The sequence below is a fragment of the Somniosus microcephalus genome, chromosome 15 (assembly GCF_052327205.1).
Source record: "Somniosus microcephalus isolate GS21.2 chromosome 15, FLI_Smic_1.0, whole genome shotgun sequence".
In the NCBI taxonomy this organism is placed as follows: Eukaryota; Metazoa; Chordata; class Chondrichthyes; order Squaliformes; family Somniosidae; genus Somniosus; species Somniosus microcephalus.
The window spans coordinates 119258519-119329579 of NC_141001.1; the positions used below are offsets into that span (position 1 = coordinate 119258519).

At 48.6% G+C, this 71061-nt stretch overlaps 3 protein-coding genes across 5 annotated transcripts in view; all 3 read left to right on the forward strand.

Moving 5' to 3' along the window:
• The first annotated feature begins 20419 nt into the window (after positions 1-20419).
• On the forward strand, positions 20420-48490 carry LOC147107180 (uncharacterized). 3 transcript variants are annotated; one of them, XM_086008356.1, is made up of 3 exons: positions 20420-21006; positions 44852-44950; positions 45710-48490. In XM_086008356.1, the coding sequence occupies exons 2-3, from the start codon at positions 44859-44861 to the stop codon at positions 46038-46040; spliced, it is 423 nt and encodes a 140-aa protein (XP_085864482.1). In that variant the 5' UTR covers positions 20420-21006; positions 44852-44858; the 3' UTR covers positions 46041-48490. The 3 variants fall into 3 exon arrangements, with proteins under 3 accessions (XP_085864482.1, XP_085864481.1, XP_085864480.1); XM_086008355.1 differs by lacking the exon at positions 20420-21006 and adding an exon at positions 36621-36684; XM_086008354.1 differs by lacking the exon at positions 20420-21006 and adding an exon at positions 44169-44425.
• Positions 48491-49413: 923 nt separating this feature from the next.
• LOC147107181 (parathyroid hormone-like) lies at positions 49414-51893 on the forward strand. Its single transcript, XM_086008508.1, has 3 exons — positions 49414-50277; positions 51084-51177; positions 51276-51893. Exons 2-3 carry the CDS (start codon positions 51089-51091, stop codon positions 51631-51633), a joined length of 447 nt encoding a protein of 148 aa, XP_085864634.1. The 5' UTR covers positions 49414-50277; positions 51084-51088; the 3' UTR covers positions 51634-51893.
• A 10459-nt stretch (positions 51894-62352) lies between these two features.
• The window catches only part of btbd10b (BTB (POZ) domain containing 10b), a 102549-nt gene continuing 93840 nt past the window's right edge, over positions 62353-71061 (forward strand). Inside the window, exon 1 of the mRNA XM_086008358.1 lies at positions 62353-62521. The gene's annotated coding sequence lies outside the window, so the exon portion shown is untranslated. The remainder of the gene's footprint in view (positions 62522-71061) is intronic.

The window sequence follows — 71061 nt, forward strand, 5'->3', positions numbered from 1 at the left end:
GTCAAACCATGCTTTGGCCTGCTCCCTCACTATTGGCAAGCAACCTGCTACCAGGCACCGGCCAATGAGCCCTTTGTTCATCATTTAGCGCGTTCCGTTCCAGTCCTCCCGGGCAGCTGCGCCGATACACGGGCCACAACCTTCCGGCGAAAACCCGTGGGGGTTCTCCCTCTAGCTGCACTGTCTTTTCTAAATGGAGGAACAGAGTTCCGTCACCCTCTCCTATAATCTCCAGGATCTCGTCCCGTAACAACTCATATTCCCTGTGCCCTCTCTTGCTCTCGTCAGGGAGACACTGGAGGAGCGAGCTGTCCAGGGAGAACAGCAGCATCTTAGACTGTTCAGCCCCGTCGCAGTCATTAACTGCTGCGGTCTGCTCCACATCCCTAAAATGGACGGAGGGATCTCCTGACTCGGAGAGTTTTGGGATGTGACTTATCATTGCCCTCAGCTGTTGTGCGCTGTGGGGTATTATGATCTGATTCACAAGGGGTCCGTCCTCGCCATTGTCTTCATTCGGACCGAGCCTCCGGTGTCGAGTTGGATACATCGGCGCCGGCCCCGACTCTACTATCTGGTGTTGCTCTACCTCAAGAATCTCTTCATCTACCATCTCCGTTTCCTTCCCCGGAGTCCAAGACTCATCATAAGCAGGAGGCGCAGAGGGTTCGGGGGTTGGTTCCTGAACTATCTCTTGTGGAATCGGTCTTTTGGATTCCTTGGCTAGCAATAGCTGGCTCGCTGGTGGGTTTATGAGACACACCAACCCGTTTGCCTTGGCTAGGGCCGTTCTCAGGTCCTCTTGCTCCCGGCGGCAAGCGCTGTGGTCGGTGCTCTCAAATCTATCCTCCATGGCCATCTTATATGCTGCCCTGGCTCCCAGAAGTTTTTCCTCTTGGGTCTCTATTTGCTTAGCTAGACGGAAACACCTCTCTCTCATTCTACCTTCACAGCCCTTGGCTTCAATGACCTGACATTTTAAATACTCTACCCAGGTTTCGTGGCAGCGAGTTGTGGAGTGGCGTTCCTGATCAGCGCGTTAAGCAATTCAATCAGTTTTTGACCTCCCGCAACCTTTTCCTCAACGTCTGTAAGCAACCCTTTGATCTGGGCTGTTTGTGCTGCAACAACTTGGTCCAAAAGCTGGACTTGCTTCTTGTAGCACATCAGCCGGACCGCCTTTTCTACAGATTTCTTATGCTCTTTACCCTCTGTCCACTTGATGGCTGCGTCTAGCGGGCGCCTATCCCTTAATAGGTCAGATATCCATTGTTTTGTGAGGTTGACTTTTCCAAAAACATAATCCGCTATTCTTTCATCCATCACATTTCGTTTATTCAGACCTTGATCTAACACACTACTTTCCTGCTGCCAAGGTCCTGCCGCGGTCGCCATTTCTGCAGGGGGTTTCTCTTGCTCGTTCTGGTCTCCTGCCAGGCTTTGTGCAATAATTACCCTTGAGTGGTTCGACCCACTCTCCCCTACGGTTCTAGACCTTGGACTTAGATGCAGAGAACTGTAGTGCAGAGAAAGGACTCAATAGACCAGGTTGAATAGCACGAAATGGATGCTTTTATTTTTAAACAGTTTGAAGCATTACAAAATACATGTCATAGGCACAGATTAAAGTAACTACAATCATGCACAAATTTATGAACTTGACTCTATGGAAATGGGGAACACACGGCACGTCGTAAAAGGGGAAACACATTACGATTTAACCTTACTCCCTCCCCTAAATACCTAAGCTAAGTTTCGATTTGAGGAACTCGGGATCATGCTCACCACTATCAGAATCGCAAAAAGGGGTTCGCAATCTTTTAGCACAGCTTTCCGTCGTCACGTGGATCTGGAAACTTCTGGCGCAGTCGATATTCTCTCTCTCTCTCTCTCTCTCTCTCGAGGTGGCGGGGTAGACACAGCCTCGATGAGCGCTCGTCAAGGTTGAGATCCACTAGTTTCGATTTGGGTTCATGGAGCAGTCCCTGCCACCAATGAAGAAATGGATGCACGTGTCGAGGCCTTGCCTGGCTAGGCTCGGAATGTCCTTTTTATCCGACCTGGATCGTCGGTTTTTCCCGAGGTGTCTTCTCCTTCGGCCTGTGTCGTCGATGATCTCCCGACAACAGCACCCGGGCCACCCTCGTCGTCTTCCCGTCGTGGCCGAGCCTTGTCTGGCTGAACACCGATCGTGTCCCGAAATCGAAGTGCTGCCTTGCACTGAAAAGTCCGTCCGAAGCGTCCTCGAAAAGAAGAAACGTCTTGGTCGAATTCCGAAGAAGTGAAACGTGAACTTGATCCTGGATCTGTGTAACCGTCACCGTCCCTTTGATGGACTTTCAATCCATAGTTATACCCTTTTGGGACAGTCTTATCTCCCGCCAAATCATAGTCCTGTCTTTGTATTAATTTTGGCGGGCAGAAATCTCTGCAGGGGCGCTTTGTCTTGTAACAGGAGCCGGTGATAACTTAACTGGCCTTCCTGGCCGATAATGTCTTTTAATGTCTTTTTCATTGTCACCGTGACTCGGTTCGCATATTGATCGGTCCGGAGATTTCCCTCGATGGCTGTTAAATGGTTTCTCCTTTGTACATTAAATGGGTATAAGTGTTCATGCATTGTCCGCCCATATCTTGATGGGCCCCATCCTGTTTGCCTGAAACCGTCCTGTACTTAGAATCCATTGAATATGCATGCTGTTTCCCTAAGTTTCGGTTTCCCGATACTGGCTTTCGCGGGCTTACTGTTTTCAATCCACAAGCCTGTCTGGCTTGCAGTAACAGAAATCAAATGGTCCAGAAACTGATCACGAGGCCCGGTGGCCATTTTGTATGCCCTTTCATCAAAGGTTTTTCTGTGCAAGCTTACTTTGGTCAATAAACTGTCTTATTTTATCCTGTTTTCTTGCGTGATTATTGCTGAAAATTTTGAATCTTACATGAGGGAGTGCTGCACTGTCGGAGGGGCAGTGCTGAGGGAGTGCTGCACTGTCGGAGGGGCAGTACTGAGGGAGCGCCGCACTGTCGGAGGGTCAGTACTGAGGGAGCGCTGCACTGTCGGAGGGGCAGTACTGAGGGAGCGTCGCACAGTCGGAGGGGCAGTACTGAGGGAGCACCGCACTGTCGGAGGGGCAGTACTGAGGGTGCACCTCACTGTCAGAGGGGCAGTACTGAGGGAGCGCCGCACTGTCGGAGGGGCAGTACTGAGGGAGCACCGCACTGTTGGAGGGGCAGTACTGAGGGAGCGCTGCTCTGTCGGAGGGGCAGTACTGAGGGAGTGCTGCACTGTCGGAGGGTCAGTACTGAGGGAGCGTCGCACTGTCGGTGGGGCAATACTGAGGGAGCGCTGCACTGTCGGAGGGGCAGTACTGAGGGCGTGCTGCACTGTCGGAGGGGCAGTACTGAGGGAGCGTTGCACTGTCGGAGGGGCAGTACTGAGGGAGTGCTGCACTGTCGGAGGGGCAGTACTGAGGGAGCGCTGCACTGTCGGAGGGGCAGTACTGAGGGAGCCTCCGCTGCACTGTCGGAGGGGCAGTACTGAGGGAGTGCTGCACTGTCGGAGGGGCAGTACTGAGGGAGCGCTGCACTGTCGGAGGGGCGGTACTGAGGGAGCGCCGCACTGTAAGAGGGGCAGTACTGAGTGAGCGCTGCACTGTCAGAGGGGCAGTACTGGGGGAGTGCTGCACTGTCGGAGGGGGAGTACTGAGGGAGTGCTGCACTGTCGGAGGGGCAGTGCTGAGGGAGCGCTGCACTGTCGGAGAGGCAGTACTGAGGGAGCATCGCACTGTCGGAGGGGCAGTACTGAGGGAGCGCTGCACTGTCGGAGGGGCAGCACTGAGGGAGTGCTGCACTGTTGGAGGGGCAGTACTGAGGGAGCGCTGCACTGTCGGAGGGGCAGTACTGAGGGAGTGCTGCACTGTCGGAGGGTCAGTACTGAGGGAGTGTCGCACTGTCGGTGGGGCAGTACTGAGGGAGTGCTGCACTGTCGGAGGGGCAGTACTGAGGGTGTGCTGCACTGTCGGAGGGGCAGTACTGAGGGAGCGTTGCACTGTCGGAGGGGCAGTACTGAGGGAGTGCTGCACTGTCGGAGGGGCAGTACTGAGGGAGCGCCGCACTGTCGGAGGGGCAGTACTGAGGGAGCGCCGCACTGTCGGAGGGTCAGTACTGAGGGAGCGCTGCACTGTTGGAGGGGCAGTACTGAGGGAGTGCTGCAATGTCGGAGGGGCAGTACTGAGGGAGCGCTGCACTGTCGGAGGGGCGGTACTGAGGGAGCGCCACACTGTAAGGGGGGCAGTACTGAGTGAGCGCTGCACTGTCAGAGGGGCAGTACTGGGGGAGTGCTGCACTGTCGGAGGGGGAGTACTGAGGGAGCGCCGCACTGTCGGAGGTGCAGTACTGAGGGAGCGCCGCACTGTCGGAGGCGCAGTACTGAGGGAGCGCCGCACTGTCGGAGGGGCAGTACAGAGGAAGTGCCGCACTGTCGGAGGGGCAGTACTGAGGGAGCGCTGCACTGTCGGAGGGGCAGTACTGAGGGAGCGCCGCACTGTCGGAGGGGCAGTACTGAGGGAGCGCCGCACTGTCGGAGGGGCAGTGCTGAGCGAGCGCTGCATTGTCGGAGGGGCAGTACTGAGGGAGCGCCGCACTGTCGGAGGGGCAGTACTGAGGGAGCGCTGCACTGTCAGAGGTGCTGCCTTTCGGATGCGACGTTAAACCGAGGCCCCCTGTGCCCTCTCGGGTGGACGTTAAAGATCCCACGGCCACTATTCGAAGAAGAGCAGGGGGGAGTTCTCCCCGGTGTCCTGGTCATTATTTATCAATCAAGCAGATTATCTGGTCATTTATCACATTGCTGTTTGTGGGAGCTTGCTGTACGCAAATTGGCTGCCGCGTTTCCTACATTGCAACGACACTGCAAAACGTATTTCATTGGCTGTAAAGCACTTTGGGGCAGTTTGAGAAAGGCGCTGAATAACTGCAAGTTCTTTCTTTCTGTTACAGAGTTTCGGAGTCCTATGGAAGCAGCATCTATAGTAATGAAACACAGATTTACATTTACAGTATGGGCCAGTTGGGTATCAGACGATTCAAGATCAAGACCACAGACTGTGTCCTTCAGTTGAGCAGATCAGTCGCAGTTCGCCTTCCCAGTACTTGTATGTTAGGGCCTTGTTGCTATTCACTCAATATATCTGTTTTTAATTCATTCTGAGGCCCATCCTCAGTGTTCTCGACAGCCTGCACCTTGAGTATTGCGTTCAGATCCGGTTACTGAGGAACAAGCCATACATCCGATCCCTGGAAACGGCGGAACGGTGGACCACAAGACCAATGCCTCCTGTCAGAGGGATTGAGTAATCAGGAAATTCAGACTCTTCAGCCTTGAAACAAGGGGACCTGACAGAATCCTACAGCACAGACGGAGGCCATTCGGCCCATCGTGCCTGTGCCGGCTCTTTGAAAGAGCTCTCCGATTAGTCCCACTCCCCCCTGCTCTTTCCCCACAGCCCTGCAAATTTCTCCCCTTTCAGTATTTATCCAATTCCCTTTTGAAAGTTAATATTCAAAGGGTGATATGATTGAGGATTTTAGGATTTTGAAAGGAATTGATGGGGTGAGTCTAGGACAAGGGGACATCACCTTAAAATCAGAGCCAGGCCGTTCAGGAGAGAGGTTTGGAAACATTTCTTCACGCTAAGATCGGTAGGAGTGTGGAAATCCCTCCCACAAAAAGCAGTAGATGCCAGCGCAATTAATCACTTTAAATCTGAGATCGATAGATTTTTGCGAGCCAAGGTTATTAAGGGATAGGGAGCCAAGGCAGGTGGATGGAGCTAGGTCACAGGTCAGCCATGATCTCATTGAATGGTGGAATGGGCTCAAGGGGCTGAATGGCCTCCACCTGTTCCGATGTGCCTATGTTCTGCCACCCTTTCAGACAGTGCATTCCAGATCATAAAAACTCGCTGAGTAAAAAAATTCTCCTCACTTCGCCTCATATTACCTTACATAGAGGTTTATAAAGTCTAAGTGGAGCAGAACAGGTTAATCCAGAGAACAGATTCTCGTTAAATCACAGGCGCAGAACAAAGGGACATGTATACAAACTGGGAAAAGGTGAGTTTGGGACTGAGCCCAGGAAATCTCCAACAAGCGAGAGTTTAACCACCGCTCCTTGACATTCAACGGCATTACCATCGCCGAATCCCCCACCATCAACATCCTGGGGGTTGTGGCAAAGCCACCAAAGAGACTCTCACAGTAACTTGTACAATTGCCTTTAATCATTATTGTTACCTTTTAATGTTTGCCCTGTTTAAACAGCGCGGGATCGATAAAATCGCGATCTGATGCGATGACGTCATCACGTGGGTCACGTGACGTTCCCAACGGCGGGAAACGTGATGATGTCATGACGTCAGGGTTGCAGGGCGTTTCCAGTGAGTCCTTTTGGAGTGAGCTAGTGTACAGACCTGTTTGGAGTTTCTCCTGCGTTTTTGTTTTGTAATACTTTCAGTGCATTAAACTAAGTTTGTTAACTACCAGTTTAGTTCACAGTGTTTTTGTTAGGAGTGCACAGACTCCTACATTGGTGACCCCGAATCCTCGCGATCGTTTTTCGCGGTGGACACGGAACGCAGGCCAGTGATGGATGCCAACGCTGTGGCCTTGAAGCTCCCCCAATTCTGGGAACAACAGGCGGCCTCCTGGTTTGTGCAGGCCGAGGCGCAATTTGAACTCCGCAACATCGTGCAGGACCAGACCTGATATTTGTACGTGGTCTCCGCCCTCGATAGCTCGATGGCGTCAAGGATCATCAGCCTTCTGGAGAACCCCCCGAATGCTGACAAGTATGTAGCCATCAAGACTCAGCTGCTGCAGGTATTTGGCCTTACCAAGGCGGAGCGCGCTCGCCGCTTACTGACACTACCAGGGTTAGGTGACTCCAAACCCTCGGAACTAATGAGCCACATGGTAACGCTCCTGGGGTCCGAACCCCCATGTTTCCTGTTCCGCAAGCTGTTCCTTACGCAACTGCCTGAACACGTCCAGGCAGCCCTCGCCAGATTGGACACCAGGGACTGCATCGCGCTCGCCAAAGATGTGGATAAAATTTACGTGGACCGGCAGCAATACTGCGCCATCGCGCAACGCCCCGCCCCGAGATGCCCGGCCCCGGCACCTCCGATGGCCGGTTACTGTTACTATCACACTCGTTTCGGCCCGAAGGCCCGCTGCTGCCGACCACCGTGTGGTTTCGTGCCCAGACCGTTGAACAGACCGCCGCGAGTCAAGAACACCGGGTCCGGTGCGTCCCCCGCGGCCACGATGGCGATCGGCAACTCCGGGAATCTCATGTATTTAACCGACTCCATCACGGGGGCACAGTGCAGCATACTTCCCGCCTCGGTCCTCGACCTTCGGTCCGGCGGACGGGGTCCCCCCCTCCAAGCTGCCAACGGGGGTACGATCTGCACTTGCGGGAAACGACGGGTGCAAGTCTGTTTCGGTGGCCAGCGCTTTACCTGGGATTTCGTCACGGCTCAAATTTCACAGGCCCTTTTGGGAGCCTACTTTTTAGGCGCCAACGGCCTGTTGGTGGATGTGAAAAATCGACGCCTCGTTCACGCCGCCACGCTCGATGGTATTTCAGGTGCGCGCAGCACAGCTGCGCCGCACTCGGTCTCCTGCGCGCGGCCACCTCCCGACGACTTCTCCCGCCTTCTCGGGGACTTCCCCGAGCTGACAAAGCCCACCTTTTCAGCTTCGACCGCAAAGCATCGGGTGGAGCATCATATTTCGACAACCGGCTCTCCCGTCTACGCCAGGGCACGGCGTTTGGAGCCCAGCAAGCTCGCGGTGGCAAAGGCGGAGTTCGCCACGATGGAGAAGCTGGGGATTATTCGCCGGTCCAGTAGTCCCTGGTCTTCACCGCTCCACATCGTCCCAAAGCCCGGCGGGAGATGGCGGCCCTGTGGCGACTATCATCGCCTCAATGAGATAACGACGCCCGACCGTTACCCCATCCCCCGCATACAAGATTTCTCTGCGCATTTGGCGGGGAAGTCAATATTCTCAAAGGTCGACCTCGTCCGTGGGTACCATCAGGTCCCAGTGCACCCCCAGGATGTCCAAAAGATGGCCGTCATCACCCCTTTTGGACTTTTTGAATTCCTCCGCATGCCCTTTGGGCATAAAACTGCGGCGCAGGCGTTCCAGCGCCTTATGGACTCGGTTCTGCGGGACCTCGATTTTTTGTTCGTCTACTTGGATGACATTCTGATTGCTAGCACCACAAAGGATGAACACCGCAAGCATCTCCGTGTCCTTTTTCGACGGCTTCAGCAGCACGGCCTCATTGTGAACCCGGACAAATGCCGTTTCGGCCTGGCGCAGCTCGATTTTCTCGGCCATCGCATAACTTCCGCAGGGGCAATGCCGCTTCGAGCTAAGGTGGAGGTGATCACGGCGTTCCCGAAGCCGCAATCCGTGAAAGCCTTACAGGAGTTCCTGGGGATGGTTAATTTTTACCACCGGTTCGTCCCCAGGGCCACACAGCTCATGCGGCCACTCTATGAGGCCCTCAGGGGCAAGACGGGAAAGGAGCCCATGGTTTGGTCGCAAGAAATGGGTCGCGCCTTCAAGGATACGAAGACCGCGCTCGCGAACGCGACGATGTTGGCACATCCCCTGCCAGGAGCTATCATCGCCCTCACAACGGACGCGTCGGATTACGCTGTGGGGGCCGTCCAGGAGCAATGGGTCGACGGCGCATGGCAGCCTCTGGCATTTTTTAGCCGCCAGCTGCAACGGCACGAACGTCGATACAGTACTTTCGACAGGGAGCTGTTAGCTTTGTTTTTGGCCATCCGCCACTTCCGATTCCTCCTCGAAGGGCGCCGCTTCACTGCATTTGTTGACCCCAAACCATTGACGTTCGCGATGGCCAAGACAGCTGAACCGTGGTCGGCTCGGCAACAACGGCAGCTGACTTACATCTCCGAGTTCACCACCGACGTCAGGCACGTGGCCGGCAAGGACAACGTCGTCGCTGATTGCCTCTCCCGCGCCGCCGTCCAGGCCATTAAATTAGGCATTGACTTCGCAAGAATGGCAGCCGACCAGGCTGCCGACCCGGAGACTCAGGCCTTTCGTTCTGTCCCCGCCAGCCTCCAGCCGAGAGATGTACCATTCCATGCGGCAGGTACCACTCTACTCTGCGACGTTTCGTTGGATGCACCCCGTCCGATTGTGCCGTCCACCTGGCGCCGAGGCATTTTCGACGCCATACACGGGTTGTCGCATCCTGGAGTGCGGGCGTCGCAGAAGCTGCTAGTCTCCAAATTCGTCTGGAGAGGAATACGCAAAGGCGTCCATGACTGGGCGAACACTTGTGTGGTTTGTCAACGGGCCCAGGTGCAACGGCACGTCAGGGCCCCTCGGGTCACCTTCGAGGTACCGGAGTGGCGTTTCGACCACATTCACGTTGACCTAGTGGGCCCACTTCCACCGTCCCGTGGTTTTACGCACCTTCTGACAATGGTGGATCGAACCACGAGGTGGCCGGAGACGGTTCCCCTGACGTCCACCACCTCTGCGGATGTCGCGTGAGCCTTCATTTCATCATGGGTAGCCCGGTTTGGTGTCCCTGCGGATATTTCGTCGGATCGCAGGCCGCAAATTTCGTCGGAACTATGGAAAGAGGTGGCCTCAGTATTGGGCACTAAACTACACTGCACTACGGCTTATCACCCGCAAGCGAACGGCTTGTGCGAGCGGTTCCACCGTTCATTGAAGGCGTTGCTCAGGGCCAGCCTTCTGGATGCAGCATGGGTCGATAAACTGCCGTGGGTGATGCTGGGACTGCGCACGGCGCCGAAGGAGGATCTACAGTCGTCGGCCGCGGAAATGGTTTACGGTCAGCCACTTCGAGTTCCGGGCGAGTTCCTGCCGTCCCCTACGCGGCCGTGGTCTGCAGCCAGTCAGCGAGAGGCCCATCGGGACGCGGCTCAGTGTTTCCGCCCAGTTCCGACCTCGCAACATCCCTGGGGAGCTGTCAAAGGCCAAGTTCATCTTTGTGCGCCAAGACGGCCATCGTACCCCGCTCGCACCTCCTTATGCAGGTCCGTTCCGGGTTCTACAGACTGGGGACAAGAGTTTTGTGATCGACGTCGGGGGCAAGCCTGATCACATCTCTGTTGATCGCCTCAAACCTGCGCACCTGGACCTCGAACAGCCGGTTGAACTGGCGCAGCCTCCACGCCGGGGCCGGCCGCCGATATGCCTAACCGCACCGTGCTACCTGCCAGCTCGCCACCTGCTCAGCGTTTTCCTCTCCGGGAATTTAGGAGTCAGTCAAACAGACTTGTCTGACCTCCTCGGCGATTGACTTTCCTCATTAAAGACAATTCTGGGGGGGCGTATGTGGCAAAGCCACCAAAGAGACTCTCACAGTAACTTGTACAATTGTCTTTAATCATTATTGTTACCTTTTAATGTTTGCCCTGTTTAAACAGCGCGGGATCGATAAAATCGTGATCTGACGCGATGACGTCATCACGTGGGTCACATGACGTTCCCAACGGCGGGAAACGTGATGACGTCATGACGTCAGGGTTGGAGGGCATTTCCAGTTAGTCCTCGTGGAGTGAGCTAGTGTACAGACCTGTTTGGAGTTTCTCCTGCATTTCTTGTTTTGTAATACTTTCAGTGCATTAAACTAAGTTTGTTAACTACCAGTTTAGTTCACAGTGTTTTTGTTAGGAGTGCACAGACTCCTACAGGGTCACCATTGATCAGAAACTTAACTGGACCAGCCACATAAATACTGTGGCAACAAGAGCAGGTCAGAGGCTGGGTATTCTGCGGCGAGTGGCTCACCTCCTGACTCCCCAAAGCCTTTCCACCATCTACAAGGCACAAGTCAGGAGTGTGATGGAATACTCTCCACTTGCCTGGATGAGTGCAGCTCCAACAACACTCAACAAGCTCGACACCATCCAAGACAAAGCAGCCCGCTTGATTGGCACCCCATCCACCACCTTAAACATCCACTCCCTCCACCACCGATGTACCGTGGCTGCAGTGTGTACCATCTACAAGATGCACTGCAGCAACTCGCCAAGGCTTCTTCGGCAGCACCACCCAAACCCGCGACCTCTTCCACCTAGAAGGACAAGGGCAGCAGGCGCATGGGAACACCACCACCTCCAAGTTCCCCTCCAAGTCGATCGCCATCCTGACTTGGAAATATATCGGCCATTCCTTCATCATCGCGGAGTCAAAATCCTGGAACTCCCTCCCTAACAGCACTGTGGGAGCACCTTCACCACACGGACTGCAGCAGTTTAAGAAGGCGGCTCACCACCACCTTCTCAAGGGCAACTAGGGATGGGCAATAAACGCCCACATCCCATAAACGAAATTAAAAAAAATAATTCTTCACACAGAGAGTGATCAGTATCTGGAATGAGCGCGGGTTGGAGGACAGATCACAAACTCCAGTCATTGAGGAAACGGATGCTGCAATGGGTTGCAGGGGGGACACAGGTTTCTACGAAGGGATGAGGTACGTGGGCTGAATGGTATCCCTCGTATCTGCCGGTCTTTGTGAAGAGAGGAGCTGGGTTATTCCGTTTAAACACACTGCCGCCGTAGAAATTGGGCGACTTACCTTCACCCGTTAGTGGCAGATGCCTGAAAAAAATGGCGATCGCCGATCCAGCGCCTGCTCCTGGCGCGGGACACGGGCGGCCGCCATCTTGGTGAGGGCCATAGTGCTACCGTCAGCAGCGCTGGGCCTGGACATGCGAATCTGGAGAGCGTGACGTCAACAGGCGTGCAACGCCGACTTAACGCCACACTTTGCGAATTTGGACCTTTGCGCTGAGTTTAGCGCTGGGTCCTAAGTTCGCTCTGAAAAGCGGGCGTGCAGCTGGCCGACAGAGACACTGTCAGCACTGCTTCAAGCTACACACACATCTTTCAGGTAAGTTTGCATTTAAGCTTTCGGATTGGATTTTAAAATATTTTGTTATAAATCTCATCATTCAGCAAGAAACTGCTCATGAAATAACACTGGACGGCCAGCTGGTGGTGCCGTCCAAGGAGTATAAATACTCGGGCGTCGGCCCCAGCTTTCCAGGGACATTTTGTAAGACAAGGAACTAGTGAAGTACAACTAGACCTCCATGTTCTGAAACAAGTTGATTAAAGCCTTGCTTTATACTCAAACCAAGTGTGTAGTGAGTTTTATTACATCATATCTTATTGAAGAATTGGCTTGGTGTAATATATGTTAAAAGTTTTTAAAGTGCGCAGGGAGCGCAGGGAGTGCTGCTGGATGGTTGCAAGGCCTCAGATGGTAAAGGAAGGCCTCTGAGAAGACTAAGCAGGTCAGGCGGTATCCGTGGAAAGAGAAACAGAGTTCACGTCTCAGGTCGAGATGCTGCCTGACCTGCTGAGTATTTCCAGCAATTTCTGCTTTTATTTCAGATTTCCAGCATCCGCTCGCATAGGGAAGAGGAATACGCAGATGAGGAAGAAGCAGAAAAGGAAGAAGCACAAGAAGAAGATGCAGAAGAGGAAGACACAAAAGAGGAGGAAGCAGAAGGAAGGATGCAACCCAGACAGCTTCTTTCTGGACGGGATATCTGGGATGGAATCATCTGTCTTCGGAACAGTGACCATGTCCCCAATTCCCCTTTCAACATTTGTCCCACACCTTACCTTCCCTCTGTTACTGACCATCACAATGTCCTCTTGGCCACGATACTGAAACAAAAACCACCACAAAGCAAACTTTCCAATCCAACTTTATACATCTATCCATACAATATGATGTCAAGCAACCAACTAATCACACTTATGCATTCCCTTAGTGACTGTCTTGTGTGTGCCTTTGTCTATCTTACTGATGTCATGCAGTGCTACCCCAGTGGCTGCAGCATGGCTGGTGGAAGGTTGCTGACTTTCAGTGGGGGACACTGCAAATGGTCTTGCTGGTCAACCTCGAGGAGCTGGTGGCTAGGAGTGTGAAATCGAGTGACAGTTCTTCTTCTTCTTCCTCCTCCTCCTCCTCCTCCTTCTCCTCCTCCTCCTCTTCCTCCTCCTCCTCCTCCTTCTTCTTCTTCTCCTCCTTCTTATTCTCCTTCTTCTTCTTCTCTCCCTCTTTTTGGTCAACCACTGGCTGGTCAGGCTACATTTCTTGGGTATGTGAAATGAAGAAGGCACAAGGGTGGAGTTGTGGTGAGGGGAAGGCAGGAAAGCAAGAGGTACATGTGAGAAGGAGGATAACATAAGAGGATACCCGCATCTTGTATCCTTTCAGCCCCGCCGCTGGCCAAGAACTCAGCCATGCCCCTGCCAAGAATGGCCTGCACCGTCTCCTCCAAGGGCGTGAGGTGAAGCTAGGAATGGGAGGTGTGCCTCGTGTTTAAGAAAATAAGAACATAAGAAATAGGAGCAGGACTAGGCCATATGGTCCCTCAAGCCTGCTCCGCCATTCAATAAGATCATGGCTGATCTTCAACCTCAACTCCACTTTCCCGCCCGATTTCCATATCCCTTGATTCCCCTAGAGTCCAAAAATCTATCGATCTCAGCCTTGAATATACTCAACGACTGAGCATCCAACATGGTACAGATTGTTGACAGGTGAGTGGTTGGGGGTGGGGTGTGGTGCATTGAGAAGTGTGTGAGGCTAGTGGTACAGTTGGTAGGAGATGGCTTTTGAAGATGCATTCACTGAGCTTGACCAGTGGTCTGAGGTCCTGAAGCTTCTTTGGGCACTGGAGCCAGGTCGTGGGGGCGACACTGCTGGCAGTGACGGCCTCGATGGTGTGGTCTCACATCGTTCTTTCTGGAGAGCCTCCTGGCCCCTGTGGGTAGAGGACCTCTCATGCAGTGTTGACCCCCTGCACAAAGCTGGAGTGCTGCGCACGAGGCCCTAGTCGCCCATTCCCTGGCTTGCTGAGCCATTTGTGTTGGTGCTGAAGCACTTTCCCCATTTTTTTTAGGAGCGGAAGGCAGTTCAGCTTTAACAGCTGCAGACTGCCATTTCGGAATTCTTGTAAAAAAAATTTTTTCCAGAAGGCAGTTGAGCTCTAAGGGCTAAAAACTGCCTATTTTAAAATGATTTTTATTTTTATCATTTCAGAAGTCATTGCCACTTTAAGGGGCTTTCTAAAATACAACCTTGCTTTAAGAGAAGGCTGTTCTTGCTGCAATGATACTATGGCCACGTTGCATTGAGCCTCTTGCCGGGACGACCGCCTGAAAACCGGTCTTGCACAGTGAGTTTAGCACATTGCGCTAATGCAGCAATATACCGGTGTTGCCAGCGCCATTAATTTCGGCAGCCGTTAACTGCGGCCCAGTGTGCCACCGGCAGGTTTCCAGCGCTCTCCAATTTCTCAGCCACTGGCTTTCCACCACCGGTTGGTAGTGATGTAGAATGAGGTGTTTCTGTCTGAAGGGAGGGAACCTTCAGCCTGGCTCGAACAAGGGTAGGAATGGGCATGTAACACTCCTGGCTACACGGTACTCTGGAGGAATAGTGCAGGGAGAAAAGGAGAGGGAAGCGGCAGTACTGATCAAAGATACTGTACAGACTCAAAGACAGAATCCACTCAGCTAGAGTTAAGGAGCAGAACAGGAGTTGTTATGCTGCTGGGTGTATACTATAGACCCTGAAATAGTGGGAAGGAGATGGAGGAATTCCTTAACCAATTTCATATCCTCGCAGCCACTGTCCCTTTAATCCCACGGGCTTCAATTTTGCAAACAAATTTATTATGTGGTACTTTATAAAATGCCTTTTGAAAGTCCTTATCTCATCCACCACCTTAAACATTCACTCCCTCCACCACCGGCGCACCGTGGCTGCAGTGTGTACCACCTACAAGATGCACTGCAGCAACTCGCCAAGGCTTCTTCAGCAGCACCTCCCAAACCCGCGACCTCTACTGCCTAGAAGGACAAGGGCAGCAGGCGCATGGGAACACCACCACCTCCAAGTTCCCCTCCAAGTCACACACCGTCCTGACTTGGAAATATATCACCGATCCTTCATCGTTGCTGGGTCAAAATCCTGGAACTCCCTCCCTGACAGCACTGTGGGAGCACCTTCACCACACTGACTGCAGTGGTTCAAGAAGGCGGCTCACCACCACCTGCTCGAGGCTGTTTGACCGGGCGGGACGATTGGAGGCGGGAGGTCATGTGATGAAACCTCCAGCCAGAGTTGGCGACCACAGCGGTAAGACATTGTAATGACGTCACATGATCTCGATTTCAATATATTCACGAGGCTCCTGCCTGTTTCAGACGGGACATCTTGGCCGTCAGGATTAATGCCCTAGGAAAATTGTAAAAGAAAGACTTGCATTTATTCAGCACCTCAGGACATCCCAAAGCGCTTTACAGCCAATGAAGTATTTTTGAAGTGTAGTCACTGTTGTAATGTGGGAAACGCGGCAGACAATTTGCGCACAGCAAGCTCCCAGAAACAGCAATGTGATAATGACCAGATCATCTGTTTTAGTGATGTTGATTGAGGGATAAATATTGGCCCAGGACACCAGGGGAGAACTCCCCTGCTCTTCTTCGAAATAGTGGCCATAGGATCTTTCACATCCACCTGAGAGCGCAGACGGGGCCTCGGTTTAAGAACATAAGACCATAAGAATTAGGAGCAGGAGTAGGCCATTCGGCCCCTCGAGCCTGCTCCGCCATTCGTTAAGATCATGGCTGATCTTCGACCTCAACTCCACTTTCCCGCCCGATCCCCATATCCCTTAATTCCTCTGGAGTCCAAAAGTCTATCGATCTCAGCTTTGAATATACTCAACGACTGAGCATCCACAGCCCTCTGGGGCAGAGAATTGCAAAGATTAAACCACACTCTGAGTGAAGAAATTCCTCCTCATCTCAGTCTTAAATGGCTGACCCCTTATCCTGAGACTGTGCCCCCTGGTTCTAGACACTGCAGCCAGGGGAAACAGCCTCTCAGCATCTACCCTGTCGAGCCCCCCTCAGAATCTTTATGTTTCAATGAGATCATCTCTCATTCTTCTAAATTCCAGAGAGTATCGTCCCAATCTACTCAATCTCTCCTCATAAAACAACACTCTCATCCCAGGGATCAATCTAGTGAACCTTCGTTGCATCGTCTCTAAGGCAAGTATATAAGGTGAGTGTCAGCTGTGGCTCAGTGGGTAGCACACCTGCCTCTGAGCCAGAAGGTTGTGCGTTCAAGTCCCACTTCAGGGTCTTGAGCACAAAACTCTAGGCTGACACTCCCAGTGCCAGTGCTGAGGGAGTGCTACACTGTTGGAGGTGCTGTCTTTCAAGTTGAGATGTTAGTCAGGAAAACATTACATCAAAGAACAATGAGGTGGGGTCACAAGGGCTCAAATGTTGCAGATGCTGGGGTCTGTATGAAAAACAAAAAACAGACAAAAAACCATTTTTTTGTTGTTGCTGGAAATCACAGCAGGTCCGGCCACATCTGTGTAGAGAGAACAAGCCAACGACGACTTGAGTCTGGGTGACCCTACATCAGGTGGGGTTACATGTAGCGTGACATGAACCCAAGATCGCGGTTGAGGCCGTCCTCATGAGTGCGGAACTTGGCTATCAGTTTCTGCTCGACGATTTTGCATTGTCGTGTGTCTCGAAGGCCGCCTTGGAGAATGCTTACCCGAAGATCGGAGGCTGAATGTCCTTGACTGCTGAAGTGTTCCCCGACTGGGAGGGAACACTCCTGCCTGGCGATTGCTGTGCGGTGTCCGTTCACCCATTGTCGCAGTGTCTGCAGATGCGGCCGGACCTGCTGTGATTTCCAGCAAAAAAAAATGTTTTTTTGTCTGTTTTTTGTTTTTCATACAGACCCCAGCATCTGCAACATTTGACCCCTTGTGACCCCACCTCATTGTTCTTTGATGTAATGTTTTCCTGACTAACCTGTTTGGACACCATTCACACCTTTGATTGCTGTGATTATCTCTCTGCCGAGGTGTGATAAATGGCAGTTAGAAAGATTACCTGTAATCATCTGGCATTATTCTCTGACTATATAAGCTGTGTCTTTATGCATCTCTCCACTTCACCTGACGAAGGAGCAGCGCTCCGAAAGCTTGTGATTTCAAATAAAACTGTTGGACTATAACCAGGTGTTGTGTGACTTCTTACATTTGTCCACCCCAGTCCAACTCCGGCATCTCCACACCACATCGGCAATAGTTATTGGGAGTTTTTACCATATAGGTGTGAAGGCAGATGTCCCTTATTTCATGTGTCATCTTTAAGAGGTTTCATTTATATCACTTATAACAATGGTTGACCATTGTTCCGTTCCCAAAAGGCCAGCCACTTGGAGCCACCCATTCTTCTGTTTCAATATGGTCATTTATTCAGGGTCAACAACTTGTCCTGTTTCAATAGCCAGAATTCTTTCATAGCTATTTCATAGTTAGGTTTCTAAATTTCCAAACCCAGTTTGTCATGTTTTAAAGAATTTATAAGGTAGAGTTCCTTACAAGGTACTCTTCAGGGTCAACCACTGTCTTATCTCAACAAGACCAGAATTCTTTCATAAGATAGTGTATTTTTCTAAAAAGGCTATATAGTATAATTTTCTAAGAAGGTTATATAGTATATTCCTTCACAAGGCGTCCGGTGGTCATGAACAGTGCTATATAGTTGCAAGTCTTTCTTTCTTTCTTTCCTTAAATAAGGGTACCAAAACTGTGCACCGTACTCCAGGTGTGGGATCACCAGAGTCCTGTACAATTGTAGCAAGACTTCCTTACTCGTGTACTCCAACCCCCTTGCAATAAAGGCCAACATGCCATTCGCCTTCCTCATTGCTTGCTGTACCTGCATGCTAACTCTCTGTGTTTCTTGTACTAGGACAGCCACAGCTCTCTGAACACCAACATTTAATGGTTTCTCACCATTTAAAAAATATTGTTTTTCTCACATTTCCCCACATTATACTCCATCTGCTACCTTATTGCCCACTCACATAACCTGTCTATATCCCTTTGCAGGCTCTTTATGTCCTCTTCATGTCTTACTTTTCCACCTAGCTTTGTGTCATCAGCGAACTTGGATACATTGCACTCGGTCCCTTCATCTAAGTCATAAATATGGATTGTAAATAGTTGAGGCCCCAACACTGATCCTTGCGACACCCCACTAGTTACAGCCGGCCAATCTGAAAATGATCCGTTTATCCCTTCTCTCCGTTTTCTGTCTGTTAACCAATCCTTTATCCATGCTACTATATTACCCCTAACCCCATGTGCCCTTATCTTGCTTAACAACCTTTTATGTAGCACCTTATCGAATGCCCTTTTAACGTCTCATCCAAAAGACGGCCCCTCCAACATTGCATCAGTCACTCAGTGCTGCACTGGAGTGTCAGCCTGGCTTTTGTGCTCTAATGTGGGGCTATGGGCTCGAATTTCCAAGCCCCGTGGAGGCGGGTTTGGAGGCAGGAGTGGGGTGAAAATTGCAGAATCGGGGGGCACGAACCCTTCCCACCCCCAACCCGCCTCCATGCCCATTTCCCAGGAGGCAGGTACCCGACCTGTGCTGGGAGCCGCCTCCCCGAGGTGGGAAGGGGATTAGTGCCAATGAACTACAGGCATTTTAAGGCCTAATCCCTATTTTTAGTCCTGAAGTGTGGGCTTCCCGACGGCTCCAAACCACGCCAAGTTAGCGAGGTGGACCGTCGGGCTGAAGGGCTTGGAGGGTTCGAGATGTCCAGTGTTGAGGTGAGTGATGGGTGCATGTGTGCAGAGGTAAGTGTGTTTGGAGTGTGCAAAGTGTTTAAATAAGTTTTACTTACCTTTACTTACTAATGCAGGCTTCCTTCCTTCAGGTCTCGGGAGTCCCTCATCTCACCGGCACAGAAAGCAGAATGGCCGCGATCTGTCAAAAGTTGCAGCATTCAGCTTTCTGTTCTGGAGAGATCTCTAAATGAGTCTGTGGGGAAGGACTCAAGTTAGAAGTCAGATTGTCAGTGTTTGACAGCTTCACAGAGCTGTCAAACGCTGATATTTCATCTGTCAAAAGCTCTTGACAGATGAAATGTCAATCTGTGTCGTCACCTGTAACCGGGTGTCCCTTAATTGGCCTACTGAGCCCGCTGGGTGGGTCAATCAAGGGAAAATCACGTGGGTTGGCCACAAATCGATGGAGGCGGGACTACAACCCAAAAAGCGGGAGTCCCGCCTCCATCACGTCCCCATTGACAAAATCCAGTCCAATGAATCCACAAGCTCCTGACTGAGAGGTGAAAATGCAACCCACTGAGCCACAACACAGCAAAGCAGCAGTTAGTGGACAGGAAGAGCAGAGATATTATTTCCGCCCATTGCCTGCCCGTTTCTGAGCAAAAACTGGGTTTGGGAAAGAGACAAAGAGCTCCGTCAGCTTTCTTACTCTGTGTAGTTTAGTCACTTACTTCTAATTGCAAGCCCTGGAGGTTGAAGGTACAGTAGGCAATGTCAGCCGTGTCTCAGTGGGTCGCGCTTTCGCCTCTGTGTCGGAAGGTCGTGGGTTCAAGTCCCACAACAGAGAATTGAGCACAAAATCCAGGCCGACACTCCCAGTGCAGTACTGAGGGAGTGCTGCACTGTCGAAGGTGCCGTCTTTCGGATGAGACTTTAAAACCGAGGCCCCGTCTGCTCTCTCAGGTGGACATTAAAGATCCCACGGCATTCTTTGAAGAAGAGCAGGGGAGTTCTCCCTGGTGTCCTGGGGCCTATATTTATCCCTTAACCAACATCACCAAAAACAGATTAATCAGTGTATTATTCCATTGCTGTCTGTGGGAGCTTGCTGTGTGCAAATTGTCTGCCGCGTTTCCTACATTACAACAGTGACTACGCTTCAAAAAGTACTTCATTGGCTGTGATGTGCTTTGGGACGTCCTGAGGTGGTGAAAGGTGCTAGAGAAATGCAAGTCTTTCTTTCCTTTAAGTAAAAATGGACCGTTCACAGACCATTAACCTGTTGTCTGTTGTCCCTCACATCATCAGCTAAATGTTCCTGTTAAACGATTCCGATTACGAAACCCCACAAACATAAAGAAGAGACTCACCCTGCGCGGTCACTAATAAGCCTCTGCCCTTCGTGAGAACCTGCACTGTTAACGTCTCATCACATTCAGCTACCTGTCAGTGATGGATGGCGAGCTAACATACTTCCTATTTTTGGAAGCGTATATCATTGACGTTTGAGAGTGATTAGCTGTATATAGACATTTGAAGGCTTGTTGACTTTGTTAATGGCATCATGATGCAGGCCATGGAGGGTAACGTAATCACCTCATCTGTCATTAATTACAAGAAAGAGCTTAAAATTCATGTGCAGAACCGGCTGCGACACTCATCAAGCTTGTTAGCACCCCTCTGCGTTATAACGTTAACTCTGGACTTACAGTCGAATCATTTCAACAGGTTGCAATGTGGTTTCAAATGCCAGGAGTCATCTGATGGCCACAAGCAGTACTCGGTACCAGAGGGCAGGCGGCAAAGACACACGGCCAATTAAGTAATGACACAACTTTCATTTCTCCAGCGCCTTTCACGACTTCAGGACGTCCCAAAGCGCTTCACAGCCAATGAAGTATTTCTATGAAGTGCAGTCGCTGTTGTAATGTGGGAAACGTGGCAGCCAATGTGCGCACAGCAAGCTCCCACATACAGCGATGTGATAGTGACCAGATCATCTGATTTTTCATTTTTAGAGAAGTTGATTGAGGGATAAATAATGGCCCCAGGACACCGGGGAGAACTCCCCCCTGCTCTTCTTCGAAATACTGGCCGTGGCATCTTTAACGTCCACCTGAGAGCCCAGACGGGGGCCTCGGTTTAACGTCTCGTCCGAAAGACGGCCCCTCCGACACTGCAGTATTGCATAATGTGCAAAGAAGGACATATGCTCAGCAGAGCAGGTTAAAATTCAGAACGGTGGCACCTGACAGGTATCAGGCGGGTAAGTAACCCGGGAGATTTTTACTGCCCGGTTTCCGGGCAGGGTTTGAAATCGGCTCTGTGGAAATTCTAACCTCACATCATTTTGTTCTTGAGACATGAAAAGGTCATTCACAGCACAGACTTGGATCACGGTAAGCAGGAAAGCAAGACCTTCCTTTTATATATATCACATCCTCAGTACCTCCTACAGCGCCCCACAGCCAGTGGGTTACTGTTGAGGTGTTGTTATGTTGACAAAACATGTTTAGCCAGAACCGATAATTGCATTGGAACGAGTAATTCTTCATTCTTGCAGATCATTTTGTACGCAAGTAGTTTGGTGAATATATTAACGATTGCTGTTTTCTTTTTCGCTCCACCATTGGCGGCCGTGCCTTCAGCTGCCTGGGCCCTGAGCTCTGGAATTCCCTCCCTAAACCTCTCCGCCTCTCTCTCATCCTTTTAAGATGCTCCTTAAAACCTCCCTCGTTGAACAAGCTTTTGGTCACCTGCCCTAATATCTCCTTATGTGGCTCGGTGTCAAATTCTGTCTGCTAATCACTTCTGTGAAACGCCTTTGGGACATTTGACTATGTTAAAGGCGCCATATAGATGCAACTTGTTGTTATTGTTGTCTTCAATGCCTCCTCCCTTATTACCCATTCAATACACATATAGGATTATTCAATACTCCTGGAAACTTCTGCATGGGACGTAGTATGACAAAAAAGACTAGAAAGCAAGGTCTCTTAGTACCATCTTATCACATCCAAAGCCCTTTGCACCCATAGAACCATTGATGGTTACAGCACAGAAGGAAGTCCATCCTCTCTACTCTGGCCCTGTACCAGATCAGTCCAAAACTAATCCCAGTGGCCTGCACTCTACTGAAATACATTTGAAGTTCAGTCACTGTCATATGAGTAAACACGGCGGGGGGCAACAGCTAATGAGATCCACAACCAGTCGGTCTATTCTTGGTGGTGTTGGTTGAGGGAGGAATATTGTCCAGGTCACTACTTCGTAGTAGGATCACGGGATATTTCACATCCACCTGAACAGGGCCTCGGTTTAACGTCTCACCTGAAAGACGGCACCTCCAACAGTGCGGCACTCCCTCAGAATCATAGAATCGTAGGATGGTTGCAGCATAGAAGGAGGCCATTCGGCCCATCGAGCCTGTGCCGGTTCTCTGCAGGAGCACTTCAGCTAGTCACACTCCCTTCGCCCTTTCCCCGTAGCCCTGTAAATTTTTTTCTTTCAGGTACTTATCCAACTCCCTTTGGAAAGCCACGATTGAGTCTGCCTCCACCACCCTTTCAGGCAGTGCATTCCAGATCCTAACCACTCACTGCATAAAAAAGTTTTTCTTCATGTCGCCTTTGGTTCTTTTGTCAATCCCCTTAAATCTGTGTCCTCTGGTTCTCGACCCTACCGCCAATGGGAACAGTTTCTCTCTATCTACTCTGCCTAGACCCCTCATGATTTTGAACATCTCTATCAAATCACCTTTCAACCTTCTCTGCTCTAAGGAGAACAACCCCAGCTTCTCCATGTAACTGAAGTCCCTCATCCCTGGAATCATTCTCGTAAATCTTTTCTGCACCCTCTCTAAGGCCTTCACATCCTTCCTAAAGTGCGATGCCCAGAATTGGACACAGTACTTCAGTTGAGGCCGAACCAGTGTTTTATACAGGTTCATCATAATTTCCTTGCTTTTGTACTCTATACCTTTATTTATGAAGCACAGGATCTTGTATGTTTTTTTAACCGCTTTCTCAACCTGCCCTGCCACCTTCAAAGATTTGTGCACATGTACCCCCAGGTCTCTCTGTTCATGCACCCCTTTAGAATTATACCCTTTAGTTTATATTGCCTCTCCTTGTTCTTCCTACCAAAATGTATCACTTTGCACTTTTCTGCGTTAAATTTCATCTGCCACGTGTCCGCCCATTTCACCAGCCTGTTTATGTCTTCTTGAAGTCTATCACTATCCTCCTCACTGTTCACTATACATCCAAGTTTTGTGTCATCTGCAAATTTTGAAATTGTGCCCTGTACACCCAAGACAAAGTCATTAATATTTGTCAAGAAAAGCAGTGGTCCTAAAATCGACCCCTGAGGAACACTACTTACTGTATACCTTCCTCCAGTCCGAAAAACAACCGTTCACCACTACTCTCTGTTTCCTGTCACTTAACCAATTCCGTATCCATGCTGCCACTGTCCCTTTTATTCCATGGGCTTCAACTTTGCTGGCAAGCCTATTATGTGGCACTTTATCAAACGCCTTTTGGGAGTCCATGTACAGCACATCAACCACATTGCCCTTATCAACCCTCTCTGTTACCTCATCAAAGAACTCGATCAAGTTAGTTAACACGATTTGCCTTTAACAAATCCTTAATTAATCCACACTTGTCCGAGTGACTGTTAACTTTGTCCCTGATTATCATTTCCAAAAGCTTCCCCACTACTGAGGTTAAGCTGACTGGCCTGTAGTTGCTGGGTTTATCCTTACAACCTTTTTTGAACAATGGTGTAACATTTGCAATTCTCCAGTCCTCTGGCACCACCCCCATATCTAAGGAGGATTGGAAGATTATGGCCAGTACCTCTGCGATTTCCTCCTTAACCTCCCTCAGCATCCTAGGATGCATCTCATCTGGTCCTGGTGACTTATCAAGATTAAATACAGACAGTCTTTCTAGTACCTCCCCTTCATAAGTTTTTATCTCATCCAGTATCTCCACTACTTTCTCTTTCACTATGACTTTGGCAGCATCTTCTTCCTTGGTGAATACAGGTGCAAAGTACTCATTTAGTACCTCGGCCATGCCCTCTGCCTCCATGCGTAGGTATCCTTTTTGGTCCCTAATCGGCCCCACCCCTCCTCTTACTACCTGTTTATTATTCATATGCCTATAGAAGACTTTTGGATTCCCTTTTATGTTAGCTGCCATTCTATTCTCATACTCTCTCTTTGCCTCTCTGAACTTTCTATATTCTGCCAGATTCTCAATTGTATTCTCAACCTGACATCTGTCATACATGCTATTTTTCTGTTTCATCTTACTCTCTATCTCTTTCGTCATCCAGGGAGCACTGGCTTTGGTTGCCCTACCTTTCCCCCTCGTGGGAATGTACCTCGACTGTACCTGAACCATCTCTTTAAAGGCAGCCATTGTTCGTTTGTAGTTTTACCTGCCAATCTTTGATTCCAATTTCCCCGGGCCAGATCCGTTCTCAACCCACTGAAATTGGCTTTCCTTCAATTAAGTATTTTTACTCTAGATTGCTCCCTATCCTTTTCCATAGCAAATATAAACCTTATGATACTATGATCACTGTTCCCTAAATGTTCCCCTACTGACACTTGCTCCACTTGTCCCACCTCATTCCCGAGAACCAGATCCAGCAATGCCTCCTTCCTTGTTGGGCTGGCAACATACTGATCAAGAAAGTTCTCCTGAACACACTTCAGAAATTCTTCCCCCTCTCTGCCCTTTACACTATTACAATCCCAGTCTATATTAGGACAATTGAAGTTCCCCCATTATTATTGCTCTATATTTCTTGCACCTCTCTGTAATTTCCCATATCTTTCCCACTAGTTGGTGGCCTATAGAATACACCTAGTAGTGTAATGGCACCTCTATTATTTCTTAACTCTAACCAAATAGATTCTGTCCATGACCCCTCCAGGACATCCTCTCTCTCCAGCACTGTAACATTCTCCTTAATCAATACTGCCACCCCACCTCCTTTCTTTCCTTCCCTATCTTTCCTGAACACCTTATATCCAGGAATATTTAAAACCTAATCCTGCCCTTTTTTGAGCCAGGTCTCCGTTATCGCCACGACAGCAGATTCCCATGTGGCTATCTGCGCCTGTAGCTCACCAACCTTATTTACCACGCTTCATGCGTTTACACACATGCCCTGTAAACCTGTCTTAGACCTTCTTGTATTCTCTCTTAGTCTGACCCCACCTAATCACAGATCACAGAATCACAGAAACCTCAGTGCAGATAGAGGCCATTTCGGCCCATCGAGCCTGCACCGACACATATCCCACCCGATCCCCGTAACCCCTACACCAACACATATCCCACCCTATCCCCGTAACCCCACGTATTTAATCCCCCTAACACTAATGGTCAATTTTATCATAGCCAATCAACCTAACCCGCACATCTTTGGACTGTGGGAGGAAACCGGAGCACCCGGAGGAAACCCACACAAACACGGGGAGAATGTGCAAACTCCACACAGACAGTCACCCGAGGCCGGATTCGAACCCGGGTCCCTGACGCTGTGAGGCAACAGTGCTAACCACTATGCCACCGTGCTGCCCACATACCGTACTATTTCTTACTCTAGTGCTGTCTCTCCCAATCCTTTGAGCCCATTGTTTCTCCTTTCTAATGCTACATCCTGGTGCCCATCCCACTGCCAAATTAGTTTAAACCCTCCCCAACAGCTCTAGCAAACCCCCCCCCACCCCCCGAACCCGTGAGGACATTGGTCCTGGCTCTGTTGAGGTGCAACCCGTCTGGCCTGTACAGGTACCACCTCCCACAGTACCGGTCCCAATGTCCCAGCAATCTGAAGCCCTCCCTCCTGCACCATCTCTCCAGCCACGCATTCATCTGCTCTATCCTCCTATTTCTATACTTACTCATGCGTGGCACCGGGAGTAATCCGGAGATTACTACCTTTGGGATCCTGCTTTTTAATCTCGCTCCAAGCTCCCTAAAATCTGCCTGCAGGACCTCATCCCTTTTTCTACCTATGTTGTTGGTACCGATCTGGACCACGGCCTCTGGCTGTTCACCCTCCACCCTCAGAATGTTCTGCAGCCACTCAGTGGCATCCTTGACCTTGGCACCAGGGAGGCAACATACCATCCTGGAGTCACGTCTGTGGTCGCAGAAACGCCTGTCTGTTCCCCTAACTATCGAATCCCCTGCCACTATTACCTTCCCGATCTTCTTCCTCTCCCCCATACAGCTGAGCCACCTGTGGTGCCATGGTCTTGGCTCTGGCTGTACTCCCCAGAGGAACCATCACCCCCACCAGTAAATACTGGTTGGAGAGCGAGATGCGCTCTGGGGATTCCTGCACTACCTGCCTGGTCCTCCTTGTCTGACTGGCGGTCACCCATTCCCTCTCTGCCTGCACACTCTTACTCTGCGAGGTGACTGTCATAAATCTCATCATCGAGAAACTACCTATGAAATAACGCTGGACGGCCAGCTGGTGGCGCCGTCCAAGGAGTATAAATACTCGGGCGTTGGCCCCAGCTTGCCAGGGACATTTTGCAAAGACAAGGAGCTAGTGGATACAACTCGACCTCCATGTTCTGAAACAAGTTGATTAAAGCTTTGCTTTACGCTCAAACCAAGTGTGTAGTGAGTTTTATTACGTCAGTGACCACCTCCTGAAACATGCTATCCACGTAGCTCTCAGCCTCACAGATGCACCGCAGTGACACCAGCTGCTGCTCAAGTTCCAAAACCTGGAGCTCGAGCTCCTCCTGCCGACACCACCTCCTGCACACGTGGTTGTCCAGGACACGGGAAGCGTCCCGGATTTCCCACGTGGCGCTGGATGTGCATTCCGGGGGACTGTTTCGAAATGCCAGCCTAGGTGGTGGGCCAAAGTATCTGGAGTGGGGCTCGAACCTACGTCCTTCTGACTCAGAGGTAAAAGTGCTGCCAGCTGAGCTCACTCCGGGCCTTTGGCAACTTGACTCGGGGTGAGACGGACAGAACGGTGGTTCACAAAGATGCACTGGTCATCATTCCCCACATGCCACAGATAATGATCAGACAATGGAGAGGTTTTCAGGATGCCTTTCCCTTTAAGAGCGCATTACATCATCCCATATTGTGACCTTCTCCTTCCAGCGCCTAAAATAGCAACCCCACGACACTCCCCTCAGTCCTTTGGGCTGGCGATCACTACATTGGCACTCTGTCAATCAACCAATAAAGGAATAACTCTCTGGGGCAGATCTTGACTTTGTGCGATGGCGTAAAGTGGGCAGCTCTTCGACTTCAGTGGAAATAAAAATCGTGAGAAATGTAAAATGACTTGCGAGCACCCGTTTCACTCTATCTCACAGGGGTACGATAGCATAGTGGTTATTTTGTAAAAATTCATTCCGGGATGTGGGTGTCGCTGGTAAGCCCAGCATTTATTGCCTATCCCGAGTTGCCCCCTTGAGAAGGTGGTGGTGAGCTGCCTTCTTGAACCACTGCAGTCCGTGTGGTGAAGGTACTCCCACAGTGCTGTTAGGGAGGGAGTTCCAGGATTTTGACCCAGCGACGATGAAGGAACGGCAATATATTTCCAAGTCAGGATGGTGCGTGACTTGGAGAGGAACTTGGAGGTGGCGGTGTTCTCATGCGCCTGCTGCCCTTGTCCTTCTCGGTGGAAGAGGTTGTGGGTTTGGGAGGTGCTGCCAAAGAAGCCTTGGTGAGTTGCTGCAGTGCATCTTGTAGACGGTACACACTGCAGCCACGGTACGCCGGTGGTGGGGGGAGTGAATGTTTAAGGTGGTGGATGGGGTGCCAATCAAACGGGCTGCTTTGTCTTGGATGGTGTCGAGCTTCTTGAGTATTGTTGGAGCTGTACTCATCCAGGCAAGTGGAGAGTATTCCATCACACTCCTGACTTGTGCCTTGTAGATGGTGGAAAGCCTTTGGGGAGTCAGGAGGTGAGACACTCGCCACAGAATACCCAGCCTCTGATCTGCTCTTGCTGCCACAGTATTTATGTGGCTGGTCCAGTTAAGTTTCTGATCAATAGTGACCCCCCCCAAGATGTTGATGGTGGGGGATTCGGCGATGGTAATGCTGTCGAATGTCAAGGGGCAGTGGTTAGGCTCTCACTTGATGGAGATAGTCATTGCCTGGCACTTGTGTGGCGCGAACGTTACCTGCCACTTTTCAGCCCAAGCCTGAATGTCGTCCAGGTCTTGCTGCATGCGGGCATGGACTGCTTCATTTTCTCAGGAGTTGCTGGACTAGTAATCCAGAGGCCTGGACTAATTGATCTGGACACATGAGTTCTAATCCCACCACAGCAGCTAGGAAATTTAAATTCAGTTATTAAATTAAATAAATCTGCAATAAAAAGCTAGTATCATTAATGGTGACCATGAAACTAATGGATTGTTGTGTGCTTTGGGCAGGAAATCTGCCGTCCTTACCCGGTCTGGCCTATATGAGACTCCGGACCCACAGCAATGTGGTTGGCTTTTAACTGCCCTCTGGCCCAGTCCAGCACACTGACTGCAGTGGTTTAAAAAGGCGGCTCACCACCATCTTCTGAAGGGCGATTATGGATGGGCAATAAATGTTGGCCTTGCCAGCGATGCCCACATCCCGTGAATAAATTTAAAAAAGTCAAGTCCTGCCGTTCTCTCTCTCTCTCTCTCCCTCTGTCCCACTCTGTCTTTCATCCTCCCTCACTGTCTCTCTGCCTGTATACCTCTCTACCTCTCTCTGTCTTTCTTTCCGTCACATTTTATGCCTCTCTCTCTGTCTGTCGCTTTCACTGTCTCTCGCAGTTTCTCTCTCGCTGATGCTCCTGTTGCTATGTTCAATAAATAGGGGCCATACAAAAAAGTAAAGAAGTAATGGTGAGTTTGTGCAGAACATTGGTTAGGTCACAGTTAGAGCACTGTGTCCAGTTCTGGGTGCCCCATTATAGGAAGGCCATTAACCAAGAAGTAACTACACTGAACGTTCTCGATTGGCGGGATGTGACAAGTGGTGTTCTCCAGGGATCTGTGCCGGGGCCACAGCTTTTCACCCAGTATATCAATGGCTTGGATGAAGGAATAGAGAGTTGTCTATCCCGGTTTGCAGACGACACGAAGTCATGAGGCACAGTGAGGTAGATATTGAACCTCATTGCACTATGATTGTTGTTATGACAAGAACCCAATCGGTTCGCTAATGTCCTTCAGGGAAGGGAACCTACAAGTGACTCCAGTCCCATAATATGGGCTTGGCTCTTAATGGCCTAACAATCCGCTCAGTTTTAAAAACACAAAGTGCTACAAAACATCACCACAAGGATTGGCTCACCTCAAGCTGAAGGGCGACTAAGGATGGCCAATAAATGTCTCCACATCCCGGGAACAAAATCAACGAAAAATTTGAAAGTAAAAAAAGAACTTGCATTTCTCCAGCGCCTTTCACCACCTCAGGCCGTCCCAAAGCGCTTTACAACAAGTGAAGTATTTTTGAAGTGCAGTCACTGTTGTAATGTAGGAAACGCGGCAGCTAATTTGCGCACAGCAAGCTCCCACAAACAGCAATGTGATAATGACCAGATAATCTGTTTTAGTGATGTTGATTGAGGGAATAAATATTGGCCCCAGGACACACTCTCCTGCTCTTCTTCAAAATAGTGGCCGTGGGATTTTTTTTACATCCACCTGAGAGAGCAGACGGGACCTCGGTTTAACGTCTCATCCAAAAGATGGCACCTCCGACAGTGCGGCACTCCCTCAGTACTGCACCTCCGACAGTGCAACATTCCCTCAGCACTGCACTGGGATTGTCAGCACTAGATTTTTGTACTCAAGTCTCTGGAGTGGGATTTAGAACCCACAACCTTCCGACTCAGAGGCAGGAATGCTACCCACTGAGCCACAGCGTTAACACCTGCGTTAAAATAGCGATTGAAGACAAAAGACTGTCTGCAGAAATCACCAACAGTAAACTGCGATGTAATTATGTAAATCCTCAGGTTTAAGCGTAAACATTTTTTGAGGTTTGTCAGAATTGTAAAAGGGTTGCCATTTCCCTCACCCTTTGTTTATTGTACGCAAGCAGTTAGTTTAATGCTGTAACGTTATTGAAGTGCAACGTATTCAAAGCACTTGATTAATGTGCTCTGTAACAGCATTCCCCCGCAGTTCAAACAGTAAGGACAGCGCGACGTAATCATGCTTCACCCAGACGCTCGCACCGACAGCACAGGTTCAGTCGCTGGCAGAAGTCCCCCTTTGCATATGTCATGGTTCATTGACAGCCCTCCCACACTGCTGTGCGTGACATTTGTGCGTCTTAGCATGCTGATCGTAACTCAGAGGTGAAGTAATTAAAGCTGTCAAGCAGGGGTGAAAGGTTCCCTTCAAGGAGGCTGGGCCTGGAACGGTGCAGCAGTGCTTTAGAATTTGATGCCGGCCCAAAGGGCATTTCATTTAAGCTCGTGCCATCAAAACATGTCGGTGTCTGAAGTCAATCAGCACAGCAGGGGGCAGGAGTATTGTGACATGCTGTCATTGCAGTCCTGGTTACTGAGTTCATTGTTTTCTTTTGCTGTCAAATTGCTAATCAGTGTCTGCTAACTTAACCCTAATTAGTTCGTCCCAACATAAGAAGATAAGAAATAGGAGCAGGAGTCGGTCATTTGGCCCCTCGAGCCTGCTCCGCCATTCAATAAGACCATGGCTGATCTTCTTCATCTCCACTTTCCTGCACTATCCCCATATCCCTTGATTCCCTTAATATTCAAAAATCTATCAATCTCTGTCTTGAATATACTCAACAACTGAGCCTCCACAGCCCTCTGGGGTAGAGAATTCCAAAGATTCACCACCCTCTGAGTGAAGAAATTCCTCCTCATCTCAGTCCTAAATGGCCGACTCCTTATTATGAGACCGTGACCCCTGGTTCTAGACTCTCCAGCCAGGGGAAACATCCTCCCTGCATCTGCCCTGTCAAGCCCTGTAAGAAATTTGTATGTTTCAATAAGATCACCTCTCATTCTTCTAAACTCTAGAGAATATAGGCCTAGTCTACTCAATCTCTCCTCATAGGGCAATCCCCCCATCCCAGAAACCAGTCTGGTGAACCTTCGTTGCACTCCCTCTATGGCAAGTATATCCTTCCTTAGGTAAGGAGACCAAAACTGTACACAATACTCCAGGATAACAGAAAATGCTGGAAAAACTCAGCAGGTCAGGCAACATCCGTGGAGAGAAATTTGAGTTGACGTTTCGGGTTGAAACCCTTCTTCAAAACTGGAAAGAAAAGAAAATAGATCGAAGGCAAGACTGCGATCGAACAAAAGAAGAAAAAAAGACAATAAAAGGTATTCGAAGCCAGACGAGATGGTAATAGGCCCATGGAGACAAAAGGCAGCTGAGATTAGGTGTGAAGTGTACTGGCAGGTAAGAGACAGCTGCCAGGTGAGAGAGAGAAACAAAAGGAAAGGGGGGCGGGGGGAAGGAGGACCCAAAACAAAGGGGTGGAAAAAATTATAAGTAAAAAAAGTAATAGGGGCCAATTGCAGTAAGACATCTGGGCCTAGAAATTCACTGGCGCCTCGCCAGGGCGCCGGAAGTACCACCCCGGAAGGAGACGCGAACGCCCGCCGGAAATTCAGTTTCAGCGCCCCAGACGGAAGCGCAGCGCTACTCGAGGCGCCCCGCATCCCTCTTGGGGCGCTGCAACTGAAAATCGCAGCGCAACGTGCCGCAGCGCCACACGCTGCGGCACGGCGCGCTGTGGTACTGCAGGCCTTCCTCCCCTTCTTAGAGGGGAGGGGCCTGCTGCAGCGCGATCGGCGATCGCGAGTGCCGGCAAAAGAGCCCGGCACCGAGGAGAAGTGCCAGGCTCTTGGGACACAGCTGGCACAACGCAGCGGGGGGGGCTCAAGAGGCCGGGGACGGCAGCGCGAAGAGGTGCTGGCAGGCGGCCAGCAAAAAAAATGGCCGCCCCGCACATCCGCGCCTCTACCGCTGCAGGTAGGCCCCCCTGAACCGGTCGCAAATTGCGACCGGCGTTAAAGCAGGGGGCACTACCAAATTTCGCGATCGGGGCGGTAGCGGGGCGCTGTGCACACCGATGATGTCATCGGTGGTGGCGCAGCGCTAACGGTTAGCGCCGCCATTAACATCCCGCTAAATTTAGCGGGAGGCGTGGCCAGTGGCGCAAAACCCATTAAGTGCCCTCTTTGGGCGCTAACGGGTGGCACAGCCCACTGAATTTCGAGGCCCTTTACTCTTATACTCAAATCCTCTTGTAATAAAGGCCAACATACCATTTGCTTTCCTAATTGCTTGCTGTACCTGCATGTTAACTTTCAGTGATTTGTGTACAAGGACACCCAGGTCCCTCTGAACACCAACATTTCCCAATCTCTCACCATTTAAAAAATATTCTGCTTTTCTATTTTTCCTACCAAAGTGGATAACTTCACATTTCTCCACATTATATTCCATTTGCCGTGTTCTTGCCCACTCATTTAGCCTGTCTATATCCCCTTGAAGCCTCCTTGCATCCTCCTCACAACTTATATTCCCACCCAGCTTTGTATCATCAGCAAACTTGGATATATTACATTTGGTCCCCTCATCCAAATCATTGATGTAGATTGTGAATAGCTGAGGCCCAAGCACTGATCCTTGTGGTACCGCACTAGTTACAGCCTGCCAACCCGAAAATGAGCCGTTTATTCCTACTCTCTGTTTTCTGTCCACTAACCAATCCTCAATCCAAGCTAGTATATTACCCCCAATGCCATGATCCTAATTTTGTTTAATAACCTTTTATGTGGCACCTTATCGAATGCCTTCTGAAAATCCAAATACACTACATCCACTGGTTCCCCCTTATCGATTCTGCTAGTTACAACCTCAAAATACATTTACAGATTTGTCAAACACGACTTCCCTTTCATAAATCCATGTTGACTCTGCCCAATCCTATTATCGTTTTCTAAGTGCCCTGTTACCATGTCCTTAATAATAAATTCTAGCATTTTCCCTACTCTTCTTCTTCTTAGGCAGTCCCTCGGAACTGAGGATGACTTGCTTCCACATTAAAAATGAGTTCTCAGGTGACTGATGAGTCCAATGCGGGACCTACAGTCTCTGTCACAGGTGGGGCAGACGGTGGTTGAAGGGGTGGTTGGGTGGGGTACTTGGGTTGATGTGCGCTCCTTGTGCTGTTTGCACTTGGCTTCCGCTTGCTCCCAGTGAAGAGACTCGAGGTGTTCGGCGCCTTCCCGGATGCTCCTCCTCCACTTTGTGCAGTCTTGAGCCAGGGATTCCCAGGTGTCGGTGGGGATGTTACACTTTTTCAAGGAGGCTTTGAGGGTGTCCTTGAAGCATTTCCTCTGCCCACCTGGGGCTCTCTTGCCGCGTCGGAACTCCGAGTAGAGCGCTTGTTTTGGGAGTCTCGTATTGGGCATGCGGACAATGTGACCCATCCATCGGAGCTGATTGAGCGTGGTCAAAGCTTCGATGCTGGGGGTGTTGGCCTGAGCGAGAACACTGACATTGGTGCGCCTATCCTGCCAATGGATTTGCAGGGTCTTGTTCCCTACTACTGATGTCAGGCTAACTGGTCTGTAGTTCCCTGTTTTCTCTCTCCCTCCTTTCTTAAATAGTGGGGTTACATTTGCTGCCTTCCAATCCGCGGGAACCGTTCTAGAATCTATGGTGACGGTGAAATTTCCCAGTTCAAAAAAGATCTAAAGGGACAGAGTTAGCTCTTTCTCACACCAGAAACTTTAAAGGCAGTTGGTAAAGTTGGTTTTGCCTCTCACCGGCTGCTGTGAGGCTGAAACATAGCAAAACACCTTTCTCAAGGTGCCCTCGCAAGGACTGGCAAATACCAGCTGATCAAAGGTCGGCTGCAGTTCCACAGCAATTACTATGGGCTGCCAACAGGTTCATAGCAACCAGCAGGTAATTAATTTGAGACTCGAGGGGCTTGCTACCTTGTGGCAGCGGCCACCCATTAAGCAACACTTTCGCTGGTCTGAATATGCTCACCTTTATTCCAAGGTCTTACACTTGCTCGCGCTCCCCCATCATTCACTCAGACACCTTTTTTTTCTTTTCGTTCTCAGGATGCGGGTGATATGAATCTTGCCATTCATGTGAAAATGACTTATGTAATAATACTGGGCGGCCTGCTGGTGGCGCTGTCCAGGGAGAGTATAAATACTCGGGCATGGGCCCAGCTTGCTCAGGACGTTCTTTAACAGGAACTAGTGAAGGACACAACTAGACCTCCACGTTGTAAAACAGTTGATTAAAGCTTTGCTTAATACTCAGACCAAGTGCCTAGTCATTTTCTTACATCAGTGGGCGTCTCTGGCAAGGCTGGCATTTATTGCCCATCCCTAGCTGTCCCTTGAGAAGGTGGTGGTGAGCCTCTGTAGCTTTTAAAAGCTCTTTATAATAATTTGTCCATGGCTACACAAACCACTCCGGGTACTGGTATATTGTGTATCAGTAAAACAGGTTTATTGAGCATTAAATATCCAGTACAAAGAAGTAATACTGAACAAGAAGATAGTCGCAGTCTGTTCATCGAACCCTGGCATTCCTTCCGAGTGACTGCGGCGCTATCTCTTTATTCTCTTGCTGTGTTCTGTTGACTGAAGCTTCTTCTTCTTCCTCTGGCTTCGCGCTGCTTTCGGTGTTCAATATCTGTTCAGTTATACCTTTTTTTCCTCAATTTTGCCTACGTGGCAGTCAGTAAGCAAGCTCTCCTTATCTGAGAACAACCATCACACTAAATTCTCACAGATGCCTTCTTGCTTTTTAATCAGTTCATTGTTTAGCCGGTTCTGCATTTTTGAGAAGACGGGGAGTGGTGACTGTCTCCAGCCCCCTATCTCCTTTTACAATGTTGCTGAATTTCCTTGTTCCCCACTATCTCCCTGTTTACTTAACAGACCATTTTACAGAATTACATCAATTTCTAACAGAGGTCTTTAGTCAGGTTGGCATAATTCCCATCCAGCTTTGGTCTCAGCCATTTGCCATTTTATACAGGCTTTTTAGGTTTTTAACATACAATTTCACATATTATAGTTATATAATAATGGTTATAGAATCTTAATAGTGTGCCAGAAATTCGGGTCCCCACAGGTGAGTGCGCGCTGTGTACCCACCCGTAAGGCCAACGGAAGTGCCGGTTTCGCGCATGCACTGGAAACCGGAACTTTCGTTCCCTTGAAAGAAGGGGTTCGGAGGTCAAACGCGTGCGCCGGAGAGGCAGCGTGTACGCCTGGAACTTCCACTTTTTTCGCAGGTTCTTCAGTGCGGGTAAGTCCCTTGCAGTTACGTGTGGAAAAAGCAGTCGCAAGGCCTGCTTTTAACAAGGTAAGTGGTGAATTAAGTAAAATTAAAACATTTTTTCCACAGGTTTATTATTTTAAAATACTTTAAAGAAAAGTAAGTTTATTTTTAGCCCCGTTAAAAACTTTAATTAATATTTTCAAAAATTTAAATTTTTGTTTAAAATAGTTAATTTATGTAATTAATAGTTATTTTAAAAATGTGATGTTTAAAAAAAAAATTTATTTGAAGTTTTACTTAGGTTTTGGGGCCGATCTCTATTCATAGATTTGACAGGTCTTCCTGTCAAATCTATGAATGGAAATTCCCTGCTCCGATTGGCTCCCCATGGCCCACGTGATCCCAGGGGATGCTGCAAACTAACTGCGCCCCTGGGATACGCAAGCACTGCGCACCAGCAGTTGAAGGAGGCCTAGGATCGGAATCCCACGCAGGTCGGGGGCTTGCGCCCGCGGAAAACCTCCATCCCGAATTTCTTGGCCAATGTTTACTAAATCCTACAGGTACACTCTAAGACTACACCTTCTTCTTGAACCGCTGCAGTCTGTGTGGTGAAGGTACTCCCACGGTGCTGTTAGGGAGGGAGTTCCAGGATTTTGACCCAGTGATGATGAAGGAACGGCTGATATATTTCTAAGTCGGGATGGTGTGTGACTTGGAGGGGAACTTGGAGGTGGCGGTGTTCCCATGCACCTGCTGCCCTTGTCCTTCTCGGTGGCAGAGGTCGCGGGTTTGGGAGGTGCTGTCGAAGGAGCCTTGGCGAGTTGCTGCAGTGCATCTTGTAGATGGTACACACTGCAGCCACAGTATGCCGGTGGTGGAGGGAAGGAATGTTTAAGGTGGTGGATGGGGTGCCAATCAAGCGGGCTGCTTTGTCCTGGATGGTGTCGAACTTCTTGAGTGTTGTTGGAGCTGCACTCATCCAGGCAAGTGGAGAGTATTCCATCACACGCCTGACTTGTGCCTTGTAGATGGTGGAAAGGCTTTGGGGAGTCAGGAGGTGAGACATTTGCTGCAGAATACCCAGCCTCTGACCTGCTCTTGTTGCCACAGTATTTATGTGGCTGGTCCAGTTAAGTTTCTGGTCAATGGTGACCCCCCAGGATGTTGATGGTGGGGGAGTCGGTGATGATAATGCCGCTGAATGTCAAGGGGCGGTGGTTAGACTCTCGCTTGTTGCCTGGCATTGTGTGGCGCAAATGTTACCTGTCCTGTCAGATGTCTCATCCTTCAGAGAACACATAACATGACAGAAGGCCATCCTATCAAAGTGCATTGAAGGCCCAATGATTGTCACATCATTCCAGGATTACCCCTGAGTCATGACAGATCTTCATTCCTCGTGCTACATTTAGAAAACCTGCCTCATAGTCAACTGATGTGTAATTCTTTGCCCGAAAATGTCATTTAGCATTCTTAAAATAACGCCAGTCGCTTTATTTATAGCGCAAGGCGCTTAATTTCAACCTCTCGGTGCAAAAAAAAGTATGTTGTTATTCTTAAATTAGGTCTCGAAGAAGGAATGGTGCGGTACACAGCCAGTTTAGATTCAACTACTTTACGCAGAGGGTGGTGAGTAGATCAAAATCGCGATGGGTGGGGGGGCGGGTGGGGGAGCGGTGGGGGGTTGTGGTGTTTGGGGGCTGGGGGTTGACGGGGGTAGAGAATCACACACCCGTAATGGAACCCGCGGGACTTCACTCAATGTGACGAGCTCGGGTGATGCTGTACAGCCAGGCACAATAATCACAGAATTGCACAGCACAGCAGGAGGCCATTCGGCCCATCGTGCCTGTTAAGCCTGTGTGTTATATTGAGAATTACTACACAGACCACAAGAGTAAACTTTAACAGGTCTTTACTAGTCGAGGGTCAGGGCGGAACTGCCCAATAAATCATTACACAGCACTTATATACCGGTGTGGTCACCACCGGTATTACAGTATACAGCAGCCAAGATAAAGTAGTGCAACTCTTAAAATAGTTCTCTTAAAGGTGGAACGGTTCTCTTAAAGGTGGAACGGTTACATACACTACAATCCTCCCTTTTTAGCTTAACAGTATATATTCCCCATTAACATAACATAATAACATATATACACAACTTCATGTAAAAACAGTTCACAGATTCAGTCCCTCTGGAGGCTTCCTGACTCGGTCCGGATAATGCCTCGGTGGTGTAGTAGTTTTCGGTGGTGTAGTAGGTTCTTTTGGCAAGGTCGATTCGGCTTGAATGCCAGTGTCGGGTTCATCTGGTTCCAGTATCACCGGATCGGAGGTAGATACTATGGGTATCTCGACTTCATCATTAGGCGTATCGAGTTGTGGAGTAGGTTGTCCCTTTTCGGATGACCTTATGATCTGGTCAACATGGCGCCTTATTATGCTTTCACCAATGTCCACGGTATACATCAGCGGTCCTAGTCGCGTGCAAATAGTTCCAGGCTGCCATTTCTCGGTACGGTAGTCCCGGGCCAAAACTTGTTGACCTATCTGGAAGGTGCTAGTTGGCCTTTCATTCATGCCTTGAAATTGCCGGTTCTCTACGTCCCTTCTGATGTTTGGCTTGATCAAATCCAGCCGACATCTTAGTCTTCTATTGAAAAACATCATGGCGGGAGTTTGGTTTGTAACCACGTGTTGCATTCCTGTACGCCAACAAGAAGTTATCTACCTTATGTTGTAGATTTATGTCTTCATTACCCATGGCCTTTATGGCCTTCTTGAAGGTCTGGACAAACCTTTCAGCTAATCCATTGGTGGCGGGATGGTATGGGGCGGACGTGTAGTGCTTAACCCCATTGTTTTTTAAGAACTTCCTGAATTCTTCGGACACAAATTTCGGTCCATTATCAGAACAGATCTGTTCCGGCAGCCGATTCCTGGCAAATATGGTCCTTAATACTGTGATGGTTTTTTCCGTGGTGGTGGAGGACATCTTTATTACCTCCGGCCACTTGGAGTGTGCATCCACCGCGATTAGGAACATTGAGTCCATAAATGGGCCAGCAAAGTCGATATGTACCCTTTGCCATGGAGATGAGGGCCACTCCCATGGATATAGAGGGGCTTGTGGTGGGGCGTTTTGGACCTTCTGGCATCCTAAACAGCTCTTGGTCATTTCTTCGATGTCTCCATCGATACCTGGCCACCACACAAACGCTCTGGCTAGGTTCTTCATTTTCACTCCACCCAGATGCCCCTCGTGAAGCTCCTTTAGCACTTTATGCTGGAGTTTGGGTGGAATCACCACTCTGGATCCACACATCAAAGTTCCTCAGCACACTGACAGCTGTTCTCTTCTTTGCGAGAATGCTGGCAACAGTGGTTCGCCATGTGCTGGCCATCCCTTCACCGTTAAATCGTAGACTCGTGAGAGAGTCGGGTCATTTCTTGTTTCCTTTTCGATCGTAGAATTTGTTACTGGTAGACATTCCACTATGGTTGAGTGGAACATCTCCACTGGGTGCACTGTAGGCGCCTCTTCTGCCGTTGGCAACGGTAGGCGCGATAAACCGTCAGCATTCCCATGCTGTTTTGATCCTTTGTATTCAATGTCATATTGGTGTGCCCCTAGGAAAAGGGACCACCTCTGTAGCCTTTGCGCTGTCATAATGGAAACGCCCTTTTTAGGGTTGAATATGGACACCAACGGCTGGTGGTCTGTCAGCAGTGTAAACTTCTGGCCCTGCAGGTAATGATTAAACTTCTTTACTCCCCACACCAGGCTGAGAGCCTCCCTATCTATCTGAGCATAGTTGCGCTCAGCGGAGGTCAATGATCTGGATGCAAATGCGACTGGCCTTTCCGAGCCATTTGGCAACTTGTGTGAGAGTACTGCTCCAATACCATAAGGAGAAGCATCACAAGCTAAACGAATAGGTAGCGTTGGGTTGAAGTGAGCCAACACTTCCTCTGAGGTGATCAATGCCTTGCTTTTGCGAAAGGCCTTCTTACAGTCCTCGCTCCACTTCCATGGTACTTCTTTCTGCAAAAGAGCATTCAGCGGATGCAGCACCGTGGATAGATTTGGCAGAAACTTATGGTAATAGTTAATCAACCCTAGGAACGACCTCAACTGGGATACATTTTCCGGAGCGGGAGCCTTCACAACAGCTTTGATCTTGTCAGGTGACTTGTGCAGCCCCTCCTGCTCAATGACATGACCACAGTACGAGATCCGTTTCTGAAAGAACTCACATTTCTGGTGATTAACTCGAAGGCCATATTCCTTCAACCTGGTGAGCACCAGTTTCAAATTTGCAAGGTGTTCCTCATCGTCATCTCCTGTAATCAGGATATCGTCCAAGTAACATTGAGTGCTTGGAATTCCCTGTAATACCTGCTCCATGGCCCTCTGCCAAATTGCTGGAGCCGAAGCCACTCCAAAAACCACTCTATTATATCGATACAAGCCTCTGTGTGTGTTGATTGTGAGATACTGGCCCGACTCTTCCTCAACTTCCATCTGTAAGTACGCTTGCGCCAGGTCTATCTTGGTGAAGCGTTTCCCGCCAGACAATGAAGCAAAGATATCCTCAATCCGCGGAAGCGGATATTGCACCGTGTGAAGCACCGGATTAACTGTGATCTTGAGGTCTCCACAGATGCGGACCTTCCCCGGTTCCCCTGGCTTGTTACTCGATGAACGCTTCATGACGGGAACAATGGGCGTGGCCCACTCACTCCAGTCCACCTTAGACAGTACTCCTGAACGTTCTAGCCCTTCCAGCTCAGCTTCCACAGCAGGTCGTATCGCATAAGGTACCGGTCTGGCTTTGAAAAATTTTGGGGTTGCATGTTCTGCAATCTTGATTTTTGCCTTAATTCCTCTCAGTGTTCCCAGTCCCTGTTGGAGCACCTCTTTAGCCTCATCCAATATTCTGGACAATCGTTCAGGTTTGACATCTTTTTTCTCGGAATCTACCGTTATTGCGTTTAGGGAGTGCCAGTCCATATTTATTTTCCTGATCCACTCCCATCCCAGAAGTGGTGGACCTCCCTCAGGTAGTACATATAAGTCCATTCCTTGGTGTTCTTTGCCCTTGTGTACCACCTTGACTTTTATCTTCCCGATGGGGAATACTCTTTGCCCCGTGTATGTCTGCAATACTATCTTCGTATCCCGTAGGGGAATATGTTTGAATAACCTTTTGTAATCTTGCTTATTCATGACCGTCAATGCCGATCCGGTGTCCAATTCCATCTTCATTTGGACTCCTGCTATCTGCAGTGTGACCCAGATAGTTTGTCGGTCAGCTTCCTTACTCACGTTGTGAATTCTCAGACTACCCAGTTCCTTGCTATTGGAGTCTGAATCCGAATTCTGTTCATCCGAACTCTTCTCAGCCACCTTATGTACCTTTCTGCACTTTTCCTGCGGTGACTTTTTGTTGCTGGTCTTCTTTCCTGACCGGCATACTTTAGCTATGTGACCAAGCTTGCCACATTTTCTACATTCCTGGTTTTTAAACCAGCATTGGTTCTGATTGTGTGTTGTCTTCCCACAACGATAACATTTCGTTGTACCCGAAGCCATTTGATCTACGCTGAGTACCGCTGCCTTCAGCTGCATTTCCGCAGTGCCTCTCGCTGCGGCTTCGTGCGATGTTGCAATAGAGACAGCCTTATCAAGTGTAAGATCATTCTCTTCAAGCAGCCGCTTTTGTGTTCCTTCTTTCGACAATCCACACACAAATTTGTCTCTCAGTGCCTCTGTCAGGCTTTCCCCAAACTGGCAGTATTTCGCTAGCTTACGCAGTTCAATTAAATACTCCGCGTTGCTTTCCTCTTTCAGTTGCGTTCTCGCATAAAATTTAAATCGTTCCGCTAACATCAGCGGCGTGGGGTTCAAATGATTTTTCAGGACAGCAACAATTTTAGCGAAAGTCTGATCCGCCGGTTTAGCTGGTGATAGAAGATGCTTCAATAGCCCGTATGTCTTCGCACCCATTGAGTTTAGTAAGGTTAGTGCTTTATCTTCATCTGATATTTTATTTGCCTTACAATATATCTCTATGCGTTCTACATACGTGGCCCAATCTTCAACATCGGGATCGAAATCATTGATGTTACCACGCTTAGGCATCTTCGCAACCTTCTTGAGAAACACAAAGAAATTTTTCTTTTCTTTTTTTTTTCAAAATGGCGGTTTCCCGCGCTCGTCTTCTTCCCCTGCCTACGAAAATGGCGGCTTCCCGCGCTCGTCTTCTTCCCCCGCCTACGAAAATGGCGGCTTCCCGCGTTTGCCTTTCTCCCCCGCTGGCTGTAATGGCGATTGCCGTATTGCTGCATTCGCCCTCCCCAGCAGTTTTCAAGTCATGCCTCCCAGCCCCTCTTGCAGTCCGGTCCTTTCCCCCGGCTGCGGCTGAGTTCTCCGCGGTTTTTTTGTTTTATTTTCTCCCGCGCCTTACGCTGACCCGGTCGCTGCGCCTCGCGGCCTCGGTAGCTGCCTGGTCTTTTTCACCAGTCGTGGTCGAGCTCTCTCTCGATGCTGTTGCGTCTCCCAGCCCGCTTGCAGCCCGGTCTTTCGCACCGGCTGCGTTTGCATTCACCGCGGCTCCCGTGCCTTACGCTGCCCCAGTCTCAGCGCCTCTGGCCCCGACTTCTGTCCGGCTCTTTTCCCCGGCCGTGGTCGAGTTCTCCGCCCTTATATCCTCCGTTTTTCCCTCCCCTACTTCACAGTCAACGTGGCCGACTTGCTGCTCGTCGCTGATCGGCTTACCCACCACCGTGATAGAAGGGATGATCACTGCCTGTTGCTGATGGAAGGCTTCGTGTCAGAATTCTTCCTGTGCTCTGCAGACCCGAGTCTTCTCTCAGCAGAATGATGAGGGCGGATGCCTCCTCTCGACGCCCGTTAAACTGCCTTGGATGTATCTCTGCCGCAGGGTAAGATCGTACTCGTCGCCACTGTTAAGTCTGTGTGTTATATTGAGAATTACTACACAGACCACAAGAGTAAACTTTAACAGGTCTTTACTAGTCGAGGGTCAGGGCGGAACTGCCCAATAAATCATTACACAGCACTTATATACCGGTGTGGTCACCACCGGTATTACAGTATACAGCAGCCAAGATAAAGTAGTGCAACTCTTAAAATAGTTCTCTTAAAGGTGGAACGGTTCTCTTAAAGGTGGAACGGTTACATACACTACAGTGCTTGTGCCGGCTCTTTGAAAGAGCTCTCCAATTAGTCCCACTCCCCCCGGCTCTTTCCCCACAGCCCTGCAAATTTTTCCTTTTCAAGTATTTATCCAATTCCCTTTTGAAAGTTATTATTGAATCTGCTTCCACCGCCCTTTCAGGCAGCGCGTTCCAGATCACAACAACTCGCTGTGTAAAGAAAGTTCTCCTCACCTCCCCCTCTGGTTCTTTTGCCAATCACCTTAAACCTGTGTCCTCAGGTTACCGACCCTCCTGCCACTGGAAACAATTTCTCCTTATTTACTTGATCATGCCCCCGGATCCCAAATAAACCCAATGAATCACCTTCTGTGGACACAATGTTGAGCAGTTCTGCTGGTGTCGCTTTCAATGACTGCTTGCTCTGAGTGCAATCTCCTTTAGAACGGGAATACTTGGCAGTTCAACCTGGCTAATGCTGATTCTAAGTCCATGCATTGGTCAGAGGAAAGGGCTTGGGCTGGTGAAGTCCATGTCCAGCACCAGGGCTGTAGGGTCAATGTTGGAGGGCTTTATCGCAAGAGTGTGTTGTTGCAGTGAATGGTCCCTTCTCAACTCGGACCCCGTTAGAAATCAGCAACTCTCCTCCTTGCAGCTCCAGGGTGTTGCAATTTGGAGGCTGAAAGAGAGGACCAAGAAAGCACGTCCTCAGAGGCTGCGAGGCCAATGCCTCGATCCTAAGCAACTCTTGTGGCTTTAAATTACAAAGTATTTAAAGCACAGAAACAGGCCATTCGGCCCATCTGGTCCGTGCCGGTGTTTATGCTCCACACCAGCCCCTCCCACCCCTCTTCATCTCACCCCATCAGCATATCCCTCTATTCCTTTCTCCCTCGTGTGTTTATCCAGCTTCCCCTTAAATGTATCTCTGCTATTCACCTCAACCACTCCCTGTGGTAGCGAGTTCTACATTCTCACCGCTCTCTGGGTGAAGAAGTTTCTCCTGAATTCCCTATTGGATTTATTAGTGACTATCTTATATTTATGGCCCCTAATTCTGCTCTCCCCCACAAGTGGAAACATCTTCTCTACCTCTAAATCTAGATTGTAACCATGTAGAGGTTCTGTCAAGAGGTGAATGCTTTTAAAACACTGCAGGCATTTTGCTGTAAGTTCTATTATTTTAGGGGGAAAAACAGATTTATTGATGTATATTGAAGCATCGTTCCATTATTAATTAATGGTGTGCATGCTTACTTAATTTCAGATTTAAAAAATATGATTTATTTAAAAATGATGAAATTATAAATCGAGGCATAGAGTAGAAGAGCAAGGATGTTATGATGAACCTTTATAAAACACTGGTTCGGCTGGAGTATTGTGTCCAATTCTGGGCACCGCACTTTAGGAAGGATGTCAGGGCCTTGGAGAGGGTGCGGAGGAGATTTACCGGAATGGTTCCAGGGATGAGAGACGTTAGTTATGTGGAGAGACTGGAGAAGCTGGAATTGTTCTCCTTAGAGCAGGGAAGGTTAAGGGGAGATTTAATAGAGGCGTTCAAAATTATGAGGGGCTTTGACAGAGTAAATAGGGAGATACTGTTTCCGCTGGCAGGAGGGCCGGTGACCAGAGGACACAGAATTAAGATAATTGGTGAAAGAGCCAGAGAGGCGCTGAGGAGATTTTTTAACGCAGCGAGTTGTTGTGATCTGGAACGCGCTGCCTGAAAGGGCGGTGGAAGCAGATTCAATAGTAACTTTCAAAAGGGGAATTGGAGAAATGCTTGAAGGGAAAAGAAGTGCAGGGCTATGGGGGAAAGAGCCGGGGGAGGGGGACGAATTGGAGAGCTCTTTCAAAGAGCCGGCACAGGCACGATGGGCCGAATGGCCTCCTTCTGTGCTGTGTGATCTCATGACACATTTCAGGCGGCAGGGATGGGGATTTATAGAGGCAGCACAGACTCTGCTGAGTTCAATGCCCTGATGCACACGTCAGATTGACAGACAGGATGATCTGACATCTACAGTGCACATTAGATGGGTTCTGTGATCAGTGCTTGAAAAATTCAACCCCCACCCCACCCCATATATAAAAAAAACCCCACAATGAGCCACTGGCAATCTGAGCAAGCTGTCCCAGCAACAAACACAATCAAGGGATTGCAAATCCATCAGCAGGTCGATTTTTGGTGAGTATGACAGGTCAGAGCACAGTTGTGTTCCTGAGCTTGTTAAGACGTTGCCAGAACATGCAATGCCTTTAGCCTCCGAGTGAAACAAGGGGCTGTGGTGGGGTACAGATCATTGCAACCTGGCTTTGAAGTTCTGAGCTGCTCTCTTGAGATATCGAAAAGCAGAAAACCTCAGACAGTTGCAACGCTTTAAGCGAGAAGGTGCAACAGCCTGGCAGGCACCTCGTCAATGGATCGGGCGAATTGATGCTTGTTGTCACTAACTTGAGCAAGTGGATGCAAATCACTGATACCCCCTGTTTAAATCTCATCCCAGATAGCACGGTGCCCCTTTTGGTTAGATCAGCTTCATAAACGTGTCCTTTTATTGATGTTCTCTGAGGGTGTCTGTTGATCGATTGTGATGGTGTTTTTTTTTAACAGTCTCAGAATGGGCTCGCTTGGAAATCGGTGCGAGACACAGAGTTTGATCGTTCTGTGCACCCTGTGCACCGCTTTAGTCTCGGAGAGTCGGCCAATGAGGTAAATCATCCAGAAAATCACAAACAATTCATGTTTTATTGTATATTCGCTTCATAAATACTGCACAGTCGCTCACTGTGTGTTTAAGATCTATATTCATCTTATTTCCAGATTTGTGTTTAAGATCAATATTTGTCTTATTTCCAGATTTGTGTTTAAGATCTATATTTGTCTTATTTCCAGATTTGTGTTTAAGATCTATATTCATCTTATTTCCAGATTTGTGTTTAAGATCTATATTTGTCTTATTTCCAGATTTATGTTTAAGATCTATATTCATCTTATTTCCAGATTTGTGTTTAAGATCTATATTTGTCTTATTTCCAGATTTATGTTTAAGATCTATATTTGTCTTATTTCCAGATTTATGTTTAAGATCTATATTCGTCTTATTTCCAGATTTGTGTTTAAGATCTATATTTGTCTTATTTCCAGATTTATGTTTAAAATCTATATTTGTCTTATTTCCAGATTTGTGTTTAAGATCTATATTCATCTTATTTCCAGATTTGTGTTTAAGATCTATATTTGTCTTATTTCCAGATTTGTGTTTAAGATCTATATTCATCTTATTTCCAGATTTGTGTTTAAGATCTATATTTGTCTTATTTCCAGATTTGTGTTTAAGATCTATATTTGTCTTATTTCCAGATTTGTGTTTAAGATCTATATTTGTCTTATTTCCAGATTTATGTTTAAGATCTATATTCATCTTATTTCCAGATTTGTGTTTAAGATCTATATTTGTGTTATTTTCAGGAGGTCGGTGAGTGAGATGCAACTCATGCACGATCTGGGAAGGCTTCTGTATGGCAGTAAGAGGCAGGAGCTGATTAAGGAGGTGGTAAGAGATGTCCACACCGCCGCTGAGAAGGTCCTAACTCCCTACGCCGAGCCTTTCAGCTCCAAATACCCCCGCTCCTGCAAACGTGTGCCTGTAGCAGGAAAGCAACAGAGCCAGGGGAAGAACAGGAGGCAGAGAGGTGGTGAGAAGGGGAGAGCCAAGAGATTGCTCACTGATGATCTCTCGGCTGTGGGAACGCCGCAAGATACTGAGAGACTTCCAAAGGCATCTAGCTCCATCGTCTAGTGATCTCGCACATCCTTTTCCCTGATTATAAAACTTTAGAAAGCTGCTAAATGAATTTGATTCAACACTACCTTGGAAGCTAATTATAATGTAAAAGAGATTATGATATGTCATCACTGTTAATGTCCAAAATATTAGAGATGAGGAAGCAATGAGTTTATATTACAGGGTTTATGCCCTCTTTGAATTTAGGGTACATTTTACACCAACCTATAATTCCTTTCACCATTGCTACAAAAGCTGCCACATAAACAACAGCAACTTGTATTTATATAGCGCCTTTAACGTAGTAAAACGTCCCCAGGCGCGTCACAGGTGTGTTATAAGACAAAAACATTTTTGACACCGAGCCACATAAGGAGAAACTTGGAGTCACATCAGCTCCCAGACTTGCATCGCACCGGGAACATAAAATGTAAGCCTCCCTTCTCCGGCCCCACTGGTCTCAACCACAACAACTTGCACTAATATTGCACCACGAACATCACAAAGCGTTTCAAGGCCGTGGCACAGTGGGCAGCGCTCTCGCCTCGGAGTCAGAATGTCATGGGTTCAGAGTCCCACTCCAGAGACTCAAGCACAAAACTCTAGGCTGACACAGAGTACGGAGGGTGCGCTGCACTGTCGGAGGTGCCGTCTTTCAGACGAGACGTTAAACTGAGGCCCCGTCTGCCCCTCTCAGGTGGATGTAAAAGATCCCGCGGCCACTATTTCGAAGGAGAGCAGGGGGAGTTCTCCCCGGCGCCTTGGGCCAATATCTATCCCTCAATCAACATCATTAAAACAGATTGTCCGGTCATTGCTGTGTGTGGGAGCTTGCTGTGCACAAATTGGCTGCCGCGTTTCCTACATTACAAAAGTGACTCCACTTCAAAAAAGTACTTCATTGGCTGTAAAACGTTTGGGACGTCCTGAGGTCGTGGAAGGCGCTATATAAATGCAAGTCTTTATTTTCCTTCAACTGGTTCGCTAACATCGCTTTAGTGGAGGAAACCTGCCGTCCTTAACCAGTCTGGGTCTTATATGTGACTCCAGACCCACCCCGATGTGGTTGACTCTTAACTGCCCTCTCACGTAGCCACTCAGATATATTTTTACAAAAACACACCACCTTCTCAAGGGCAACTAGAGATGGGCAATAAATGCTGGCCTTGCCAGTGGCACTGAACTAAAAAAAACTTGAGGACAATTCACTCTCCACTTGTGTAAATGCACTGTGAGGTTCGAGACTTTATAAAATCTCCAATAAACAGGCTTGTAATTTATGTAAAATATAAGTCATGTATTTTCCTACCGAGCAAGATGCATATTTATTCTTTGTCATTTATATTTTGCATAATTTATGATTTCGTAAAAAAACGCACTTTTTGTATGATTAAGCTGCACCTATTTATTATTTAAGGTGATAAAGGCTGCTTCTTGCTTTCATTAATAAAATAATGACAACTAAACAGTTGCTCAATCTCACGGCTACAAGATGTCCAAGTACAGTGTCTGATTCCTCACTTACAGCAGAGGGGCGATGGTGACTGGGTTACTGTCCCTTCCACTGCTTGTGGTACAATCCGCAAACCACTGGAAATGTCGGTAGCAGTCTCCGCAGTCACGGATGTCAATTTTTTCTGGCCCAGCGCTCTCAGCTTCCACAGCGGGAGCACGCTGCAGGAATACAAGCGCAGCGGTCGGGCGCCCGCGGCATGGTCTCAACAGGCAGACAATCCCGCAGGGCACACCGACCTCTGACCCCCCCAAAACTCCTGCCGTCTGCTTCCCATAGGCTCTGCCCAGGGAGTGCCAAATCATTAACCTTATAACAACAGAAAATGCTGGAAAAACTCAGCAGGCCAGGCAACATCCAGGCGACCCGAAACGTCGACTCAAATTTCTCTCCACGGATGTTGCCTGGCCTGCGGAGTTTTTCCAGCATTTTCTGTTGTTGTTTCGGATTTCCAACATCTGCAGTATTTTGCTATCGTACTAGTGTTTGGTTCATTAACCTTATAATTCCTTCCATTCGATCGTGGGGTAGTTTAAAACTGCAACCCCCCCGCCTCCACCCCACCCCGCCCCGCTAAACATTCTAACACAGCGCTGAGACGTTTTTAAAACTTAAGTGTAATTACTCTTAAATGACGTGCCAACTTTATGCGATGAAAGTGCTTTGTTGATCGCGGCAACGCTTCTCTCAAACTATTTCTCAGCAGGGTGTTGCCGTTTCATTTCTTCTTCCCCAGTTATTGAGAATGTGGGGGCACAAAAGATTTTCCAAATTACAGTTTAAAATGGTGCAACCAGGTGCGTGTTCAACAACGTTTGCCTAATGATGTAATTGCTTGTAGAGTTTATTTTGGCACAATCTAGATGGAAAGATTATTAAATGCTTCTTGTCCTCCAAACGCGACTTTTCTTTTGTATTATTGGGTCAGTTACAAATAAACACACCAACGTTCCCCATTAGCCTTTTTTATTGCGGAGCCGTACAGGTTTTACACCCACAAAGCATCAGCCTTGTGGCTCAGTGGGCGGCACCCTCATCAGAAAGTTGTGGGTTCATCGTCCCACTCCTAGACTTGAGCACAAAAATCTAGGCCGGCACTCCCAGTGCAGTTCTGAGTGAGCGCTGCACTGTCGGAGGGGCAGTACTGAGGGAGCGCTGCACTGTCGGAGGGTCAGTACTGAGGGAGCGCTGCACTGTCGGAGGGGCAGTACTGAGGGAGTGCTGCACTGTCTGAGGGGCAGTACTGAGGGAGCGCTGCACTGTCGGAGGGTCAGTACTGAGGGAGCGCTGCACTGTCGGAGGGGCAGTACTGAGGGAGTGCTGCACTGTCGGAGGGGCAGTACTGAGTGAGCGCTGCACTGTCGGAGGGGCAGTACTGAGGGAGCGCTGCACTGTCGGAGGGTCAGTACTGAGGGAGCGCTGCACTGTCGGAGGGGCAGTACTGAGGGAGCGCTGCACTGTCGGAGGGGCAGTACTGAGGGAACGCTGCACTGTCGGAGGGGCAGTACTGAGGGAGCGCTGCACTGTCGGAGGGGCAGTACTGAGGGAGCGCTGCACTGTCAGAGGGGCAGTACTGAGGGAGCGCTGCACTGTCGGAGGGGCAGTACTGAGGGAGCGCTGCACTGTCGGAGGGGCAGTACGGAGGGAGCGCTGCACTGTCAGAGGGGCAGTACTGAGGGAGCGCTGCACTGTCCGAGGGGCAGTACTGAGGGAGCGCTGCACTGTCGGAGGGGCAGTACTGAGGGAGCGCTGCACTGTCGGAGGGGCAGTACTGAGGGAGCGCTGCACTGTCAGAGGGGCAGTACTGAGGGAGTGCTGCACTGCCGGAGGGGCAGTACTGAGGGAGTGCTGCACTGCCGGAGGTGCAGTCTTTCGGATGAGACATTAAACCGAGGTCCTGTCTGCTCTCTCAGGTGGATTTAAAAGATCCCATGGCACTATTTCGAAGAAGAACAGGGGAGTTATCCCCAGTGTCCTGGGGCCAATATTTATCCCTCAACCAACATCACCAAAACATACAGATTATCTGCTCATATGTGGGAGCACAAATTGGCTGCCAGCGTTTCCTACATTAAAACACTTGCAACAGTCCTTCATTTGTTGTAAAGTGCTTTGGGAGGTCCTGAGGTGGTGAAATGCAAGTCTTTCTTTCTTTACAGTTGGGCAAGGGTTGGTTCTGTGCAGTGTGAGTACTCAGCTACATCAGTAGCACAGGAGAAATTAACTGCCCTCCGTAAATCAAGGGCTTTTCTTTTCCATAAGCACACCATGGTGACGTCAGTTTTCAACGTACGTGATCTTCTGTGGGTTTGTTAACTCTTAAAACTAATATTCTCAACGGTTTCCATTTCACCCCGTGGATTTCAAAAACAAAAGCTCGATCTTCAATTCAAAGGTCAAAGTCAGAGGGTGATCGCTGTAAATCCACTGTGGGATAGGACTGATGTCACTGCTCCTCTTATAGTTCACAAACTCAGGACAATTTGAAATTGCTTCCCTCTGCTCAGTCAGTGCTCAGGCATTTTGCGTCTTGACTATCAGGGAGACATCACTGTGACATCAGCTGCAACAAAAGGGGACTTTGATCAATGGGTTCTGAGCCCCTTATATAAGGGAGCCTTTCCCCAGCCGAAAGCATCCAACACAACTCCAAGCGGTGGATCAGAAACGAAAGGAAACGGCAGAGCCTCCTCAGAAGTCAAGCTTGGAATCTGTGGAATAAAACCTTTCGGTGAATTGGTAAGTAACTTTGCTCATGGTCACAGTGCTACTGGGGTGGCGGTCGGACTTCTAGCCCAGTGTCACTGACTGATGAACGAGTGTCAAAAGAATCACTGCGAATTGACAGTGCAACTTACCTGGTACTGTATCTCCAAGCAGTGCAGAGACAACACCTGTTTTGGTGTTGGCTGTGTCTCAGTGGGTGGCACACTTGCCTCTGCATCGGAAGGTCGTAGGTTCAAGTCCCACCCCAGAGAGTGGAGCGCACACTCCCCGTGCAGTGCTGAAGGAGTGCTGCACTGTCAGAGGTGCCGTCTTTCAGATGAGACATTATACTGAGGCCCCCATCTGCATGGCTGACACCCAGTATAATGTAACAGGTTAATCTGCAGATAGTTAATGCATGTGTCAATGTGTATCTTTGTGAATACCACGTTATACAAGAGTATCTAACAAATATCGAGAGTAAAATTATGTTTGAGAGATAACTGCTCTCTCGGGTGGATGTATAAGATCCCATGGCACTATTTCGAAGAAGAGCAGGGGAGTTCTCCCCGGTGTCCTGGGGCCAATATTTATCCCTCAACCAACATCACTAAAAACAGATTATCTGGTCATCATCACATTGCTGTTTGTGGGAGCTTGCTGTGCGCAAATTGGCTTCTGCGTTTCCTACATTACAACAGTGACTGCACTTCAAAAAGTACTTCATTGGCTGTAAAGTGCTTTGGGACGTCCTGAGGTCGTGAAAGGCGTTATAGAAATGCAAGTCTTTCTTTCTTGTAACTGTTAAAAAGTGGAAATAATCTACTTTCTTATTGCAGATAGGATGGTTTCCTTAATCCTGGGGCGAGCTGGTCTTGTGGTCATCGTGTGCACCATCGGCTGGATGCTGCCCTGCGATGGGAACGCCATTGGGTAATTCGCCAGATTAAAATGTTACATCGCGCGCACAGCATTACAATGAATGAGACTGAGGCTCTTATGAAATTGATTTTATCCATTTTTTTTTGCAGGAAGAGATCGGTGAGCGAGCATCAGGAGATGCATGACTGGAGCCGCTTCCTGCAAGACCTGAAGAGGCAGCAGTGGCTCGAGAAGCTGATGAAGGACCTGCACACGGCTGTTGAGGTCCTTCCTCGAGGCATGGCCACAAGGGACCGGCTAAGGTGGAGGGAATCATCCGCGCTTCCCCCGACTCGAGAGGAAATCCGCGGAAGCCGACTGGACATCGTAGCAAGAGGCGACCTCGCTGATGGTCTCGAGGAGGGAGGGGAGGCGGTGAGGTTGCATCCTTCTGGGCTCTCAAAGCTGCCCGATCCTGAACTTCCGTCCATTGCTAAACTTTTGGAGGTTTTGAGGGACGTAGAGTAAGGCAGGTGCCGTCTGAACTGGAATAAAAACACTCGCGCTATTGTACAAATATATAAAATCGTGTTTGTTTTATACTAATTTTTTTAACCACACATAGGGTTGTCCTTCAGATTGTTATCCTGAAAAGCACTTACTAAGTGATATTTATTCAGTTATTTACGTAATTTATTTTTGAGATTAAATTTCTTATTTATTCTGAAATGTGTATAATTCCCGTGGGTTCCCAATGCTAGCAAAAAATAAACATTAATTGTTCTTGATTATTGTTCTTATTTTTCTGACTCAGGGAAAGAGACAGGCTTGAAAATTAATAAGAACATAAGAATTAGGAGCAGGAGTAGGCCATTCGGCCCCTCGAGCCTGCTCTACCATTCAATAAGATCATGGCTGATCATCAACCTCAACTCCACTTTCCCGCCCGATTTCCATATCCCTTGATTCCCCCAGAGTCCAAAAATCTATCGATCGCAGCCTTGAATATACTCACCGACTGAGCATCCACAGCCCTCTGGGGCAGAGAATTCCAAAGACAAATTAATAATATTCCAATATTTCAGTCATGAAGCATTATCAAAATATTCTCAACACAAACACGATCACATTCTGGGTTCGGTGCTGCAGTGGTTATGCTACTGGACTTATCATAGAATCATTGAATCCTACAGTCCAGGAGGAGGCCATTTGGCCCATCGTGCCTGTGCTGGGAGAGCTCTCCAATTTAGTCCCACTCCCTCCTGCTCTTTCCCCCATAGCCCTGTAAATGAATCCTCTTCAAGTACTTATAAGAACATAAGAAATAGGAGCAGGAGTAGGTCAATCGGCCCCTCGAGCCTGCTCCACCATTCAATAAGATCATGGCTGATCTGATCCTAACTGCCAATCTACTATCACAGAACCATCTCCTGAATCTAACAGAATTAGACACACGAAATAGGAGCAGGATCAGGCTACACGGCCCCTGGGCCCGCTCCGCTACCCACAGGGCCACGACCGATCCGAACCTAGACTCATGTCCAAATTCCTGCCCGCTCCCCGTAACCCTTAATTCCCTTTACTTCTAGGAAACTGTCTATTTCTGTTTTAAATTTATGTAATGATGTAGCTTCTACAGCTTTTTGGGGCAGCATATTCCATGGACCTACCACCCTCTGAGTGAAGTAGTTCCTCCTCATCTCAGTTTTGAAAGAGCAGCCCCTTATTCTAAGACGATGCCCCCTAGTTCTAGTTTCACCCATCATCGGGAACATCTTCCCCGCATCCACCCGATCCAACCCCTTCACAATCTTATATGTTTCAATAAGATCGCCTCTCATTCTTCTGAACTCCAATGAGTAGAGTCCCAATCTACTCAACCTCTCCTCATATGTCCATCCCCTCATCCCCGGGATTAACCGAGTGAACCTTCTTTGTACTGACACGAGAGCAAGTATGTCTTTTCTTAAGTATGGACACCAAAACTGCATGCAGTATTCCAGGTGCGGTCTCACCAATACCTTGTACAACTGAAGCAATACCTCCCTATTTTTATATTCTATCCCCCTAGCAATGAAAGCCAACATTCCATTGGCCTTCTTAATCACTTGCTGTACTTGTCTAATTGCCTTTTGTAAGTTCCTCTGGAATCCGACTCCGCCGCCCTTTCAGGGAGTGCGTTCCAGATCTTAACAACCCTCTGTGTGAAATAATTTCTCCTCATTTCCCCTCCAGTCTTAATCCAGATCGAAGCGAGTTCAAATCCCATCATGGCAATTTTGAGAATTTGACTTCAGTTTTTTTTAAAAATCTGGAAATAAAAAGTTTTGCTAACAAAATGACTGAAATATCTCAGCAAATAAATTCTTAGAGCTGTCTGCAGTTGAAAATAGAAGACAGTTTCTGAACGATCGGAAGTTTTTTAATAAAAGAACAAGAGAATCTTTCGCATGTCACCAGTGACCCCTTCTGTTGGTGCTCAGGATATACCTCAAAGCTGGCTGTTCTGAAAATTACAGAGAGAAACTGTTTCCTCTGGTGGGGGGAGTCCAAAACAAGGGGGCGTAACCTTAAAATCAGAGCTTAATCGTTCAGGGGTGATGTTAGGAAGCACTTCTTCACACAAAGGGGAGTGGAAATCTGGAACTCACTCCCCCAAAAAGCTGACAAGACTGAATGACTATTGAAAATTTCAAAACTGAGGTCGATAGTTTTTTGTTGGGCAAGGGTATTAAGGGTGATGGAGCCAAGGCAGGTGGATGGAGTTAAGATACAGATCGGCCTTGATCTAATTGAATGGCAGAACAGGCTCGAGGGGCTGAACGGCCTCCTCCTGTTCCTATGATTTTTTTAATTATTCATTCACGGGATGTGGGCGTCGCTGGCATTTATTGCCCATCCCTAGTTGCCCTTGAGAAGGTGGTGGTGAGCCGCCTTCTTGAACTGCTGCAGTCCGTGTGGTGCAGGTACTCCCACAGTGCTGTTCGGGAGGGAGTTCCAGGATTTTGACCCAGCGACGATGAAGGAACGGCCGATGTATTTCCAAGTCAGGATGGTGTGTGACTTGGAGGGGGACTTGGAGGTGGTGGTGTTCCCATGTGCCTGCTGCCCTTGTCCTTCTAGGTGTTAGAGGTCGCAGGTTTGGGAGGTGCTGTCGAAGAACCTCCTCGTTCCTCTTTCGTGTAAGTGTGATGATAGTGGAGTGACATTCTGAAGCCAAAACGTTTGCAAAAACTGTCCTTGCAAGCATATTCCGTAATATTTGAAACAATTTTATAATTATTCAGTGAGATGTGTGGAGAGACGAGGGGAGATTCAGTCGAAGGTATTTCCCTCTCCATTCATTGGCCTTGATTTTAACCTCTCCCACCCCTTCTGATGGGCAGGAAAGGGTCAGACAAGTGGTTAAAATCCTATAAACGGCAATCCTGTCTCCAAGCCCCCGCCGTAATATTAATGGTGGTGATTCAGGCCCTTGACGAGGCTCCCGCTAAAGGCAGGCAGGGCCTACTTGATGATGTCATTGGCGCCGCGAGATGATATTAACATCTAGTGTGTGGGGAGGTTGGGGAGTCCCACGCTGTCTGCAGCCTGGCAACAGAACCACAGCGGGAGGAGCCCTCTGACCAGAAGAGGCCCAGGTAAGTGCAAGAAATTTCCTTCTGTTTGTCCTCCTTGTGGGCCAGGAGGAGCAGGAGTCCTTGGGCCTCCCTCCGATCGCACTATAAGACCCCCCCCACACCACCCTAATGCTGGTCTCTGATCGCCTCCAGACCTGACTGCACCCGGAGGAAACCCACGCAAACACGGGGAGAATGTGCAAACTCCACACAGACAGTCACCCGAGGTCGGATTCGAACCCGGGTCCCTGGCGCTGTGAGGCAACAGTGCTAACCACTATGCCACCGTGCTGCCCTCTATGCCACCGTCCTAGGGGGAGTGTTTGTTAGTGCTCTGGGGGAAGGTTTAAACTAAAATGGCAGGGGGTTGGGAACCTGAGCAGGGAGACAGAGGAAAGGGAAACAATGATAGAAGCAAAAGACAGGAAGGAGAAAAGCAAAGGTGGCAGTCAGAGAAATCAAGGGTTTAAATCAAACATGGCCACAGTAAATAATCATTCTAAAAGGTCTAAGAGTGTTAAAAAAACAAGCCTGAAGGTTTTGTGTCTTAATGTGAGGAGCATTCATAATAAGGTGGAAGAATTAGCTGCGCAAATAGAGGTAAACGGATATGATATGATTGGGATTACGGAAACATGGCTCCAGGGTGACTAAGGCTGGAACTCAACATCCAGGGGTATTCAATATTCAGGAAAAATAGGCAAAAAGGAAAAGGAGGTGGGGTAGCATTGCTGGTTAAAGAGGGGATTAACACAATTGTAAGGAAGGATATTAGCTCTGATGATGTGGAATCTGTATGGGTAGAACTGAGAAATACCAAGGGGCAGAAAATGTTAATGGGAGTGGTATACAGTCCCCCAAACAGTAATGCGGAGGTTGGGGATGGCATTAAATGGGAAATTAGAGAAGAGTGCAATAAGGGCACAGCAGTTATCATGGGTGACTTTAATCTACATATAGAGTGGGCTAACCAAATTAGTAACAATACTGTGGAGGAGGAATTCCTGGAGTGTATAATGGATGGATTCCTGGACCAATATGTTGAGGAACTAACAAGAGACCAGGCCACCATAGACTGGGTATTATGTAATGAGAAAGGATTAATTAGCAATCTTGTTGTGCGAGGCCCCTTGGGGCAGATAGAATTCTTCATTAAGATGGAGAGTGAAGTAGTTGACTCAGAGACTAGGGTCCTGAGTTTAAATAAAGGAAACTACGATGGTATGAGGCGCGAGTTGGGTAGGATTGATTGGGGAATGTTACTCAAAGGGTTGACGGTGGATAGGCAATGGCAAACATTCAAAGATCGCATGGATGAACTACAGAATTTGTTCATCCCTGTTTGACATAAAAATAAAACAAAAAAGGTGACTCAACCGTGGCTAACAAGGGAAATTAGGGATAGCATAAGATCCAAGGAGAGGACATATAAATTGGCCAGAAAAAGCAGTAAATCTGAGGATTGGGAGCTGTTTAGGATTCAGCAAAGGAGGATAAAGGGCTTAATTAAGAGGGGGGAAATAGAATATGAGAGTAAGCTGGCAGGGAACATAAAAACTGACTGTAAAAGCTTTTATAGATATGTGAAGAGAAAAAGATTGGTGAAGTCAAGCGTAGGTCCCTTGCAGTCAGAATCAGGGGAATTTATAACAGGGAACAAAGAAATGGCAGACCAATTAAATACATACTTTGGTTCTGTCTTCACAAAGGAGGACACAAATAACCTCCCAGAGATGTCGGGGAACATAGGGTCTAATGAGAGGGAGGAACTGAATGAAATCAGTATTTGTAGGGAAATGGTGTTAGGGAAATTGACGGGATTGAAGGCCGATAAATCCCCAGGGCCTGATAATCTACATCCTAGAGTACTTAAGGAAGTGGCCCTAGAAATAGTAGATGCATTGCTGGTCATCTTCCAAAATTCTGGAACAGTTCCCATGGATTGGAGGGTAGCTAAAGTTATCCCACTGTTCAAAAAAGGTGGTAGAGAGAAAACGGGGAATTATAGACCGGTAAGCCTGACATTGGAAGTGGGGAAAATGCTAGAGTCCATTCTTCTTAGGCAGTCACTCGGAACCGAGGATGATTGCTTCCACGTTAAAAATGAGTTCACAGGTGACTGATGAGTCCAATGCGGGACCTACAGTCTCTGTCACAGGTGGGGCAGACGGTGGTTGAAGGGGCGGGTGGGTGGGGTTCTTGGGTTGACGTGCGCTCCTTGCGCTGCCTGCGCTTAGCTTCCGCTTGCTCCCGGCGAAGAGACTCGAGGTGTTCGGCGGCTTCCCGGATGCTTCTCCTCCACTTTGTGCGGTCTTGGGCCAGGGATTCCCAGGTGTCAGTGGGGATGTTACACTTTTTCAAGGAGGCTTTGAGGGTGTTCTTCAAGCGTTTTCTCTGCCCACCTGGGGCTCTCTTGCCGTGCCGGAGCGCCGAGTACAGCACTTTTTTTGGGAGTCTTGTATTGGGCATGCGGACAGTGTGACCCGTCCATTGGAGCTGATTGAGCGTGGTCAAAGCTTCGATGCTGGGAATGTTGGCCTGAGCAAGAACATTGACACTGGTGCGCCTATCCTGCCAATGGATTTGCAGGATCTTGCAGAGGCAGCGTTGGTGGTACCTCTCCAGTGCTTTGAGGTGCCTGCTGTACATGGTCCATGTCTCTGAGGCATACAGCAGGGCGGGTATCACTGCTGCCCTGTAGACCATGAGCTTAGTGCCGGGTTTGAGGTCCTGGTCATCAAACACTCTCTTCCTCAGGCGACCGAAGGCTGCACTGGCACACTGAAGGCAGTGTTGGACTTCGTCTTCGACGTCTGTCCTTGTTGACAGTAGGCTCCCGAGGTATGGAAAGTGGTCCACGTTATAAAAGATGTAATAGCAGAGCACTTGGAAAACAGTGACAGGATCGGACAAAGTCAACATGGATTTACAAAAGGTAAATCGTGCTTGACTAATCCACTGGAATTTTTTGAGGATGTAACTGGTAGAATAGATAAGGGAGAACCAGTGGATGTGGTGTATTTGGACTTTCAGAAGGCTTTCGATAAGGCACATGGGATTGGGGGCAAGGAAGTGACTTGGATAGACAACTGGTTGGCAGACATGAAGCAAAGATTTGGAATAAATGGGTCTTTTTACAAGTGGCAGGCAGTGACTAGTGGGGTACCACAGGGATCGGTCCTAGGACCCCAGCTATTGACAATATATATTAGTGATCTAGAGAAGGGAACTAGATGTAATATCTCCAAGTTTGCAGACAACACAATGCTGGGTGGGCGTGTGTGCTGTGAGGAGGATGCCGAGAAACTCCAGTATGATTTGGACAGGTTGGGTGATTGGGCAGACGCATGGCAGATGCAGTATAATGTGGATAAATGCGAGGTTATCCACTTTGGTGGCAAAAACAGGAAGGCAGATTATTATCTGAACAGCAATATATTGGGAGAAGGGGAAGTGCAACGAGACCTGGGTGTCCTTGTGCACCAGTCGCTGAAGGTAAGCATGCAGGTGCAGCAGGCGGTTAAGAAGGCAAATGGTATGTTGGCTTTTGTAGCGAGACGGTTTGAGTACAGGAACAAGGATGTCTTGCTGCAGTTGTACAGGGCCTTGGTGAGACCACACCTTGAGTATTGTGTGCAGTTTTGGTCGCCTTATCTGAGGAAGGATGTTCTTGCCATGGAGGGAGTGCAGCGAAGATTTTCCAGACTGATACCTGGGATGGCAGGAATGACGTATGAGGAGAGATTGGGTCAATTGGGCTTATACTTGCTGGAGTTGAGAAGAATGAGGGGATCTCATTGAAACTTATAAAATTCTAACAGGACTAGACAGATTAGATGCAGGAAGGATGTTCCCGATGGCGGGGAAGTCCAGAACCAGGGGTCACAGTCTAAGGATAAGGGGTAAGCCATTTAGGACAGAGATTGATGTAAGAAAAAGGAGTCTCACACATCAAGTAACTTTAAAGTAAGCTTTAAGCAACTTATAAACACACTATATACAAGAGAGGTCATCACCATGCCTCTGGTAGAAGCCTCTTACAATACTGAATAGTTCAGTATTTATACCAGTCCAACAGGAAGTGACATATGACAGGAAGTGATGTATGTACCAAGTTCATAGTTCACAGTTCACAGTTCACAGGAAGTGATGACATAACTTCCCGGAAGTTATTATTATTATCACAGAGATGAAGAGGAATTTCTTCACCCAGAGAGTGGTGAACCTGTGGAATTCTCTACCACAGAAGGCAGTTGAGGCCAATTCACTGAATATATTCAAGAGGGAGTTGGATATATTTCTTAAGGCTAAAGGGATCAAGGGATATTTGGAGAAGGCAGGGACAGGGTACTGAGTTTGGATGATCAGCCATGATCTCATTGAATGGCGGAGCAGGCTCATGGGGCCGAATGGCCTACTCCTGCTCCTATCTTCTATGCTTCTATGTTTCTCTCTTGCTCTTCTTTGAAATAGTGCCGTAGGATCTTTTACATCCAACTGAGAGGGCAGACGGGGGCTTGGTTTAACTTCTCATCAGAAAGACGGCACCTCCAACAGCGCAGCACTCCCTCAGTACTGCCCCTCCGACAGTGCAGCGCTCCCTCAGTACTGCCCCTCCGACAGTGCGGCGCTCCCTCAGTACTGCCCCTCCGACAGTGCGGCGCTCCCTCAGTACTGCCCCTCCGACAGTGCGGCGCTCCCTCAGTACTGCCCCTCCGACAGTGCAGCGCTCCCTCAGTACTGCCACTCTGACAGCGCGGCGCTCCCTCAGTACTGCCCTCCGACAGTGCGGCGCTCCCTCAGTACGGCCCCTCCGGCAGTGCAGCGCTCCCTCAGTACTGCCACTCCGACAGCGCGGCGCTCCCTCAGTACTGCCCTCCGACAGTGCAGCGCTCCCTCAGTACTGTCCCTCCGACAGTGCAGCACTCCCTCAGTACTGCCCCTCCGACAGTGCGGCGCTCCCTCAGTACTGACCCTCCGACAGTGCAGCGCTCCCTCAGTACTGTCCCTCCGACAGTGCAGCGCTTCCTCAGTACTGCCCCTCCGAATGTGCAGCACTCCCTCAGTACTGCCCAGCTGACAGTGCAGCACTCCCTCAGTACTGCCCCTCCGACAGTGCGGCACTCTGCAGAACTTGTACACAAACTACAGAATTTGTTCATCCCAGTTTGGCATAAAAATAAAACAAAAAATGTGACTCAACCGTGGCTAACGAGGGAAATTAGGGATAGCATAAGATCCAAGGAGAGGACATATAAATTGGCCAGAAAAAGCAGTAATCCAGAGGATTTGGAGCAGTTTAGGATTCAACAAAGGAGGACAAAGGGATTAATTAAGAAAGGGAAAATAGAATATGAGAGTAAGCTTGCAGCGAACATAAAAACTGACTGTAAAAGCTTTTATAGATATGTGAAGAGAAAAAGATTGGTGAAGTCAAGCATACGTCCCTTGCAGTCAGAATCGGGAATTTATAATGGGGAACAAAGAAATGGCAGACCAATTAAATACATATTTTGGTTCTGTCTTCACAAAGGAGGACACAAATAACCTGCCAGAGATGTCGGGGAACATAGGGTCTGATGAAAGGGAGGAACTGAAAGAAATCAGTATTTGTAGGGAAATGGTGTTGAAGGCTGATTAATCCCCAGGGCCTGATAATCTACATCCTAGGGTACTTAATGGAGTGGCCCTAGAAATAGTAGATGCATTGCTGATCGTCTTCCAACATTCGATGGAATCTGGAACAGTACCCATGGATTGGAGGGTAGCTAATGTTACCCCACTATTCAAAAAAGGTGGTAGAGAGAAAACAGGGAATTACAGACCGGTAAGCCTGACATCGGTAGTGGGGAAAATGCTAGAGTCCATTTTTAAAAATGTAACAGCAGAGCACTTGGAAAACAGTAACAAGATCGGACAAAGTCAACATGGATTTACAAAAAGTAAATCGTGCTTGACTAATCTACTGGAATTTTTTGAGGATGTAACCAGTAAAATAGATAAGGGAGAACCAGTGGATGTGGTGTATTTGGACTTTCAGAAGGCTTTCGATAAGGTCCCGCATAAGAGATTAGCGTGTAAAGTTAAGGCACATGGGATTGGGGGCAAGGTATTGACTTGGATAGAGAACTGGTTGGCAGATAGAAAGCAAAGAGTTGGAATAAACGAGTCTTTTTCCGAGTGGCAAGCAGTGACTAGTGGGGTACCGCAGGGATCGGTCCTTGGACCCCAGCTATTCACAATATATACTAATGATCTAGAGAAGGGAACTAGATGTAATATCTCCAAATTTGCAGATGGCACAAAGCTGGGTGGGCGTGTGTGCTGTGAGGAGGAGGCCGAGAAACTACAGGATGATTTGGACAGGTTGGGTGATTGGGCAGAAGCATGGCAGATGCAATATAACATGGATAAATGTGAGGTTATCCACTGTGGTGGCAAAAACAGGAAGGCAGGTTATTATCTGAATGGCAATAGATTGGGAGAAGGGGAAGTGCAACGAGACCTGGGTGTCCTTGTGCACCAGTCGCTGAAGGTAAGCATGCAGGTGCAGCAGGCGGTTAAGAAGGCAAATGGTATGTTGGCCTTCGTAGCGAGAGGGTTTGAGTACAGGAACAAGGATGTCTTGCTGCAGTTGTACAGGGCCTTGGTGAGACCACATCTTGAGTATTGTGTGCAGTTTTGGTCACCTTATCTGAGGAAGGATATTCTTGCCATGGAAGGAGTTTAGCGAAGAGTCACCAGGCTGATACCTGGGATGGCAGGAATGACGCATGAGGAGAGATTGGGTCGATTGGGCTTATACTCGCTGGAGTTTAGAAGAATGAGAGGGGATCTCATTGAAACTTATAAAATTCTGGCAGGACTGGACAGACTAGTTGCAGGGAGGATGTTCCCGATGGCGGGGGAGTCCAGAACCAGGGGTCACAGTCTAAGGATAAGGGGTAAGCCATTTAGGACTGAAATGAGGAGGAATTTCTTCACCCAGAGAGTGGTGAACCTGTGGAATTCCCTACCACAGAAGGCAGTGGAGGCCAGTTCATTAAATATATTCAAGAAGGAGTTGGATATATTTCTTAAGGCTAAAGGGATCAAGGGGCATGGGGAGAAAGCAGAGACAGGGTACTGAGTTTGGATGATCAGCCATGATCGCATTGAACGGCGGAGCAGGCTCGAAGGGCCGAATGGCCTACTCCTGCTCCTATCTTCTATGTTTCTATGTTTCATTCCCTCAGTACTGCTCCTCCGACAGTGCAACGCTGCCTCAGTACCGCGCTCCCTCAGTACTGCCCTCCGACAGTGCGGTGCTCCCTCAGTACTGCCCCTCCGACAGTGCGGCGCTCCCTCAGTACTGCCCCTGAGAGCGGGTTATTTTGTCCTTCTGTGTCTGTTTCCCGGCACTGTGCCGACCATGCTCTCTCCCCCAGGCTGCCAGCCCTGCCCTGAAGCTGCAGCTCCCGGGAGACCCGGAGCACGCGGGTCAGGGAGGCAGAGTGCGCAGGCGCGGAGGGAGTGAGCGGGAGGGGAGAGTGCGCAGGCGCGGCGGAGGGAGGGGAGAGTGCGCAGGCGCGGCGGAGGGAGGGGAGAGTGCGCAGGCGCGGCGGAGAGAGGGGAGAGTGCGCAGGCGCGGCGGAGGGAGGGGAGAGTGCGCAGGCGCGGCGCGGCGGAGGGAGAGAGAGGTTTGGTGCTTGGGGCCTGTGCGGATTTCAAGCCGCCGCCCAGAGTCTGAGTAGCGAAAAATCGCGGACCCCCGAACACTGGACCGGCGCTCACTTGGAGACACCCGCCCTCGGCAGGTAGGTGGGCCCGCTTCTCCGCCTTCAGGGGGCAGCCGCTGATCGCACTGTGAGGGGAGGCGGGCTGGAGGCCCGGCCTGTTCCCTGGGGTTGGGGAGTCCGGCTGTCCCGGCCCCGGCTCTCCGACTGTCCGGGCTCCGGCTCTCCGGGCCACGGGTCTCCGGGCCCCGGGTGTCCGACTCTCCAGGCTCCGGCTCTCTGGTCCCCGGGTCTCCGGCTCTCTGGTTCCCGGGTCCCCGGCTCTCTGGTCCCCGGCTCTCTGGTTCCCGGGTCTCCGGGCCCCGGGTCTCCGGCTCTCTGAGGGAGCTGACCTCGCTCTTTTCCCCCACAGCCGTTTTCCTTTTCATGTTTGTATCTAATTCCCTTTTGAAAGTTACTGTTGAATCTTGTTTGTCTGGAAGAGTATTTTATCCACAGGGGGCACTGATATTGTCTGTCCTCCCAAGGGTTAAATTACGAGGAGCGATTACACAAATTAACAATAACAGGAAATGCTGTAAACACTCAGCAGGCCAGGCAGCATCCGTGGAGAGTGAAACGGTGCCAGATTTCCAGTATCTGCAGTATTTTGCTATTGTATTGCACAAATTAGGGTTGTATTCCCTAGAATTTATAAGGTTAAGTGGTGATTTGATTGAAGTTTTCAGGATATTAAGGGGAACAGATAGAACAAAACTATTTCCACTGGTTGTGACATTAGAAAGAAAGCACCTTTCACAACCACCAGATGTCTCAAAGCCCTTTACAGCCAATGAAGTACTTTTTGAAGTGTAGTCACTTGTGATGTAGGAAACGCAGCAGACAATTTGCAAGCTCCCACAAACAGCAATGTGAAAATGACCAGATAATCTGTTTTTGTTATGTTGGTTGAGGGATAAATATTGGCCCCAGGACACCGGGGATATCTCCCTTGCTCCTCTTCGAAATAGTGCCATGGGATCTTTTACGTCCACCAGAGAGAGCAGACGGGGCCTCTGACAATTTGGAAGTTCGGAACACTCTTCCGCAAACAACAATTGATGCTAGATCAATTGTTAATTTTAAATCAGAGATTGATAGTTTCTTGTTAACCAAAAGTATTAAGGGATATGGAGTTAGGTCGCAGATCCGCCATGATCTCATTGAATGGCGGAACAGGCTCGAGTGGGCTGAACGGCCTCCTCCTGTTCCTATGTTCACAGGATATTGGAATGTGTCATAGCGAAACTGATCAGTGAACCAGAGGGCATCAATTCAACATGGTCAACAGAATAACGGCAGAGATTGAGGTGTTTTTATGGACACTGGTTTGTTAGGACATGGAACACAGCACTCTCAAACAGCAGGGGAAGAATCCATCATGGCCTTTAAACAGGTAGTGGACAATTAAGGAAAGCTTCTGAATATTTTCCAACTTTCCATTCCTGAACCAGAAAGTAACAATCAAGTACATTTTCTTCAACATCTTTGAAAGACCACCTTGTCATTGCACACTTCAGTATATATGTATAAAATTAAACTTGTAAACTTATTAAACATTACACAATTTGGGTAACATGCTTTACAGCCAATTAAGTACTTTGTGATTGCACTAGAGAGGGGACAGAGGAGATTTATGAGAATGTTGCTAGGACTGGAGAATTTTAACTGAGGAGAGATTGGATAGGCCGGGGTTGTTTCCTTTGGAACAGGAGGCTGAGGAGAGATTTAATTGAGGTGTATAAAATTCTGAGGGACCCAGATAGTGGATAAGAAGGACCTATTTGCCTTAGCAGAGAGGTCAATAACCAGGGGGTGGAACTCTCTGCCTGAAAGGGTGGTAGAGGCAGAAACACTCATCGCATTTAAAAAGTACTTGGATACGCACTTGAAGTGCAGTAACCTGCAAGGCCAGGAGCTGGAGAGTGGGATTAGGCTGGATAGCTCTCTCTTTTTTGGCCAGTACAGACACGATGGGCCGAATGGCGGCCTCCTGTGCTGTAAATTTCTATGACTCGATGCTAAACACACCTATGAAGGTAGTCATTGCACATTACACATGCTTCCCAGAAAGTTTCCCTGAATTGGCCAGCCCTCCCATCTTGTTCTAGGGCTCGAGTCCAACTCTCTTTCCAGAGCTTTGATTCTTCAACTGTGGTGGAGAGTTAGTGTCTGTGTGCACCTGTGACAGACAGATTTATCATGGGAGTGGATTCTGCCTCTCTCCACCCCACCCCTTCCTTCCCTGTGGAGCTACAGTTCCCAGAGTGCACAGTAACAGCCAGGCAGAATTGGTGGGAAAACCCCATCGCACCTGACAATTCAAGGTTTAATTATTTGAAGTTATTGTACAGAGTTCCAGCTTGCGTTGAAAAATTCTGTGCGTGGGAGAAATAGGAGTTGTTGGCTGTGCTTTGGAAGTACATTTCACAAGATAAAGCACAGCAGCCACGTAGAAAATCTACAAATAATTGAGTCATTCACAGTGGGGGTGGGGGGGGGGTAAATGTGTATTTTTGACTGAGGTTTTGTTTGGGAAAAGGTTTTTTTTTTGCAGCAAGAGGGACTAACGTTTGTATCAAAGGCTGGTACTTACGTGGTTGGATACTGAACTCGGACAGTGGCTGGAATTTGTGGTCAGCGGCGAAGCAAAGGCATTCTGTGGAGAGAAGTTTGCCGTTTCCGACGCCCAAGTGATTTCAGTACATTGCAGTGGAAATCCCCTAGCGCGCGATCTGCCGTGACGTTAACAAGCTGTCTAAGCAGACAACAATCACATTGCAGAATTCTCACAAGACGGGGGAGCAGGAAATGAGAACCTGCTTTTATCTCGATTTTTTAAAAAAAATGTTAGAGCAACACAAAGATTGGGGCTCTCACGGGTATAAGGTACAACCTGAAATATCATGAACAAAGTTTCTTCAAAATTGTAATTTTTCTCATAATGGGAGAAATTTGACACTCCACAATATTAAAATGAGTTTTTCAGGGCCGTAACGTTTGTTTAGCAGTCCATACGCTGTTAAAACCCCAGTTACACCGAATCCAACAAGGTCTAACATTCAGTGGGCTATTTAACAGCGATATTACTGCGGAGAAGCCCAGGTTTTCATCAGTTTCACTGATTAGACTGATTGCCGGCTATGGGTGGAGGGGGGGCCCCACCGCAGCCTGTGTCGGAGCAGTGAACGACTGACTGCAACTTCAGGATTTCCATGTTTAGATGCGCATGCGCTAAATCCTGAAGATGCAGGCAGTTCTTTTTGCATTCATTCATGGGATGTGGGCGTCGCTGGCAAGGCCAGCATTTATTGGCCATCCCTAGTTGCCCTCGAAGGTGGTGGTGAGCCGCCTTCTTGAACCGCTGCAGTCCGTGTGGTGAAGGTGCTCCCACAGTGCTGTTAGGGAGGGAGTTCCAGGATTTTGACCCAGCGATGATGAAGGAACGGCCGATATACTTCCAAGTGAGGATGGTGTGTGACTTGGAGTTTCAAAGGGGCAATAACCGCGAATGCTGTCAGTTCACCGTTATTACCCACCGCAGATTGTAGTCCATTTTGACTGGGCTCGGTCTGCTTGAACCATGGCCGTTTACCACCTGTTGAAGGTGCTGGTCTCGTCGGAGACTGAACAATCTGGCAAAACTTGCCTAGTGCAGTGGCACATCACTGACAGCGGCAGGAAGATTGCAAATCCATTGCAAGAGGTAAGGAGCAAAGAATATCTCCATGTATATTATAACGCTGTAATGTTTGGGAGAAGGGAAGAGTAAACACGGAAGCATTTTCCTCATCAAACACTGCAAATTTGTTTTGAGGTAGGGGAAAAACATTATAATTTAAGTAACTGAGAAAAAGGTTTTGGGGAGGGAAGAAACTTCATTTGGATCTGAAGTACTATAATATATGGCCTTCTCCTTTCAGTCCCAGTAGCATACTTAACATTTTCTTTCAACAGTTGTGTGATGCGTTACTAGCTGTGAAGGGCAAACTTTAGGCAGTAGCCAGACTCTGTTGAGCATCAGAAACAGCCCTCCGAGATAGCTGTGAGCAAGAGAGAGAGAGAGACATTATGGTAAACTTGTATCGAACCTTGGTTAGACCACACTTGGAGAACTGGCCACTGTTCTGGTCTCCATATTATCAAAAGCACATAGAGGAACTGGAAAAGGTGCAAAAAAGATTTACTAGAATGATATTAGAACTGTGAGGTTATACCTATCAGGAAAGATTGAACAGGCTGGGGCTATTTTTTTCTCGAGAAAAGAGAAGGCTGAGGGGGTGACCTGATAGAGGTCTTTAAGATTATGAAGGGGTTAGATAGGGTAGAGGTAGAGAAGATGTTTCCACTTGTGGGGGAGACCAGAACTAGGGGCCGTCAATATAAGATAGTCACTAATAAATCACTAGTGTATCAGAACAGTGCCATGGCATCTTTTACGTCCACCTGAGAGAGTAGGCAAGGCCTCGGTTTAACGTCTCATCCGAAAGACGGCTCCTTTGACAGTGCAGCACTCCCTCAGTACTGCACTGGAGTGTCGGCCTAGCTTTTTGTGTTCAAGTCTCCGGAGTGGGATTTGAACCCACAACCTTCTGACTCCGAGGCGAGGGTGCTACCCACCGAGCCAGGGCTGAGACTCTAAAGCATGCGGTGTGTAATTTTTAACTTCAGAATGATTAGACTCAAAATGTGGTTAATGTTGTTGTCCCTCTGTTATAATATGTCAAATGAAATGTAGTGAAGTTTGCCCGCATACAAACAGCGACTACTTGAATATACACATTACCTTTAATGTAGAAAAACACCTCAGTGTTTTGAGAGACATGAGGGAACCTGGTGCCAAGTCAAAGAAGGAGCAAGTAGATAACGCACAACAGCTTGACTGCAGAGGTGGTTTCTAAGGAGGATGTTCAAGGGGAGGTGGAGAAGGCAAGAGTAGACGTTAGGCAGCTGAAGGCCTGGCTGCTGATGGCGGGGGGGATTGACGAGAGGTTTTAGGTGCTGGAGGAGGTTAAGGCGGGATGAGGCAAAGGAGGGATTTAAAGACCAGGACAAGAATTTTAAACTTGAGAGGCATTCTGGGCTGGTTGGCGGATTAGACGTGAACGGCAAAGTTTTGGACGAGCTGGAGTTTATGGAGGGTGGAAGGCTGAGCATTGGAGTGATTGAGTCTGGCGGTAAGGAGGGGCGCAGAATGAGGCTTTCAGCAGCAGGTGGGCCGAGGGGGAGCAGGTGGCAGTCGGCAGTGTTTGTGACGAAGTGGAAATTCATCGTAGGATCGACCAAGAAGCCAAGGCCGTGAACGCAAACAATAACCGTGCAAATTCCCCCCCGTCTAAATTTGACACTTGTAATGCATTACTTGCCAAATATTTTAGTGTAAAATGCATTCCTTTTTTAGAGATCTGTAATCTTCTCCCCCACAACACGATCTTGATTGGAAGATTAGTATTTTGAAATGGAACTGGCCTGAGATCTTGGGACTGTTTCCTGATTGTGCAGTTTGCCGGAAGTAGTGACCGCATTACCACAAACATTAAACTAACGTGAGAGGGGGGGGAGACACGACCAACTTTGATGTCCGACGCAGGGAAGTGACCGGGAGACAAGGGAGGGAACGTTGTTTCAGCCCAGCTTCACAGTGACTCAGGGTGGTGTTTGAAACAGAAAGGGTGGGGGGGAGGGTGCAATTGAAGAAAGAAAAAAGAAAGACTTGCATTTGTGTGGCGCCTTTCACGCCCACCGGACGTCCCAAACCGCTTTACAGCCAATGAAGTACTTTTTGAAGTGCAGTCACAGTTGTAATGTCGGAAACATGGAAGCCAGTTTGCGCACAGCAAGCTCCCACACACACAGCAAAGTGATCATGACCAGATAATCTGTTATAGTGATGTTGGTTGAGGGATAAATATTGGCCCAGGACACGAGGGATATCTTCCCCTGCTCTTCAAGATAGTGGCCGTGGGATCTTTTACGTCCACCTGAGAAAGCAGGCGGGGCCTCGGTTTTTACGTCTCATCCGAAAGACGGCACCTCAGACAGTGCGGCGCTCCCTCAGCACGACACTGGGGTGTCAGCCTAGATTTTTGTGCTCAAGTCTCTGGGGTGGGACTTGAACCCACGACCCTCTGACTCGGGCGAGAGAGAGTGCTGCCCACTGAGCCACGGCTGACAGAATCTTGCCCTGAGAAATAAACAGTCTTCACAGGATCTCCATGTTGGTTACAAAAATAGAGCTCAGAAATTAATTTTTCCAGCTGAGTGATTTGTGTCTTTGACACCATCACAAGTTATTTTACAATTCAAATACTGAAGCTCCCAGTTTAATTAAGTGGCCATGAAATTCATAATCACAATCAACTTTATTGTCATTGTTAGTGCACAAGTGCAGTACAACGAAATGTAGGCTTGCGGCTCCCGAGAGTGTACATTTAGATTAAGACATTTAAACATTCAACATACATTTGGCTTGTAATACATTAACATAAACATAACCATAATAAAGTGCGTTGGCAGATGTGCAGGCTTTAGAGTTTATTTGTGGAGTTCAGTAGGATGACAGCCCTGGGAAAGAAGCTGTTCCTAAATCTGGTCGTACGGGTGCGAATGCATCTGTAGCGTCTCCCAGATGGCAGGAGGGCGAACAGACTGTGGCTGGGGTGGGTAGGGTCTTTGATCATGATATGTTATGAAGCCTTTACTTCCTTTCGATGTGGAAATGTGCTGCTAGTTATTCCTTCGAATTATATCACATTCTACTTCTAGTCCCGACAGTTCTGATATCCCAGATACATTGGTAAGGGCTAGCTGTTTGCAGAAACCTAAAAGTTAAGAAGTCTGCGCTGCAGACTAATAAAATCAAACGTTATCTGGCTGAGTGCGCTCTGCTAGATAATTGTACCTGAAGTCTGGAGGCCAAAATCACTCCATGTGAGTTAGCAGCTCTTCTGCACAATAACTTATTTTGCTGCACTCGGACTTTGACTGAAAAATTATTACTCATTTTAAAAACATTGGGCCGGAACCTGCGGTGGGTAATAACAGCGAACGAACAGCGTTCGCAGTTATTACCCCTTTTGAAACTGACCGCAACGTCAGGATTTAGCGCACGCGCAGCCTAACATGGAAACCCTGAAGTTGCTGTCAGTCATTCACTGCTCCCGACACTGGCTGCGCTGTGGGGCCCACCTCTGCCCATAGCCGGTAATCAGTGAAACTGACAAAAACGTGGGCTTTCCGCGGTAATATTGCTGTTAAATGGGCTGTACGCGTACACACTTAATGGGTAAAGTATTTCTAGTTCAAAGTACTGTTGGAAACATTGCGAGCACAGCTTCCAACGGTTTTAAAGGCCACTTAACCTTGAGGAAACCAGGTTGGAAAATCTGCATTCCCAGCCACCAGAGCTGCTCGAAAACCATTTTGAAGTTGCACCAGCTTGAGGAGGTGCTGCATTACGTCCTGTAGATGGTATCTGCCGCAGGCATCGTGTGCTGATGGTGCAGGGGGTGTACGGTGAGTTTGTTGGAATCGCCAGCGTTACTTATCAAGGAAGGAGATCTCACCGAAGGGTCTGCGTGTTGCAAAATAAATAGATGTCTTTTTTTATATACAAAAATCTGCTAACAGTTAATCCTATGAAAAGGGAGAGTACCTTGAACCAGAAGTACTGCTTGCTCAAGATTTTCCTTCTCTTAAATGTGTAGTAAAAAGGAAGACTTGCATTTCTATAGCGCCTTTCATGACCTCAGGACGCCCGAAGCGATTTACAGCCAATGAAGCACTTTTGAAGTGTAGTCACTGTTGTAATGTAGGCAGTGCAGTACTCCGATTCCATGTAACTGTCGGGAACACATTAAAAGTTACGAGCTGACGATCCTGCCTGTGTCAGTGCCATGCAAAAAGAACAGTCCCATAAATATTCTTGAGTACATTGCTGCAATTTAATGAGCGTGTAATAAGACTTGACTATATTCTAGGCTATCGTGTCCGAAGCATAGAAGTAGGAGTGGCCCAGTAATAAAAAGGTGACCGATTTCTAAAACCAGGCATGTTTTTTTTTTCATGTAAAGCACAAATCCATGAGCGGCTAAAGACGTTGTATATCATAGTTTGCTTTTGTGAATAAGGGAGTATTAACAACTTAAAATTGTGACTGGTTTGGGGATAAGTTAATGGATTGCACATCTTTTCATCTGCAGTGTAAATGCATCATTCAGTTGGTTTTCTGGTCCATTATGAGAGCCACTGTTTCGAAATTGAATGTCACCATGACCATTGAAAATGATCTAATACTTTCTGGCATTTCTTTTGATGTGAAAAGATGACTTTGTCTCGGATATATTAAAAAGAAGAGCACAATTACGTGTTACTTTCCAAGAGTGTAGAGCTGTTTTTGATATTGTCCTAGTGCCGTGCTAGTTTAATTGTCTCACTCTGCAGTTGACAGCACCAAAGTAACGCTGGCTGGATTTGCTGAAACCGGTGGTCGAGAAGACTTTTTTCTCGGTGAATTCGTCAAGAGAATACTTTGATGACGCTGACTGCATGAGACCCTTGCATCATGAGCTGTCACCACAGCA

Bases quoted from the DNA above. Each gene is read 5' to 3' on its own strand.
- LOC147107181 (XM_086008508.1), top strand. From the start codon at position 51,089: ATGGTTTCCTTAATCCTGGGGCGAGCTGGTCTTGTGGTCATCGTGTGC. The intron at 51,178-51,275 runs GTAATTCGCCAG...TTTTTTTTGCAG, and splicing joins TGCGATGGGAACGCCATTGG to GAAGAGATCGGTGAGCGAGC.
- LOC147107180 (XM_086008354.1), top strand. From the start codon at position 44,343: ATGAGCCACTGGCAATCTGAGCAAGCTGTCCCAGCAACAAACACAATC. The intron at 44,426-44,851 runs GTGAGTATGACA...TTTTTTTAACAG, and splicing joins CATCAGCAGGTCGATTTTTG to TCTCAGAATGGGCTCGCTTG. The intron at 44,951-45,709 runs GTAAATCATCCA...TGTTATTTTCAG, and splicing joins TCGGAGAGTCGGCCAATGAG to GAGGTCGGTGAGTGAGATGC.